The 72,089-nt window shown below is 32.2% G+C and overlaps 1 protein-coding gene across 4 annotated transcripts; it reads right to left on the bottom strand.

Annotated features, from left to right (window-relative positions):
* Window positions 1-18,009: 18,009 nt before the first annotated feature.
* On the bottom strand, window positions 18,010-55,263 carry LOC18589453 (calcium-transporting ATPase 10, plasma membrane-type). Of its 4 annotated transcripts, none has more exons than XR_016028463.1 (37): window positions 39,315-39,608; window positions 39,042-39,174; window positions 37,986-38,154; window positions 36,054-36,170; window positions 35,929-35,968; window positions 33,934-34,043; window positions 33,700-33,831; window positions 33,457-33,546; window positions 32,686-32,755; window positions 31,045-31,115; window positions 30,882-30,965; window positions 30,720-30,797; window positions 30,524-30,595; window positions 30,012-30,095; window positions 29,851-29,933; window positions 29,638-29,746; window positions 29,478-29,533; window positions 29,018-29,060; window positions 28,834-28,917; window positions 27,639-27,776; window positions 27,476-27,541; window positions 27,293-27,391; window positions 25,225-25,335; window positions 24,833-25,003; window positions 23,616-23,675; window positions 22,592-22,756; window positions 22,383-22,499; window positions 21,753-21,851; window positions 21,511-21,648; window positions 21,318-21,418; window positions 19,644-19,689; window positions 19,357-19,491; window positions 19,069-19,176; window positions 18,895-18,986; window positions 18,651-18,745; window positions 18,330-18,570; window positions 18,010-18,148 (listed from the first exon to the last, which is right to left on the bottom strand). XR_016028463.1 is itself a non-coding variant. In XM_018127329.2 (37 exons), the coding sequence occupies exons 4-37, from the start codon at window positions 38,148-38,150 to the stop codon at window positions 18,551-18,553; spliced, it is 3,249 nt and encodes a 1,082-aa protein (XP_017982818.2). In that variant the 5' UTR covers window positions 38,151-38,154; window positions 39,042-39,174; window positions 44,052-44,131; window positions 55,115-55,263; the 3' UTR covers window positions 18,010-18,550. The 4 variants fall into 4 exon arrangements, 3 of the variants coding, with proteins under 3 accessions (XP_017982818.2, XP_007014495.3, XP_017982817.2); XM_018127329.2 differs by lacking the exon at window positions 39,315-39,608 and adding exons at window positions 44,052-44,131; window positions 55,115-55,263 and having other exon boundaries at window positions 18,010-18,570; XM_007014433.3 differs by having other exon boundaries at window positions 18,010-18,570.
* Between the last annotated feature and the right edge of the window lie 16,826 nt (window positions 55,264-72,089).

Here is a 72,089-nt window from a genome sequence, read left to right as displayed (position 1 = left end):
GTTTGTAACTACAGCACAATTCATAGACAAGAGGCTATATGAACTTTTATTCCTAGTAACCTACCCTCTTGCTAACATTATTGCAAAAGTCATAAGTGGTGTCGTTGTTCAGGTTTGAGATGCCACTTGAGACACGAGCTGTTGTTGGAAAGATTTTAAGCAAATGCTCCTAATGAAAGTTTAATGTAATAACAAATCCATCCTATTAAAGATGGAGGAAATTAGAGTTGGATAAATAGGTCCGTAATGACTTATTCATTCAGTGGAGTTATAACTTGAGCCTATAATTGTCAATGAGAAGAACATGGACGATATTGGATCCTTATTGCGGTCAATATAAAGAAACATATATAGTAATGGTACAAGGGGTGCACTTTGATTGAAATGAATAGTGATGATTGTGATTCACTTGGAGTTTATAAATTTAAGCATTGAGGTAAGAGTAAGCCAATACTTATGTGCACGGAGGTAAGTGCACTAGGTTAATCAAGCTTGTCATGCCATATATAAAGGAGTTGGTTTTGATTTCAATTAAGTAATTGCAAGATCCCAAAGTTTGATTTGAACTATTATGGTTTATAGTTATAAGTACATGAATTAGCTTAAGGGTGAAATTCAGTGACTATTATAATTGATGTGTGGTAATCAAGTGAGAGGTTGGTAAACAAATCTTCTCTAAGGAGGAGTATGAACTTTGTTATGCTGTGCGTGAAGTCAAAGGATTAAAGGACTAGATGTGGATTTAGCAGTTTGAAATTAAATGACATGGAAATGACAAATTTAGTCGAAGTGTCATATGGAGTTCTATATGAAGATCGATATACGAATTGCTTTAAAGGTCAATTTAAAAATATGTTTGGTTCAATATGCAACCTATGATGTAAATGATTAGTCTTGAATGCGACTTCTCCAAAGGTAAGGGACTTAAAACATGTGGATTTTCGGATATGTTGTAAGAGGAAGCTTCTGCATCCTAAGCTTAAGAAATTTTGATATTATGACTGCAAAAGCAAGATACAAAAATTTAGTGAATTGTCTATCTTATGGATGTAATTGATTAAGAATTGATGAGTAAAGTCAAGATCTTAACACTAAGTGGTGTACAATTTGATATATGTGTACCTAAGAATAAATTTGGAGATCATTGCTTAATCAATTTGCACTGAATGTTGTGGTAAAGTTATATGAATGTTAGTAGTGAAGTATGCCCAAAGTGAGATATGTGGAGACTAATGTTCCAATCTCAAACTTGTGATAGGAAGCTAGTTTTGCAAATTGTGGTTTCCATGATCATAAAATATATGGAGGTTATCAATATGTAGGCATACACTTGGAGTTGTACATCTTGTGATCCCCATGCATCATATGGAAGGAGATATCCCATAGGGGAGTTTACCCTGATTTATGGTTACATGACTATAGGCTTGGTATGAGATTGAGAATGCCCTGGCATAAATGTGGAATGTATTGTGAAAGGTTGAAAAGCCACACATATACCTTAACAAGGTTAATAACATGAATGAGGGGGAAATATGGATGTTGATATGCTGAGCATAAAGAGCTTAAGGATAATTAATGCAATTATACTAAGTTAGATGGTATGATCCAAACTAAGAACATGGACACCTTGGGAGATTTTAAAATAATGTCCAATGGGGTCAGTGAGCTAAAGTGTTATCGGGCATACAATGAACGATTAAAGTTATGAGTGGCTTTGAAGATAAGCCTTTGATTGATTAAGTTCTCAATGGAACCCTATTAAAGGAAGTGTTTAAGTGTTTTGGAAGTGTAGGGAAAAGCATAAGAGAATATATTAGCTTGACTTGCTATAAGAGGTCAAAAATTGGATGGCCATGAGTGGCTTGTGAGTAACCCAGCAATATATAGGTAAATGTGCAAGGGAGCTATGATTGATAGATAAGGGTAGAACTTTAATGATGAGACTGGTTCACTACTTTAGGCATTGAACGGTAAATTACGAACATGTATCCACCTTGTGAACACCCTGGTGAAATAAATTCGAGAGATTTTTCACAATGAGAAAACATTAAAGCTCAAAGAGCAAATGGCTGCATGATTAAGTTAGGACTTGTAACGGATATGTCACATGAGTAAATATATATATATATATATATATATGTTGCAAATATAAGGGTGCCTAGAAATGTTGGTTTGAGGCAACGATTACCTTGCCAATATCTAGATCTGATGAAGTTGTGGTCTCGATATGCTCGTAGATGCAAGGCATAAATGGTGAACTGTGTTTCCCCACAAGTTTCAATTTATCTTGAGTAATTATTAAGGTAAAGTGCTTGGTAAGGGTAGGCAAAGGTTGAATTGTGTTTCAAATGTTTAGAGAACGAAGGTGACACGGAGTGATTAAATGATACTACTACTAATGAGGGAATAAAAATACGCTACGGGAATGGTAGAGATCTACTTAGAAAAGAGATGATGATTTGAGAATTCAAGTACTTGTATACGAGTAAAGATTTGGTAATGAGACATGACCTAAAGTTGGAATACCACAATATGAATTTTGACTAAGAAAATCGACTTATAAAACATGTGGTGTTTAGAGATGGTGCCAATTAGTGGTTGACTATTGCATGAGAATGGAATATTGAAATCAGCTTTGTGTATTCACCACAAATGATGAGCATGATCTAACCAACCAAGAGCAGAAATGATTCTAAAATTGATTGTTGGTTATTTTGGTTTTACAGATGGTTTATTGAGCTAGATATGCCTAAGGCTATTCGAAGTTAAAATTTTTGGAAATATATATGTATGGATATATATGTTGCATATTGGTATAAAAGTTCATGCGAAGTTAGTTATAATTTGATTCGATGATGATATTCTATGAATGGTTATAGTGCTAGACAATGATTAAGATAATTGATCGCTAATTTTGGTAGTGAACAAGTGGATTGTAATGTTGTTAGCTTGGAAGTAAGTGTTTATACTTTTGGTATGAGTTCATCAAATTCTATTATATCGTGATAAAACTTGGTGTTTTGATATAGCCTGAGAGGCTTGGCATATGAACTAGCTTAACAGTGAGCTAGAATTTGTTAGGCTGTTATGAAGTACCCAAATAAAGAAGTATGCCACAGATTTAATTCTTTAAAGGCTAATGGAATAGAACGTATGAGTATTGGTATAACTTCAATATAAGGTTTTGACTTATGGAGATTTGGGTAAAAATTTATAGCTTATGCGTAAAGGTGTACATTTGAATTCGTGTAATTAAAAGTTTAAAATTTGCCTTGTTTGGCATAAAGCCCGTGATTGAGAATAAATGATTATAGATTTAATTTTCTAATGTAAAAAAAAAAAAGCTAAAAGGAGTTAATATCAAAAAGGTCTTAATAGATGATTCTTTGATTTTAAAGTACACTTAAGGAGAGACAAGTGTCTAATTTCATCCTTGGATGGATGAACTAATGAGGCCGTGAGATTTGGCATTTCAAGTAAATTTGAGAAATATAAAGTTAGATATGTTGTAGGTGATTGATGACGAGCAAATTAGCTATGACATTGGAAATATATAAATGATTAGTGATCAAGATGAGACTTGGAAAAGAACCTTAAAGGAAAATTTTGAGCAGCTTTCATCTTGAGAGGTTGAGTTATTGATTAAAGAGATTGGTTAAGATTATAAGGGGGTATGTGGAATGTCATGATTTATTGAAATACCTTGTGGTATAAGTTGAGATTTATCTAGTGAGCACTCGATCATGAAAGTATTGGAGTTTGTTTTTGGGAATATGATGACTAATGGTTACTAGATTTGAATCATCTTTGATATTAAAAAATAGATGAAATGAATAAAGAGCGTTTGATCTTTATGTTTTGTGAAATGCTTAAATGGAATTTGTATGGGAGAATGAAAAATGAAATAGAGATTGATTGACAAATTAGACCCATAGTCAATGGTGGAATAGATTCTTGAATATTGGAAGGTTTGATAACGAAGCAAGGTAGAGGAGTTGCGGATGGTCAAGTAAACATGTATAATTGATGATTTAAGGATGATTTGATTGATATGTGACCAGAATTAATAACATATTTGAATTCTCTTCATAAGATGAAGAATGGTATCGTTTTGATCCAACAAGAGTAGTACACATAATTATATATCTTATGTTAAGAATGGCCAACGGAAGTGATGTAAAAGAATTTTAGAATTTTGATTATTCACCCTACGCCGATTTGAATTCGAGGACAAATTCATTTTAAGTGGGGGAGATTGTAGTACCCTGTATTTTGATACGGTGTCTAATAAAGTTTACAGAGGCCAATTGAGGTTAATTATCGAGTTAAAAAGGGTAATCCAGAAGTGAACCTGTGAAATCTCGATTTCCATAGACACAAAACTAGAAGTAGACGCGATAATGCGGACCAGGGTAATTTCGTAATTTCTCTTGGTGAGCTCCTACGAATGGATTTTTTTTATGCTATTAAGGTCTAAATAGGCTTAAGTAATGAATAAATGATGTTTATGATGGTAAATAAATGAAGAAGATAAAAATAATGATAATTTTCACGATTGGGGCAAAATGGTCATTTTGCATCTCGGGTCTAAATTTTTATGTTTTCGTGAACTCGAGTATTTTTAGACTGTTATGGACCTTGTCCCAGTGTCAAAAGAGCAAAAGGTTGCATAAAGGATAGGAGGAACACAAAGTCACCATGTTAAGGGCATTTTGGTAATTTGTGTGAGAAATGGATAAACTTTAGATATAAATATCTAAAGCTCCAGCAATTTTCAGCAGCTTCTAGCCATTTCTTCTTCCTCTCCCATCTCACATGTCTTCATCTCAATGGAAGCCTCCTTTAAAGCTTCCATAACTTTCTCTCTCTAGCTTCAATTTTCATGCTTTTGAGCACTTTTCATAGAACCTTTTGTGCTCTTTCACTCTCTCACCTTAAAACCCTTAAAAAGTCTTACTTCCATCTTCTTCTCACTAGTTGGACATGTAGAGAGAGAGAGAATGATTTCCCTTGTTAGCTTGAAGAATTTTGAAAGAGAATTCAACTACAAAGACCATCAAGGTGAGTATAAGTTAAAGTTAAATTTCTTTAGTTGTTGATAATGGCTAACAATGGGGTTTCTGAGTGTTTTATCATTGAGGTTGTTTATTCACTCTTAGCGTGACTAGAGTCGTGTGAATAACTAGCCACATAATGGCAATTGGAAGCTAGTTAGGAATAACTAGTGGAACTTGATTAGGAAAGAGCTTTTGGATTATATTAATGCCAATTTGGGTTGGTTGTGATGTTGTGTGTGTATAGGTTCCAACAAGGCCTCACATGTCCATTTGGAGTATTAGTTGAGGTTAGAATCAAGCAAAAGAATCAACAAGATCGGTGAGTGAACTTGCATTTCAAAATTTTGTTGCAAAATGTAATGTATTTGAATGAACATTTGAATGATTCTATCCAGCTTTTCTTTAAAAATGTGTGCCAGGGAACAAGCCCTTGATAAAATGTTTTGATGTTGTGAAAAATGTGAAATGTGTAAAAGGATGAATCTGTGTGCTTCTATATTATGTTGGTAGGTATATATATGAATATATGTTTTGTATTGATGAAAAATGTTGTGTGATGATGTTGAAGTGTGCGAGTAGGGAGTCCACACATAATGATGATAGAGTGTGCGAGTAGGGAGTGCACACATGATGATGATAGAGTGTGCGAGTAGAGAGTGCACATGATGATGATAGAGTGTGCGAGTAGGGAGTGCACACATGATGATGTTGAAGTGTGCAAGTAGGGAGTGCACACATGATGATGATATTGCATTGAGTCTAGTGTGGTGGGATGGTATGCATGATGATGTATGTATATACAAATATATATATATATATATGTTATAGAAAGTTTATGAAAATAATTGTGATTGTGTTGTGTGTTGGTATTGTTAATTGCTCCCAAATTGCTTTTCATTTCAACAATAAAATGGTTTTTGATGTAACAAGACCCATTTCACTTAAAATGCTCTGTTTCTCGCTGCAGCGAGAAACTCTCAAGTTTTGGTATAGTGCTTTCACTTCAATGAAGATTTTGACCACATTCCCGTCCGAACTGAGAAATGTGGTAAACATGAAAGTTGTAGCCCTACCTCTGAGCTTTCTAATGGTTTAAAAATCAGGTCAATTGTACTTTTTTAGTGGGAGATATGATAGAAAAACTGAAATATTTACAAACTAAGATTATTTCTCGCTGCAGCGAGAAACTTGCTGCCATGCTTGCTACCTTGCTTGATTTTGACTTATTTTTCACCCATTTAACTTCATGGATTGATCATGGGTTTTTGCAACACTATGAGGTTATTGATCAAAGTTTGAAATGAGGGGTTTTTAATAAGAAATTAACTCAATTGCATTTTTTTTTAAACAAGTGCATCATGATTTTCAAATTCTTCCTATCGATTGCTTGTTCTCTTCTTATGGTCACTCACTGAGTTTTATACTCACGTTTTTAAACTTCATCTTTGTAGATTTGGAAGACAGTTGGGACCTAGATTGAGTGTCCACGTATGCTCATCCTGTTGGTAGGTACTATGGCATCTCAGTAGCTGTACCTTCACCCATGGTCACTCCGCTGACGGTCAAGAGTTTTATGCTTGTGTACATATATAAGTAATGAAGACCACTAATATTTATGTTAAAAATCAAATATGTATATTTGATTACTAATGCCACTGTAAAGTGGCAAATGAGTGATACTATGTTAGCATAATACAAATGTGAATATTGGATTGCTATAAAACGTTACTGAAATATTTATAATTGAGAATTGCAATATGTGATTTTAGAATGATAATTGGGATTGTATAAATAGGCTTGCTTGGGCTTAGTGGGCTATGCCCATTGGGCCCATGCGTCGATCATAGCCTAGAATTTGGGCTGTGACAAAGATTAGGATTTTACACTATTTTGTTAAGGCTAACATCCAGGGCAGAAGTGGAAGTCTAAGTTACATTAGCCTTCAAGATCTTTGGCTGATGGAACATGCTTTCAATGGGGTTGCTTTGAATGCAGGTAGATTTATGATTGAGAAAATGAGAGGTACTTGCAAACTTGAGAAGGTAAATCTACCTTATGGGAATGTCATCACATCCCTTGTACAAAAAAAGGGAGTTTGGGCAAAGAGGAATGAAATGGGCATGGTGAAGTCTAGAGATCAAGCCATTTATTATGGCAGTTTGATCAAAATGGGGTACAAGTTGGATGAAGAGAAATTCACTAAAACACCTAAAGTCTATGCAATTCTAGCACCTACAGAGGCACCATCCTTTCAATTTTCTAGTGAAATGATTTTTAATCTATTAATGAGGATAGATGGAAAGCTCACTGATCAAGGAGCTAGATTACAAAAAATTGAAAAGAAAATTGCTGAACTAGAGAATGAACTAAAAGGAAAAGAAAAGCCATCAAAACCTACTACTGCAAATTCCTTTGAAACACCAAGTGCTTCACCAGCACAACAAGGCGTTGGAAGTTCAAGATTGCAAGTAGAAGGATCTGATCCTCATGGTGTAAGTTATGGTGTTCCAGTTGAAGGTCATGAGCCAGAAAAGGAACAACCAAGAAAATCACCTTCACCTGAGTTACCGGATAAGGATGAATTTGAGCAAGGTACTGAACTGATTGCATCTGAGCAAGAAAATACCCCCACTAAACCTCAGCCTCAACTAGAACCTCAACCATCTCCTTCACACTCTGAAGAGATTTCAATCATGAGTTTGTTCCAACAAATGGTTCAAGAAGAACAAGTTAAGAAAGGGGTAGTTAAGGAAAAAGCACAGAAAGCATCATCTCCATCAGTTCCTAAAGTAAAAGTAAAATCTGGGAAAGAGAAGCACAAAGTCACTATACCATCACAAGAGAAGGAAGCCACTGCAGCAAAATCCAAGCCACCAACCAAGGGCAAGAAGACTAGGGCCACAAAGATAGCATTTCTTAAGAGAAGGAAATCCTCTCGACTGGCAGAGAAATCCAAACCAGTTCCAGCCTCTTCTCCTCAGGATCTAGTCAATGTCTTTGACAAATCCTCACCAGCACCTTCCCTTAAAAAATCATCACCTCTAAGAGAACCCTCTTCTTTTCCTCTGAACCATTTCTACAACATTGAATCCATACCCTCTGACACATCAGAAGACTAGAAGCCCCTTGCTTTGATGCTAACAAAAAGGGGAAGTAGAATGGCAGAACAAAGGGAGAAGGAACCACGAACTAGAAAATAATTAAAAAAATGTTAGGGTGGAGGAACCAGGAAGGAACTCAAGGAAGAAAGAAAGCAAAAATGAACCAGGAGCAGGAACTTAGAAAAATAAGGGATATGAAGCAAAAATAGTCTAGGGGTAATTTTAGAACATCTTTTTGATTAACTGCTATTTGTGCCATGGTGGCACTTGAACACTCAATTTTAATTTTGTTGTTTATATGGTAGTGTGAGACATGAATGCTGATATGTCTATGATGTTTGATTGCTGAAAATTGAATGTTTGTTGTTATTTTGCTATCCATGATATTTTAACTGTTAATTAACAAAATCTGCTGTTGCACCATATTTGACTGCATGCTGATAACTGCTGCTATATGGTAATAATTTAACAAATTGTGTTTGTAAATAATTATGGATGTTGTGTATAGTGTGTTGACTGAATTTTGAAGGGAATAGACAAAATCTGATGACTATTTGCTGTTAACAGACCCTACTGAATTTTCTATGAAAAACTGTCAACATTCATTACTATAAATCACCCCAAACTTATGCACATATGTATACTCTAAATGTACAATGTCATTTTCTGTATAACAAGAATAAAATCTGCTAGAATCAAGTAAGCAAAATATGCACACACTAAAGGGGAGTATATGCTTAGGGGGAGCAATCCTCATTTTCTGCAGAAACTAAAATGAGTAAAAAGACACTATGCGGTTAATCAAGGAATATTTTGTTATCATCAAAAAGGGAGAAATTGTTGGCTCCATTAGTTTTTGATGATAATAAAACATTCTCATTCATTTGTGTCTAATGCCTTTACTTAAGTGTGCAGGAAAATTAATGTATGAAATTAATAAATCAATCTTTCAAAGTGTATATCAAAAGGAAAAGGGAGATAAAAATAATGAGACATGACTGATTAACAAGGAGGAAGCTCATTAGTTGAATAAGGAAGAATGTTGGTTGGTCAAGATTCAAATTGGAGAAATGGCAGGATGAAGAGTTTGAGAAACAGAACCAACTTAGTCGACCAAGAAATTGGTTAGTCAACTAAGTGCTTACTACAAGAACTGCCAGAGATAGGGAGCAGAAAACAAAGACAAATTAGTCAACTAAGATATCGATTAGTCAACTAAAAGCATTCTGCCGGCAAGTTTGAAATCTGCACTAAAGGACAGAGTAACGGCTAGAACCGACTTCCAACTGTCTCCAACGGCTAGAAAACTGTCAAACTGCCATCAGAGATGTTTATTCAAGTATAAAAGGGTCTTCCAACAATTAGAAAAAGAAAAGGAGAAGTTTTTGAAAGTGATTTGAGCCATAGAAAGCTGAAAAACTAAGAAGTCTTCACTGCACTTGTCTGCACCTCAACGCCCATCCTTTGAAATTATATTTTGCACTCAACCTTGTACCATTTATATTAACTTGTGATCATAGGTACTTTCTTTTACTTCTTTTCTTGTATTCTTAGAGTGAGGAAGTTACTCTAAGGGGTTATTCAAGCTTGGGATAGCTTGATTGTTATAGGTTGTGGTTGAGCCTTCGAAAAACCACTTTGGGTTTTAGTTTAGCCCGTGAAAAACTAGTGTAAAAGGTTTTGGCTGAGCCTTGTAAAACCCATTGTAAAGCTTGGTGAAAGCTTGTGAATTTCACCAGTTCTTAGTGGATTTATTGGGAAAATCCTTGGTTGGATAATCAAGGTAGTGGATGTAGGTCTTGGACCGAACCACTCTAAATTCTACTGTATTTTATTTACTCTGTTTTGCTTCATTTTTTTACTTCATTTGTCTCGCCCTTATTTAGACTTTGAGACAATATTTGAAAGAGCCAAATTGTGCTATTCACCCCCCTCTAGCACATATTATTGGGACCAACATGATCAACATCCTTTTCTTTTTCATCTACATCAAGTCTGGTGGATGGACTCATTGGTGTGCAAATTGATTTTAGCTTTAGCATATCAAATCTTTTGAGCATGTCTTGAATATATCTTTCTTGGCTGATGAAAATTCCTTCCTCACTTTGATTGATTTTGAGCCCAAGAAAGAATTTCAGCTCTCCCATCATGCTCATTTCAAACTCACCCTGCATTTCTTCGGGAAAATTTTTGCATAAAGCCTCATTAGTTGCACCAAAAATAATATCATCCACATAGATTTGAACAATAATTAAATCATTTAAGCATCTTTTAATAAACAAAGTTGTATCAATACTCCTTCTAACATAACCTTTTTCAACTAGGAATTTTGAAAGCCTCTCATACCAAGCTCTAGGAGCTTGTTTTAATCCATACAAGGCTTTATGAAGCTTGAAAACATGATCTAGTTTTTCAAAGTCTTCAAATCCAGGAAGTTGTTCAACATAAACTTCCTCTTGGCTAAAACCATTTAAAAAGGCACTTTTTACATCCATTTGGAATAATTTAAAGTTCATAAAACAAGCAAATGCAAGCAACAACCTTATAGCTTCTATTCTAGCAACCGGTGCAAAGGTTTCATCATAGTCAATTCCTTCCTCTTAGTTATATCCTTGAGCCACTAACCTAGCTTTTTTCCTAATCACATTTCCTTGCTCATCTACCTTATTTCTAAACACTCATTTTGTCCCAACAATAAGGTGATTTAAAGGCCTAGAGACTAATGACCACACACAATTTCTTTTGAAGTAATCAAGTTCTTCTTGCATGGCCATTACCCAGCTTTCCTCTTTTTCAGCTTTTTCAAAGCTCTTAGGCTCAATTTGAGATATGAAAGCTGAAAACTCACATGTCTCTCTAACTCCTCTCCTAGTTTTGACACTTTGTGTAATATCTCCTATGATTAGCTCTTATGGATGGTCTTTTACATATCTCCAGTTTTTTGGAAGATCATGATGTTGATTTTCAGTTTTTTGCAAGGTTTCAAAGGGTGGAGGTTCTGTTTTCCTACCTAGGGTATTTTCTTCGCTATTTTTCTTATCATTTAAACTTATCTCTTCCATTTGTCTTTCAAGGACAACCATATCATTTTCATCATCAGAAATTTCCTTTTGCAAGGTATTCGATTCATCAAAAACTACATGGATGGATTCTTCAACTGTTAAAGATCTTTTGTTGAAGACTCTATGGGCTTTTGAGTTCAATGCATATCCTAGAAATATAGCTTCATCACTTTTTCCATCAAACTTTCCTAAAGGCTATTTTTCATTGTTCAACACAAAGCATTTGCAGCCAAAGCTCCTAAGGTGAGAGATATTTGGTTTTCTACCTTTGTATAACTCATATGGGGTCTTTGATATCATGGCTCTTATAGACACTCTATTAAGGATATAAGTTACTGTGTTAACAGCTTCTGCCCAAAAGTATTTAGGTAGATTATTCTCACATAGCATGGTTCGAGCCATTTCTTTCAAGGTTCAATTTTTCCTTTCTACAACTCCATTTTGCTGGGGTGTTTTAGGTGCAGAAAAATTATGATCCAACCCTTTTTCATTACAAAAATTCTCAAACTCATCTCCATAATCACTCCTAATACTAACTATAGTTAGTACTTTTTCATTTTCAACCTTCCTACAATGACTTATGAATGCTGGTAGAGCATCATTCTTATGAGCAAGAAAATAGACCTAAGTGAACCTAGAGTAGTCATCAACTATTACAAAGCCATAAGATTTTCCTCCTAGACTAGTTATACTTATTCAACCAAATAGATCAATGTGAAGCAATTCAAGAGGTCTAGATGTGGAGACAACTTTCTTGGTTTTAAAAAATGCTCTAGTTTGTTTACCTAATTGACATGCATCACAAATTTGATCATCCTCAAGTTTAAGCTTAAGTAATCCTATAACCAGATTTTTCTTAATTAACTTTGACATGGTATGCATGCTTACATGTCCAAGTCTCCGATGCCATAGCCAGTCATCATTTTCAACTTTTGCTACAAGACATGTTTCACAATCGATTTCAAGATTCTCAAAAATGCAACAAACATATTCTTTATTCTTTTTCCTATAAATGAGACTTTGTTAGTGCTTATATCTATTAGAGGATATATGTAGCAACTATCCCTACACATTTACAACTATTTTATGCTCCCACTCACTAAGTACTAGTGTGACTCACCCATTTCAGTTGTATTGTGCAGATAAATAGACATCAAGGATTGGGTGACTTAGCATTATCGACATCAGACACGTAATTTTGACAAGTGATATGTTATCCACTGTCAATGAATCTCTGTTGTGTCACAATTTGAGTCATAGTTATGTGCGCTTCTACTATATATATAAAGTATGTCATAAAGGAAATATGATGGCATGCAATTGCCTTATGATACATAATGGATGTTTAATGACTTGGTAAATTAGCCAATGTATGGCTATGTGTATGTCGTGTTTAAGTCTTGAACGTTATTACGAGCCGAGGGCTAATGTTGAATGCTAAAAGATTCAAGTTTAATGAAATGATGTTGGCTATGAGGCATTATCATTATGATATATGGTATCATGACTTATCTATGAAGGCTTCCTCAAGTCTCGTAGGCTTGCTTGTCAGGCTCATGCGTGCCAATCACTGACCCCCTGATTTGGGTCATGACAAGTCCCCATCACTCTTGAACATCTATGGTGCACCATGGGAGTGGAATCACCGCCTCACACCATATCATAACTATTGGTAATGGTAAAACCCCCTTTACCCTTGGGTTATCTAGCAAAGCTCTCTACATCTAGCAAACATAGAAATTCTACTCTTTTAATTCATCATAATCATGCATCATCATCATCATCATCACCATCATCATCATCATCATAATCATGGCATTTATTCTAGTGCTCATACTTATTTCATATGGTATGCAAAAACATCGTCACATACATGGTAACATAGCATTCATCATATGCTCATTCTTATTCTCATGTGGTATATGGAATCAACATCACATACAATAGCAACTTATCATACATCATGTGTTCATTCTTAATCTCATGTAGTATGTGGATGCATTAAAACATATGTATGGTAAATTAGCATACTTCATGCAATTCATACATAACTAATTATGGTGGTAATTCAGTTCAAAACAATTGAAAAGACTTGTCCCCCTTGTCGAAAACTAATACGTAATAAGATATTTACATATATATATATATATATATATATTTAAGTTAAAAACTCTTTCAAAACATGATATCAATCACAAACACCTTTCATTTATAAAGTAGTGACAGAATTTATGTCAACCAAATAACTGAACAAATCATGTTTTTAGCTTTATGTAGTAAAATACTTGAAAACGGTATATCCACTCACCTTGACAAAAAGTGACTTCCTCTAAGCTTCAAGTCATCAAACCATGCTCATTCTATGATCCCAAGCTCTAACAATCACCTAGTACAACAAATCCTATAGTAAGTCTCCTAGTTTCTAGTAAAACCCATATTTGAAACTAGTCAAGTTATCGAATATTCTTCATTTAAATTCCAATAAGTTTCCAAACTTCAAACCCAAACCATATATTAAACAACCTTAAGTATTCTTACCTCCCCAACCTTTTTTAAGAGTAAAAATCCCCTAAATCCTCAGGTCAAAGAAGGATTAATTAGCTTAAATTCGTGGAAATGTTGAGTTAGGTTAATACTATGAGTTTTGAAATCCAAAAATGGTACATCTTACCTTAGATTCAAGTTTGAGAGGTTGAATCCTTGCCACATGGGGTCTTGAAAGGTTAAATGAGCGTTTAAGGGTTGTTAGAGATGAAATGGAAACTAAAGGAATGAAAAATGAGGTCTAGGGCTCGAGCTAGGTTCATATTTTTTTTCACACTAGACCCTAGAGATCAACCCTTAAACCTTGATGGTCAATCCTTGGGCTTTATTTTCCAATCTAGGGATGCTGAGATTGACCTTTTGTCCTCAAGGGGTTGATCTTACTGATTTCCAATAGCTAAACTTAAACTCTAACTTGTAGGGATCAACCCTTTAACCATTGAGGGCATATCCTAGATGTTTCTAGAAGCTTTTCCAACACTTTTGCTTGTAGGAATCAACCCTCCCTTCCTCAAGGGTCGATCCTAGACATTTTTGGAAGCTAAGTAAAGTTTAAAACCTCTTGGGATCAACCCTCTTTGCATGGGATTGACCTCTCATGCTTTAACTTGCAAAAAAACCATCTTTTGGTTCTTTTTTCATTCATTTTTTCAACCATCAATCATCTATAAACATAACACTATATTATGAAGAACTTTGACATCAAATGGCTAGAAAACTCATTCAATAATCATAACCAAGATATAGTTCATAAAAGCTTAACATCCTTAAGTTCCACATAATGAAAAATTAGGGTTTCACAATCATGATTATAGAGCAATAACTAAAAGAAAAGGCAAGGAATTATTATGAAAGCAATAGAAATGAAAAATTAATTTATCCTTTATTGCTAGATCATATTGGTTTTCTATGGGAGAGTTGAGATGTTCAAGAGTAAATCATTTTACAAGGTAGCTTGCCTAAGTTAATTTGTGTTATCACCCGGTCGTTGCAAGACTTAGAAAAAAAAACTTTTCCCTCACTTTTATCAATTGGCCATTATATTAAGGAAGGATAGAGCAACCGAAGAAAGAGCATAGTCACCAGCTAGTGCAATGGAGAACATAGAATATGAGGAAGCTACATTTGCAGCCGCAAAGGTAACTTTAAAAGCTTTTATGCATTGAATGTTGACAAAGTCAATGAAATGGTTATCTTTACATCGAAGTAGAAAACATTTAAAACACATTTTCTCCTACTCAAGCTACCAACAATGAATCATCCACTACTACAAGAAAGACTACAAAGCAACGTGACAAAAAGGTGCCTTACAAAAAAACTAAGGCAAGGAAAAATGGTGAGAAAGTTGATGATGCATTTCTTACCAACATGGAAAAGCTTGGAGATATCTGTCAAGGTGCAAAGAAAGAAATTGGTAAATTAGCAAATTGTTTTCAATATATGGTTAGAGATGCAAAAAGGAAAATACAAGTACCTAATATCATCAAGGATATTGATCAAGGATTGACTCTTAAAGAAGTTGTTAGGATTTGATATATTATCTCTAATAATATGCGGAAGATTAATTACCTCTTTTCATTATTAGATGAATTGAAAAAAAATTATGTAAAAGATTTGAGCAATCGCAATAGACAACTAGTTATCGATTTACGATGAACTTTAATATTGTTATTATCTTCTAACTTTTTTTGTATTTTAACAATGATGGGTCTCTCATTCAAGTAACTTCAACTTTGGTTTTACTAGAATTTTATGACTTTTGGTTTGAAACATGAATCAAGGAACTTCATTTAAGATATTCAATTATGGTTTTGGTATTGATGTTATGTTCGACATGCTGTTTTAACTTGATAGTTGGATGCTAATCCTTAAATTGATACAGGATATTTTGTTTTAACTTGATAGTTGGTTGTTGATGTTTAGCTTGATGCTAATGCAACTTCTAAGATTTGCAAAAAGTAATTTAAAATGTTTGGAACAAAATAATCAAATGAATTATCCATGCATCCTACACTACTGCCATATAAAAGGTGTTCAAGGTATTAGTATTACTAAAAATTTCGTATTTTAAATTTAAATTGACTAAGAATTAAAAATGAAAGTCATAGCCTAGTTTATGAAATATAATAACTGTTGCTATTTAATAGTATTTGAAAACATGTTAATGTAGTAAACTCAAAATAATTAAGACCAAGAGGGGGTGAATTGGGCTTTTTGAAAAATCATTTCAAACTTAGCGAAAACCAAACTTTCTTGTGCCAAATTTTGCTACTTGAGTTGAAGATAAAGAAGTTGATATTCTTCAAATAAAATTGCAATTATGAAAGCCAAAACAAAAATAAAAGCAAAAACACAAGTATTTTTATAAAGGTTCGACTTTTTCAAATGCCTACATCCTCTCCCTTAGCTCACTAAGGAATTTCAAATCCATTATGGAAAATGAAAACCTTTACAATGCCTTTTACCGAACTCAAGCACAACCCTTACAATGCCTTTTAAGGGAAGCAAGCACAACCCACACTAACTTTTCAAGTCTAAATTAGAACCTTTACAAAAGTGTTTACAATGAAGAAATAGCAACAAATGCCTCTTAAAAGGTCGATAAGGTAAATATTTAAGCTTTGAATACAATGGGTACAATAAATCTCACAATATCAGCTCAAGAATATCAATGAATGGCTTTGAAAGCTTTGAAGGGAAGACTTCAATGAAGTGCTAGAAATGAGTAAATGAAGTTGAAGCTTTTCTTAAAATGTTGGAGCAATTTTTTAAGTCTTCTCTCTTGTCCAAATGAGTGGGGTAGCCTTCTTTTATATCCTCTTAAGAGTTTGTAGCCGTTAGAGACAAGTTGTCAAACATTTTCTAAGACCTTAGGGGATTAGAATGATGAATCAAAACATTTCGAATCCTTCGTGATCAAACTTAACTCAAAATAATTTTATCAAATCAAAACATAAGTCATTTTCAAGTCTCACAATGTAGAAATTGTTTTTCAAAAAAAAGGATATAATAAAACTTTGGAATTATATTTTAGCAAAACACATGTCAAGTGTAGAACTATAAGCCTTTGAATTATAAAAAAATAAAATACAAAAGTATACACAAATTTTTTATTAAAAAAATAAAAAAAAATATTACAAAATTAATTTAATTTTTCTTCATATAAATTTAAACTTCAAATTATTGATTAAAAAATATATATGTCATCAATATATTAGAGTGCCTCAAAAATTTATTAAAAAGAAAGAATAGATAGAGTTATTTAAAAAATAATATACATCAAAAGAGAACACACAAGTATATTAAATTTGCATTTTCATAAAAAAAAGAATGATTTTAAAAATTACCAACACATTCTCAATAAAATGCTTGTAAATCATAAGTTGTAAAATTTATCTTCACAATATTTTAATCAACACATTCTCATATATACCAAATATTATAATGTTAACAATCACATTTCAACGCACCTGAACATTTGACTAATTGATTGGTGCATTATGCCCCTGCCTGAAGAGTAAGGTTCGAATCTCTCCTCCCCCAATTATAAAAAAAGAAAAAAACAATCACATTCCAACAAATTCTTATAAAGCACCAAATGATTTGTAAGAGTATATTGTTTACATTTGTTGATCAACTTTTTCCTTTTCAAGTTTGCTTATGCTCATTGCATGTCCCCTTTTTTAGTTCTTCATGTTTTTCGTTTTCTAATTACAATATTTTGCCTTTTCTCTCTTTTTTTTTTTCATTCTTTTCTGATCTTCTCTTTTCAAATGATGGCAAATTCATGTCACCTTCAAGTGAGATCTTTACTCAGCAAAAAGCTTCAAGCCCCATATTACATACTAATAATTTTCTATATTTTCTTTTAAATTTTTGTTAATACTATTAAATATTTATCAAGAAAAGAATCAAACTAGACCGGACTCAGTTACCTGATTTACAGTACGAGTTTGGAGTGGATTCAATGTTGCTTGATATAATTATAAGTAGTACCCCTTAATCCCAAAGTTAGACTGCACCCTGTTTTTATTGCAGATAATTCGGGTGAGAACCCTTTACATGGTAAAAGTCACATTACGAATATTCTTGTCACGAACTTGCCCTAACAGCATGTAAATCTGGAACATCTTTACATAGAAGAAAACTCTGAAACAATGCGCATTTCCTTTTTGATTGAACAGGATGAGAATAATTTGCTGGATAAGATGTGAAATTTTATTATTTACTTTAAAATGATATCAATTCCATGAAAACGAACTATATATGATTTATCACTTTAAGCAAATTTCTTTGTTACAGAAGTGTACAGGAATTGCACATGATTTGCCGACAGCAACGGCCACAACACAAGTTTCAGTTGTTCTCAATCCAATGTTTTTAACTGCCAGATTGTATAAGGTGATGATCAGAGTTCAACAACCACCTTTTGTAATTTACTTGACACGTAATTGTCACAAAATTCAAAAGAAGATACACATAATTTGTCACATAACTGTGACAAATTCCCTGAGTCCAAAAGAAAGAATTTATATCTATAAACAGAAGCAGTGTGGCATCCTTACCTCTTTAACTGATGTGATCATGTTGATGTATGTATAAAACGCTACTCAAAAGAAGAACCCTTTCTCGTCATCCAAAACATTTCAACCTGGTTTGCCTTCGTATTCTTCAAAAACTATACTGAGATTTGTGTTGATACTTTCACCGAAAAGATGAGATATGGCAAGCAAATCAGTAAACGTATAGACAGTGTTAGTGCCAATGTCTTTAATGATGTGAGCCATCATGCTTTCTCTCGATTACCTGTAAATTTGAGTGAAATAATAAACTTAAGATATCATTAAATTTTCATCTTAAAATAAGTAAAGTTGATGGATTCTTACTTCGATTTTTCCGACCATGATACTTTCTTGAAAAGAACTTACTGACTGGAGTTTCTGGAACAGGTATCAGCTTCCCAAGGAGCGCAAGGGGCCAACTGATTTAAAGAGAAAATAATAATAATAAGATAATGAACTGTGAAGACATTACACAGACCATAGCTAAAAGCTATGAGACTATTTAGCAAAATGAATATAGATTAAATTTAACTTAATCTTAGAGTCTGCAATTGAAGAAGCTACTGACCTGACAATCCCAATAGCAATTGAGATTAGCCACAACTTCCAGTTAAGCTGTACAGTTTTAGCAAACTTCCCCAGAAACTCGACGATAACAACCTGGAAAACAAGAAACAGAATGTAATACCAAGCAAAATCTATAAAATAGATTACAACCAGATAAATTGCAAACAAATCTCACCTGAAGTACAACAGTTATTGCCACTATTCCAATAAAGAGATAATTTCTACTAAGTCCTTTGAAAATGTTCATTTCATCTGGCTTCCGAGCATTGAACTCATTAAAGATCTGCAGTCCATATATTTAAATTTCCATCAATACATCATAGCTATTTGCACATTCAAACACTGGTCTACTTCCTTCAAATAAAATCCATCACATGCGTCAAACAGATAAGAACCACCCATAAAATTTGATCCAACTACAACAAATTTTTGTGAAGTGCTTATGTGAGTAGCTATGACTTACTTGACACAGGACAAATGCATTGAAAATAAGTGTATTCTTCACTTTGCTAGCATGTTCTCTACTCTGATCATCCAGATGCAATATCTTCTTGCCTTGGAAATTGAGAACAAGCAGAACACTCACTTGATATACAGCCTGAAATTTCCATGAACAATTTACATTGCCAGCTTAGAAAGATGGTCTTAATTGGAAAGAAAGAGGGTAGGTGAGGGGGGCAAGGAATGAAATTACCAGAATCATTAACAGCCAGAAAATAAACAATTATGTCTGCATAGATGAATACATACCTGTATAATCAAGTTCCTCCACATGATATTAGTTATTAGAGGTTCTCTGGAACACAATCATCACATTAGTATAACCATCATGAAGAAAAGAAGATAAAGAGGAGGGAAAGCACCAGGCTTTGTCATGCAATCTTTTTGCTAGAGGACAACAAACAACTTTTGAAGCAAACTAATCTTGGAAAGAGGCAAGTTGTCTATAGAATCCATCAATAAAAAAACAAAGTTCAATGAGATAATTAATGTTCACCATGGCCCCTCTACTTTCAATGAGATAATTAATGCCTGTACTCTCACATTAGATCCAATTAACCAATAGCATTGACACCATTACCTTTCGCAATTAAACAACGTTACTTGGCATTGATGTTGTACCTAGGTGACTCTTTTCCCCTATGTGGTAATAACATGACATATAACTACTTTGTTTCAAAATAAATGTCCACCCCATACAAGACAAATTTTTATGTATGGGTACTCTAAACACATACATTCCATACCCTTTAAGAGTGTAGTCCTCCTAAAATAACACAATAAATTAAAAAAAGCCACACTTTGTTATTAACAAGCATCTGTTATCTCAATGACATTAAAAACTTTGCAAAAGTGAATAAAACCCTTTGACAATGAGATAGACAACCAATTCAAAACAAAGAATATTTAACAATTTTGTGAAAAATTATAACATAATTTATTTTCTAAAATATGTTTCTTCAATTCTAAATTTTGTTTCCATTTAAATCCCTATTTTTTTAATTTCATTTTTCTACTTTAGAATATTTATAAACAATCTATAATAATATTTCAATATATGAATATATGGAGTCTTTTTTTTTTTTTTTGTGATCATACATTAGATAAATGTTGTAATCTTATTAGATATTTTTCAATATGTTAAAAGTAAAAATTAAAACAAAAGGAAATATGTACAGATGAAAAAACAATCAGGACAAAGATAAAGCGTATGTTCAAATTAAATTTGGCACCATACTTGTTAGTTCTAAAGCAGATTCAACTTTTTGAAAATTATTAAAATTATACTTTTATGTCACGTAATCCACGTCAAATAAAAAAGCCACATGCCACCAAAGAAGTGCCATATTGGATAGTTAACCATGAAAGGTACGTTTTAACAGTTCTCCTTAGTTGCACCAAAAGTCAAATTTTACAATCAAATGTTTCCAATTGAATCTAAAGGGACCACACCGAGGACAGCCAGTGAACTTTTACTAATTAAAATAAACTTTTAAATACTATTAACAGAATGCAATAATAAGAAAAAGCTAAAATAAATAGACAAATATCACAACAAAAGCCAAATTCCAATTAGGTGTGGGAAATTCAGACAAGAATTAGAAAGGTTGCTAAGTTAAGTTTTTACATTTTCTTTGTACATATGAGGCAAGATGGGAGCCGGGATTCAAACATTGAACCTTAACCCTCCTAACAAGTGATATCAACTGTTAGCCAACTTAAGTTTTCACCAACCAGTTCTTGTGAGTTTAAGGAAGAAATGCAAACTATTAATATAATCAATACCCTATTAACTAGAAGACAAATTATGACCAATAATTAGAGAAACACCATATTCCAGCCCTCAAGAAAAGGTTTGCCAAGGCATAACCTGGGCGACCTGCTAATGTTTGTTAAGAATCTAGATTAATCAAAATCCCATACCTTCGACCAACAGGGGGCCGGTGCATCAGGTGGTCTGTTGGTGGTTCAGTAGCCAATGCCAATGCTCCAAGAGTATCCATGATAAGGTTAACCCACAGAAGCTGCATGAAGAGAAAGTATGATAGAGTACACATCTCCTTTCATACGAGCTAATGCACATATATGTGCTTATAAACACAGAGAGTGAACAAACCTGGACTGCATTTAGTGGAACATCACCAGACGAAACTGCAGCTACAACATTTATAACAAGAGCTGCAACATTAACTGTAAGTTGAAACTGGATGAACTTTTGAATATTTGCGTATACAGATCTACCCCATCGGACGACCTAAAGTCATCACAAATTCAAGATTATGAATGAAAAAGGTTGATGTGAGAAAAGAAACTTTCAACGTTGATCATAAAGTAATATACTAGGAAGAAAAAAAATACCTTCACAACTGAAGCAAAATTGTCATCCAAGATGATGATATCTGAATTCTCTTTTGCAACTTCTGTCCCTTGAATACCCATTGCAAGACCAATGTCGGCCTGTAGATCAGAGACTTAGAAGTCAGCCTTCGGAACGATAATCACACATAACCTTTTGATGAATTAAGATCGCCCACCCAATCCCAAAGAAATTCATTTTCTACAACATTCTTAAAAAGGGTTACTATAATCCATGATTTTCCAACTGAAGCCAATAAATTCAATCTAGTCCAATTCTTTGCAACTCAGAATAATGGGTTTACAAAGCAACTTTTATTAACCACAGATGTCAAAGCTTATCATAAGACAATCATTCTTAAAAAGCAATTTTCCACAAAGCAATAATCATTGCAGTCAAATAAGGCTGGTTTTTCCATCATTAAAACTTAAGAACTCACAATTGCAGTCCGATATGGAATGTATTGACTACACTATCTCATTTAAAATCATCTTAGTAAAAATGGATTTTTTTTTAAAAAAAAAAGAAAGTATAATGAGATTCAGGAATGACATGATAACAAAACAGTGTTATAAAGCATTCAGTTAAAAATATTTTCATCGATGACATAAAAGGCTAAGACATTGTCATACCTCATGTAGAGCTGGAGCATCATTGGTGCCATCTCCAGTTACAGCAACAACATGTCCCCTCTTTCTCAATGCTTGCACAAGTAGAAGTTTATCATTGGGTGATGATCGGCCCATCACCTATGCATAAACAACCCAATTAATTTAAATTTTCCGCTCTTAGTTTGGTGCCTCAAGCCAAATTCATAAAAGAATACAGAACGAGAGCATACACATATTTTCTCAGCAACTTCTTCCCTTTGCATATCGGATAGTGCACGAAAAGCTTTCCCCTCAATGAGATAAGGCTCAGAAGCATCTACATCTGAATGTAGTATCCCACATTCTAAAGCAATTGCCTTTGCTGTCTTAACGTTGTCACCAGTGACCATGCGTACCTATGGCACACGGATGGGAACTCTGTTAAATTATACGGCAAGTTACCAGATAAACCAGTATCATGTTAAAGAGAAATCACGAACCACACCGACAAGATTTATGTACTAATAATTAAGAATCGCACAGACCATTCACCATGAGTCACTCTTGTGACTTTTAATATGTTCATAGACCAATCTAAATTAATTAAAAGTTTTAAAAAGTCAAACTAAAATTCAGAAACATTTAGAGAGTTAAGATGTATCTATACCAAAAAAAGCTCCGAAAGCCTTTAGCAAGCATACTTGCAGTAGCGTACAAAGATTACAGCTCCTTCCCGATACAAGTGTAAGGAAAGCAGACAAAAATGAAGGAAACCAGATTAAATGAAAAACTCAAACTTGCAAAGCATTCTTCTGATTCTTAAAAAATGAGGAGCAGAAGAATTGACCACAAAAGATTTCTTGCTCTTGTTTGTGATTGGATTTGCAGAAGTTGGGGGTGGGAAGGGGGAAATGCTTTTGAGAAATATAAAAAATGGACTGGGGTAGAGACTGTTACAAGTTGACAGAAATGAACAGAGAAATGCAAATTAAAACCTTTTGATAACATTGAAATCTTCTAATCAGGATGGGGCAGCAAGAGTAAAAAAAAAAAAGGGGGAATGACACAAAAGACACCACAAAAAAAAAAAAAAAAGAATTCAAATGCAGCATATACAGACTTAAAAGGTTTAAAAACAAGAAAAATACTCAATCCATAACAAGCATTTTGCAATCACAATATAACCCTACATTTATAAATTGAAAAAACATTATAAACAAGCATTAGCATAAGTATAAACAGAATGATTAGTTATAGTGGATAAAATAATTATACCTTTACACCAGCCTTTTGGCATAATTGCACTGAATCTTGGACACCTGGCCGACAAGGGTCCTGCATAAATTCTCAATGTAACATACAACAAATCAAGCTAAAACTACATTCATGACACAATTGAACATGAATGTTGAAACAAAAGATCTTAGCAACATTGTCAGAAAAGAAATGCAGAAGTGAGATGTCTGAGTTTCTATTTAAGGAAACTTCAAATTACTAGTCTAAACAAACAACGAACTTATGAATATTAGGCCTCTAAGCTCAATTAGAGCAATATCCTCAGTAAGCTCAATAAAAGTGAAGTCATCTTTTACGATTCCCAACCGTATCTTCCTCTCCTTCCATTAACATGGGTATCCTTCTTTAAGTCACATCTTCTCACAAGAGACTTTGTGGGTCTCCTTTTTACAGGTCTAAACCAAATGACACATGTTTTCCTGATTTTGTCAGCATTGGATCTGCACTTCACTTTCCTCCTTGCACAATCACTCCCAACTATATCTTCATTTATATATCCAAAATATCATAGCATTCTCTTCTCAACCATGATTTTTTTTTTTGGGTATACTTTTGTAACTAACATTCAATTCTGAAATGCATTGTTGGTCTTCTTGCTGTCTTTAAAACTTTCTTTAACTTTCAGCATTTAGCAATCACACACAATTCAAGATGGAACTTCACCAAATACAAGACATAAGTTAAACTTTAAGGATGTGTAGGAGTTGGGGATGAAAAATTAAAACTACAATAGTAAAAGACATTATCTAAATAGAAAACAAAGCTACAGAAGAAAGTAGCAAAAATCATCTCTAGCATATGGACTTCACTGATTACTAGAGAAATTTATAATTTTCTGTGTTAGGCAAAACTGGCAAAGGGAAAAACATGATAGAATATGCAAGCTACTTCCAAATCAGAGAGGATAGAAAAAGAGTTCCAGAAAATGAATATTCAGTACAAAATGACATCGAGGGCAGTGAGAAATTTCAACAAGTTAATCCCTGAAACTCATAAGGTGACGTTGGTGCTTCTACCACATTGTCCAATCCATCCTCCGTATGTGAACACAAAAGTAAACATAAACTACCTCAAACAATAAGGACCTATGACTAAGCTCCTTCCCCTTATGCAAAATAATAAACAATATACCAAACAAATAAAGACATGCATATATTGTGTCAAAGCTACATAATTTTCTTCCCTGAGATATATACCTTTAGACCAACGATAGCCAGTAAAACGAGGTCATCCTCAGGTAAAGCCCATCGAGCAAGCTCTTCTTCATTAGTTGGAACCTTTTCACTTTCATATGATCTGTATGCAATAGCAACACAACGCAAACTACCAGCAGCCATACTTTCAATCGCCTTTTCAAAAAAGGCCACCTGTAAAACAAGGGAATTTCAACAAACAGAAATTCATTTGTCGAACGTTATCAAGCACAGTACCAACAATTGCATCTAACTACAAGCATTACAGACTACATAGGTGAAATATAAAAAACTAAAACAATATAGAATGCAGCCACCATCCCAGAAGATGATAACTGAAAAAAAGGTGACAAGGAAAGCATTAATTTCAATTTTCAAAGTTACACTGCTCAAACCTTTTCTTCATCCATAGCTACAACGCCATCATCAGTGTCAAGGTACCAAGAGCAGGCAGCCAACACTATTTCAGCAGCCCCTTTCCAGTGAATATGAACTTTAGAGTCCGGCTGGTAGATAAACAATCAAAAATAGTAAAATCAGAAGAGCCATTTAATGTGGATTAAAGGCAGAAATTATAATTATAAAAAACTATAAAAATATTTTCAAAATATTCACCATTTTCTTTCAAGCCAAAACATTTTCAGATTCAGTTGCATTCTGTAATAATGTATATGATTCATTCCTCTTAAATGATTCATGTTGTTCTAAGTCACATGGTATATTGATCTACAACAAAAATCTTGAAGGCATACCTGATCAGGCTAAGTTCAGTTCGGTTAACAGAGAATTCCATCTGAATGTTTACTATTGACTGGATAAATTGATAAAAATCAAAACAAATAGTTTGTGTAATAGAAACGCCACCTATATCTCACCAGTTTCCCAGACACTTATCAGACAATGACCATAAGCTCAAACAGCACCACCACCAAAGTCTCAGTATGATTCATTCTTCTTAGACGATTCATGTTGTTCTAAGTCATATGATATATTGATCTACAACAAGAAATCTAGAAGGCATACCTAATCAGGCTAAGTTCAGTTCGGTTAACGGAGAATTCCATCTGAATGTTTACTATTGACTGGATGAATTGATAAAAATCAAAACAAATAGTTTGTATAATAGAAACACCACCTATATCTCACCAGTTGCCCAAACAGTTCTCAAACAATGACAATAGCCTCAAACAGCACTCACCAAAGTCTCAGAAATACCAACCCACCCCCCCCCCCCCCCCCCCCCCCTTCAAAAAAAAAAAGCAACTAACCCATTAATAAACCATTAAAGTCCCTAAAACAGAAACTTAAGTTCAATTTCATCACCATTTAAACTTGAAGTTCCTACAACTACCTGAAATCACCGAATCCAACATTTTTCATCACCAAAAACAATGATCAACAATCTAAATGCAACTTCACTTGATATTGTGTATGCATGCCTACAACCAGTATCGTCAACGGTATAACCAGTACACGTCTTTTCCATGTTTGTGTGTGCATGCAAAGTTTCCTCTTTCTTTTTTGGCCAATATGCATGATTTCCTTATGGTCCCAAGTTTGTTGTTGACTACTCAAACATTAAAAATTAAAAAGTTTGATATTTCCCTCCTTTAACTATCAAAGGTACAGCTAACAATGAAAAATTCAAAATGAAAAAGAACTTCTATCAGGAGGGCTTTTCTTGCACCTACCGTCTTAAAAAAAAGCACGCTTGTGCGCCTGACTAAATCTGCCTCACCCAAAAGAGTCTTGAGGCACTTTTGTTTTCAGGCACCGTGCCTTAGCACACCTTAACAACACTGGTGTACATTAAAAGTCAAAGCAAAAGAAGATTTTGTACAAACAACAGAAAAATTTGTCAAAAGAAAAGGGAAAAAGAAGGTGGATCACTGAAGAAAGAGGCAAAAGAAGCAAGTACAGCTGCCATGGCAGCCCAAAGAAAGAAGAAACAGCGAAAGTAGAAAGAACAAAAGAGTGAATGAGTAAAAAATAAACAAGATTCATACAAGGAAGAAACAAGAAGAATAAGCAAATTTTGGTGAAAGGCTGGCATCATGAGAGAATAGAGGAGGCGGATAACATATTTCTTTGGTGAATCACAAAAGCAGAAGACCAGAAAGAGGGGGCCCCAAGTTTTCTTTTGGCAGAAGACTCTGCTTGATCTGTTTAAGTGAAACAAATTCCTGAATGAGAACTGAAAATTCGGTTTTCCTAAGTTTCCTTATGCAATTTCAATTGACTAGGAAACATGTTCCTGTTGATCAAAGTTCCTTGCATGGGCCAAACTACAGAAAATGCCAAGAAAACTAAGGGTGGTGCTTTTGCAAACCAAACAGAAACAGACCACATCATAATCCTTGTTTAAAAACCAAGACCAAAAAGCATTTAAAATGCAGCTACCGCCTGAAATACATGGAACTATGATAAAATTGCTTATCAAACTTAACAATATAGTAACACTACCAATCGTATTGCAACCCCGCCTCGTTTTTTCTCCGAGTTGAAAGGGAATACATGAACAATTGAAGATCCCGACCTGACAGCATCAAAATTCATACCAAGCTACAACGATTCAAAGACTAAAGTTTAGTATTAAAATTACAAATAATTAATGACAAGAATATAACATCAGGTGAGATACGTAACCTTGATTGCCCAATTAAGAATTGCTTTTTCTGTTGGTGATCCAGAAACCTCTACATCTCCACCTCCCTAAAGAAAGCGAACATAGGGATCAGAAAAGGCATTTCACTAAAGATTCTGCTTAATTAAATATGATTCAGCAAAACTATAAATTATTCAAACCTACATCTGGGGTAAAGACACTGCCATTTGCATTCACTGCAACGGCTTCAACAAGTAATAAGGTTAGCATATCAGGTAACTCTGAGCTGCTATCTGGAGGATCAATTTTTCTCCCACCAACATACGCTTCAACAACTGTCATCTGTTCAGAAAATAAACTTTATTATTGGATGGGCACAGGCACACACACACACACATAGCAAAAGATAGATATTATTATGGCCCTTCCCCTAACTTTCTATCTGAGCCCAATCCCACCTCTGACATCTATCTTTTTATAACTCCTCTAGATTTTAGGCTTAGAATTTCTATAATTAATTTCTGAATGTTGTAAAGTTTCTAAATTCTACTTTAACTTCAAACACCAAACTTTGAAGATAAAGTTGTTTCATCATCATTTTATTACTTAGTTTTATTGATATATCAATTATTACTGGTGGAGTGACTTTGGTGCTGTTGTGGTATTAGAATATACTCAATAACTTGATTGATCATGATGGGTTCAAAAGTTTAATTGATATGTATTTAAATAGTTGACTGAAAGTATAAGTTACAAATTATGAGAATTTGTTGTAAATTTAGGTGACTTAAAACCATAATGACTGTAACAATTGTCTAATAATCTAAAATTACAAACAAAAGATTACATTGGTCAATTAATTTGCAACTATAAATCAATTTGAATGGTTTAGAAATCGGGACAACTGATGCCTTAATAAGTGCAACTTGTTAGCTAATAATGTGGAAGTTGTAACTTGAAATTTTCAATCATCAATTTACTTGTATGTTTCAATCATCAAAATAATTTTAATTTTGTTAAAAAAATCTAAATTTAATTGCTTCGGGAAAACCAAAAGCAACTTTATTATATCAACATTGTCACTTTCATCATTATTCTACTTTTCTGATTTTGACAAATAATAAAAATTTCCTCTTCCCGCTACAATTATCAACACTATGCTTGTAAACTAACTAAAGAGCACTATCTTTTTCTCACACCACATTAATCTGCAATACGCATTCACATCAATTTGCAGATTATTAATTATTATTAATACATAAAAGCATTTTTTTTTATTTTGAAAACAGTGGGAAAGATTCAAAATGGATGATGTTCTTATATTTTTCAAGTAGTTCAACTAGAAAGTAAAGTAACAGAAAATCCCTTATGTTTTGGAAGCAAGCACATTATTACTTGCCTGATTCAAAGTTAAGGTTCCAGTCTTATCACTGCAAATTGTTGTGGCAGAACCCATTGTCTCACAGGCAGAAAGCCTGCGCACCTGCATTTCAATTCAATTAAGAAGCATGAAACACATTTGTTCCCATGAAACAATTTTACATCAATGTCTAAGGATGCACAAAAAAATTCATCATACATACCAGAGCTTTATCTGCCATCATTTTTTTCATCGAGTAAGCAAGGCTGCATTGTACTACTTGTGTTATTATCATAGGTAAAAAGAAGCAAGGGGAATAGATGAATGAGAATTATTTACATGACCAAATTAAATTTTTTGAACATATTATTTGCATGCACAATTACAAGTCATAAGCTGCAGCATCTTCCAGATAAGATGGAAGAAGAGATATTTGGCATTCACACAACAAAGTGTCACCATGAGTTATTACCACAGTAAATTTTAAGTAAAACAAATAAACAAAACCAAAAGGAGACAGGTTGACATGGGGAAGAAAAAAGACAGCTGACAAAACGTGGGCTAGAGATAAGGAACAACTGAAAAAATGCAACCCAAAATCAAAGTATACATTAAAAACACTACAACTAGAGAAACAAAGCAATTCTGGAAATTCAAAGTACTTTTACATAAAGCAAACTTACGTTAATGTGACAGCTAACGGAAGCCCTTCAGGCACCGCAACAACCACAATAGTAACCTACATCATTCGATATTAGTCATACATGCCAGAACAAATATCCAGTTAAGTGTGCACATACAGACATGCATTTGGACAAAGGGTGATAAACAAGGAGCACATACTGCGACAGTGATAATCTTAATGGCTCCATCTACAGCATCGCCCCCACTAGTCTTGCCCGCAACAAACTGCTTTTTTCCACTTTCGTCTTTGGTATGACCAGTGAAGTACCTGAGTGAATCCAAAGTTCTAAGATGAATATCAAATGGCCAAGGAGACTTAAAAATAGAGTGGAAAGAATGAAAAGATTGTCATTAAGCCAAAATCTGAGTTACCTAACTAAAAGGACAACCAAGACTGCAAAAGCTACACTGAGTCCAACAAAACCGATGAAAGTCGCAACTCCATTCAAACGTACCTATAAACATTAAATCAAGGTAAACATAACAAGTAAAGCCTAAAACTTCATCAATTACCATCATGGGGAAACAGAAACCTGCAAGGGCGTTTCTTCACCAGTGTCTTCTGACAGATTAGCCATGAGCAAACCCCATTCAGTATTAACCCCGACCCCAGTTACCTGGGAATTAAACAGAGAGAATACTTATTTGAGCTATAAACAGATACAAGGTTTCAGTGCATACTTCAATTTATCAGAAACAAGATTAGAATGTAACAGTCTACAAGTTATCAATGTGAATAGACAAATATAAGATAGTAAAAGAGAACATCATATGCATCTGTTACAAAGGAAAACAGCAAAAAATGCAGCCTAAATGATTTTGGTGAAAATGTAGGTGAGTATTAAGAATGTTGCCCATGTACACCAAATACACAAATACAGTTAGTTGCGAGGAACAGCAGATTTTATTAAATTAAGTTCTAATACCTTTAAGACACTGTGTGTAAAGTGAATACTAAAAGTTTGAACAGGCTGATTGCCGCATACACAATACAATGATAAAAAGGGAAGGTACAAGAATAAAGAAGACAAGTCCTAAAATTTACCAGCATAATGCCACTTCCATCTGCCACTTTGCAGCCAGACATTAGAAAAGGTTGCTTGGTATCTTTGTGAACCTGCAACAAGGTGTAATAGCAATTTTCTTTTTTTCTTTTTTTTTGAAACAAGATGAAATTGCAATTTGCAAGCATGCATAGAATAAGCATATCATTAAATAGCACTAAGGATTTTAAGGCTTACAATATCACTCTCTCCAGTCATGCTAGATTCATCTATTGCCAGAGAGTGACCAGAGATTAAAATTCCATCAGCAGGGACCTAAAAGGCAGATTTAAAAATTCCAGCCAAACACTGCATTTAAAAGGATAATAGAAGTGAAAGGCATGAACTAGAGCCACATACCTGATCACCAATGTTGAGGGGTACAACATCACCAACAACAATATCATATATCGAAATTTCAACTCTTCTACCTCCTCTAACAACCTGCCATGTAGCATTCAAACATAAAGTCCAAAAGAATAGTGTTTATAATCATATCAATTGTTAACCAGTGGAAACCTACCTCCAAATGTATGTTTCTCTTCTCCTCATCTAGTTTTTGGAACTGAAGAGATTGTTTATAGTCACTAATAGCTGCAGATTTAAAAAGGCATGATATAAAAAATTATACACCCAGTATTAAAACATGCAGCAACATCAACACTTAAATTGGAGTAATAAGAACTTAAAAAAAAAAGAATACAAAAACTCTGTTTCTACATTTGTGGCTTGATGCTCAACCAATCCACACTTAGAAGATGGGAATGAAAATTCAAAAACAAGATCTAAAATAAGCCATAACATAAGATAATGCAAACTTCAATTGCCATACACCCTTACTAACGAATATTGATTATCAAATGCACTTACCAACAAGGCTTAGCAAGGAATAGATAAATTTATGGCAAATGTTAGTTGCTATATGGTTATTCCTCATGGCATCATTATCATTCATAGAAACACACCAATTGTTTGAACTTGAGACTCCAATTTGGAGGTCTGAAGTTTGAATCCTGAGAGAGCAGGGTTGGATTTATGGGATGGGAGAGGGTTACCTCCCATTATGTAATCCCATGTACCAAAAGAATAATCATTATAACTATCAATTCTAGTTAAATTGAAATTTTAAATGAGAAAAGAATATGTTTTATGCTCAAAATAAGTTTAGGGTCATTTCATATTTGTGTTGGTACTCTGGGTTCGTATTTGTTCAGGTTAAGAGTCAGGACAGGTTCTCGTCATTGACTTTTAAAGTCAAGTTCGGTGGTTTTTCCACATGGTTCAGTTTCTCCTAGCTTTATTTAGCAGCTAAAACTCTTTAACTCTTAAGTTCAAATCTTACTAAGAAGATGATGGGAGTGTATAGGACCAGAGATTACTTCCATTTGTGTAGCTCAAAGCCTACGTAACAAAAAAAAGAAAATCAAATAAGTATGATATACAGCATAAATTCAGGACAGGAGTTACTAACATAGGGTAGAAGCCCATGCCACTCACTGTTTTGGCTTGGCAACAGGTTGGTGATATCCCAAGTTTTTCATTGCATTGTGGTCTATCTTGTTGGGTAACTAGGACTAAACTCCAAGCACAATGGTAGCCCAAGTGTATGACACAAGAATCGTGTGAGTGAGGTTGACAGGTTTGTTTGTAACAGAGGCAGAAAACAGATATCCCAAAAGGAAAACAAGAACAAGAAAGGCTGTCCTTGACTATAAGTAGCCTTGGCACCACATAACTGCATGGTTTTGGGAAGTTACAGTTGCAGTACAAGACACTAGCCTTGTTTCACATGTCAATTAAGCACTAAAAGGACAATCTTTTTGCTTAGCTTTAAAGTTGAGCTAACTACTAAAATGATTTAAGAATGCAGAAATAATCTTATTGCAAAGAATGCATGCCTAAAAATGAACTTTGTAATCACATACTACTAATTAAAAGGCAAAATGCAAAATATCTGCATCAGTGTATTAAGTTCATCTACCAGAGGGATTTATTAACTGAAATTACATATATTGATTCAATCAACAATTTCCAGCAATGCTTTCAAAAATGAGTAGTTAAATAGAATCAAGTAGAACAAAGGGAAAGATTAACAACCAAAAAAGTGTATATTTTTATGTATCATGCCAAAAACTGCAACAACTTTACACAATCAGTTCAGTACCTGTCACAACAATAACAAGTATAACTGCAAATGCTATGCTACCCCCATCATACCAGCCTTCCTTGGGACCCTGAAAATGAAAATGACAGCATATATGAAAACTGAAAATTCTTATTTAAAAGGCCTAGTTACGTAGAACAACACAAACAGCTTGAAGAAGAAAATATCTACTTCAAACAAAAAAACTGATGCAGAGGGTACATATTTTGTTGGTCACAACAAAGAAATTGATATTATGCAATACTCATGCCTGAAGAAATTTTGGCATTTGCTTGAGTCCCATACTTAATGCAGAGATAATGTACAATATGCTTTGAACATATATATTAAAGACTTCTATTCACCAGTCATAAATTTCAGTGCTGACCTCATGATGTAAAAAAGTGAGGTTTGCCAACCAAAAACCCAATTGCTGACCTCATGTTAATAACTAGTTGAATATATACTTACAACCTCATGACATTCTAGTCTCAGAAACCATGTCACACATCAATGAAGAACACAACATAAATCTATGAAGTCATGTCACAGTAGACCAGCATTATGAATATCCTCCTTATGATTTTATGAAACAAAAGATGTCTCTTCCGATTGTGTTATTTACATATGCATAGTGTTGCTTTTATCAATACAGTAATATTATCAAATTATAAAAAATAATTTTATTGCATCTCAAAAGGAAAAAAGGAAAAGAATTATAATCATAACTTAGCAACATTTGCTCATGAAAATAAAAATACAATGTAATTAAACATGCATAAGAAAGCTCACCTCTGTCTTTATCCCCAAAGCCAGAGAAGCTACAGCAGCTACCACCAAAATTATCAAAGTAAGATCTTGGCAAGCTTCCCAGACAAACCTCTGTGTGCAAAAAAGTAAAGGTAATGGATCATAAATATTCCATTCACAGAACAAAAACTAAACAAAATTAAATTTATAAGCATACAAACAGAATATGAACAGGAGGGAACCAAAAAAAAAATACAAGAAAGACAAATGGAAACTGAGATGTACCCAAAAACTTCTTCCTTTTTTCCGAGGGTATGTGTTTGAACCAAATGCATTCCTCCGTTTCAGTAAATCAGTGTCATCTCCATGAATCCCTTTCTCCAAATTTGTTTTCAGCAACTCTGACAGCCCATTAGCCTGATTTAAAAACACAACAAACATATAAACCTAAGATAAGTGGAAAATCATTAAAAAACATATATATATATTAATCAGCAAGTTTTATTTTCATAAACTTGCCCCTCCATATTCCTGCAGAGCATTAAGATTGTGATCCCTAGTCACTGAAGCAAGTTGCTCTGGTCCAATTCCAAAATCACCGCCAGCAGGTGGGTGTGGAATTGGAATCCCTGCAAAATCAAAGCACTGTGATAAACATCTAAATCAAAACAATAAGCTTTTATAAGCAGTTGCACCACCAAAAAGCAGTGGGTAAAACACATAATACAACATTCTTAAAAAACCATATTTTTTGTGATAAATTACATGCAACACAGTAAGATACATTACCTAAAAGAAAGCTAAAATAGTATCAACTTATATGTAATGCTAATAAAAAGCTCAAGTTGGTCAAAACCAACTTGATCAATGGCTTTATACATAGTATTCATTAATATAGATACTAGTCTAGATGAAAGACAGCGAAAAACAGAGGAATTGATCAGCAGAGTTTGTTTGAAGGAAAGGCTTGGCCACAGAAAAACAAAAGCTATGTTAGTAAGATTTTACCCAAGAGGTTGTTTTATATGAACATCGATTAATGAATTATGATACAATATCAAGACGGCAGTTTTTCTTAGATATGAAATTTGCAAATGCATTATCATTTCATTTGATCAATAAATGCTGCTTTCGTTTAGCCCTTCTCAAACAATTACTATCTCAAATCAAATGGCTAATTCAACTCTATGGCATCTCTGAAGAAACAAGAAGTACACAAAATGTAACAAGGTAATAGAAAGAGTTACAAAGACTGGACAACACTAGATATTAAATAGTATTGGATATCAAAAAAAGGAAATAACAAAGTGTCAACAAAAACCAACAATGACTTTTACAGAGATAGATCTAGATAGGTATTAAAAAGTCAATCCTAACCATAGTCTTCAAAAGTGCAGCATGTCTCAGATCATCTACAGGTTAGGGGACGGGGTAAATGGCATAGTTAATGCCATGGAACAAGGGGATAGGCTTGGTTTGCTAACTCATGTCCCAGCACACTTTAAAACATTATCTAAGTTATTTGGTGATAAACATAGGTGTTTTTTTTTATTTCATAAGTACATTTCTATGTAAACATACAAGTATACAGATATTTTAAAAATCAACGCTTTATATGAATGTAGAAAGAAAGCAATCAACATTACATCTTATTTAGTGCTTTTGGTACATCTAAATTATTTTAAGAGGCAAATAAGAAACGGTCAATTTCAGAAGCAGTTTTTTTATTTGCGCCAACTACTAAAGAATTTGATTGGTTAACTATATCAAAGAATATTAAAGGGAAATGTTGAGAATGAGGTACATCTGAAGTGAACTACATAGCAATTAATGAGCCTGAAGCCTACTTAAAACACAATATCAACAAAAAAGTTAATTTGTGCACCTAACCGTTATTATCAATTTCCTTGAATTTTTGGCTTTTCTTTTTTCTTTTTCTTTTTTTTTGACCAAAGCATCTCTCTCCTTTTCTCAGTCAAATCCTCTTCTCTTGCCCTTTCTCTCCACCAGTTCTTCATGCCTCTCTTTTCTTTTCTTTTCTCAGTTATTCTTGTTCTCTTTCACCCAGCAATCTGTATTCCAGATTTGGGTGACTCAAATTGTAAACCAAAAAATCCCATAGATAAACAATAAAATGCACAAAAGCAACAGAGATACTAAGATATGACAAGCCTAAATTCTAGGTTGACCACCATTTGAAGAATGAAAAGTATAAATAACTCATATGAAAATATGAGAAATATTTTATGTCTCAACAGAAGAAAGGGAAGAAATCTGGAACATATAAAAAATTAAGTTCAAAAAGACCAAAAAAAACAAGAAAAAAGACATGCAGGTAGAATATGAAGCAAGGTAGTAAAGAGTAATGACAACACATAGCGGAATCTCGATTGGATGAACCTGCTGACACGGCAACAATGCAAGAATAGAATATCAAACCAAAGCTATAAAACATAAGCACTATCCTTACAAATCATTCTACTGGGCTGAGTATAAGATAACCAGAATAAGTACCATTTACTCGTTCACCGGCTTGTTGGAAAAGATATGCAGCCTAATATAGCCAAAAACAAAAAATTAGAGGAGAAAGCTTCAACCTCAATCCCATAAAGAACACTACTCAATCAAGGATAGCATACTCGTATAGCTTGCGCATGTGCTCTGATCTTCCTTAATATCTGCTTCTTCTCTTCTTCCTTTTTCAAGTCCAAGGTATATCTAAATCGACGAGAAGCATTAAGCACCAGTGCAGCTTGCTACAAAAGACAATTTATTAAGTCACCATTCAGAACCTATGACAATTATCACTTTCTAAGAAATAAGGAAAAGACTAGAAACCCAACTATATCAGAAAAAGCAACTAGGCTCAAACCACCAAGTGACAATGCTCACTAGCAACTAGGAGATTTCCACTACATAGTAGATAGTTTTCAAATAAAATTTTGCGAGAAGAAATGGTGCTACTCAAAAGCATCTAGTTCAAAGAATTTTCCTAAAAGAAAAAAAAAATAAGTTAAAACCAACATGATAATTAACCTCGACATTATTCTAAGAGGACTAGAAAGCAAATTGGGAGCAGCTAAGTCTATTTGATAAAGCAAACATAAAATTCTGAAGTGCAAACATCAAAACAAGGCCAAATTCAAGCACAGAAAAACATCAAATTCAAGAGCAAAGGAATGCAAACCTTCAATAATGCCAAAAAAACTAAATCATAAAACTTAAATATTAGGTGCAGAAGCAAAATAGCAGCCATTTAAGTTTACTGGAGCAGGATTGTGCCAGATAGGGTATCGCATTAATTGTCTGTTTTGAAACAGCCGTAAGTTTACTTAGTTGCTAAAGAAGAGGTTTTTCTTTGATTCATTTATTTGAAGATGGGGTATTTTAGGGAGGTTGTCCCAATTTTTAGGGCCCACTTAGTTTCAGAAAAATAGTTTCCATTGTCAATCTTGCATTTTCTTTACATATAATTTAATAAAATAAGGTATTTGACAAGCCTTGTTTTCTAGTTTTAAGGAGAAAAAAAAGAAAAACAACCTAAAACAGTTGTCTACTTTTTAGAAAATTAGAACAAACACAGGTTTTCAAATTTTATTGATTGTAAACAGGGGAGAAGTAGAGATGTAAAATGAAAAACAAATCCCAAAATTAACGGGCCAAGAGTCCTAAGCTGTCTTGGGTGAAACTCCTTCCTATTGCTACTTGTTTCTACAGTTGATTTTGTAAAAATATAGCCTATTTTTACACAACTATCTCACTTGCCATCCTAAGCTGACTCATTAGGGTACCGTTTTACTTATTTTTTTCACTACCTCATATTCACTTCCAACAGCAAACAAAAAAAAAACACTAAAAGGGTGTTAGAATACAAAGTGAAGAGAATTTTTAACATTAAAAAACATGTATTTTTAAGAACAAAATACAAATATGTAGAATAATTATGCTAAAATTGCTGTTGCATTTTAATCAATTGCAATGCTTTGTATGATTTCCTTTTCTTTTTTTTTTTTTTTGTTAACTTTTTAATCAGAAAAAAGCAAAAACCATAAAGCAAGTAGAAAAAGCAACAAGACCGGACCAAGACAGCAAAACAATCAAAAAATTGCTCTATGAAAGACAGGTGAAACCAATCAAAACTTCTATGGCTCGAACAGAATGGAAAAGGCCCAAAAAAAAGAGCGAAAGAGAGAGAAGAAAAAAAGAAATAAAAACAAAAAGTGAAAGAAATTGAGGGTAGGGGATGAGAACAAGCTTATGAGAGAATGGAAGTTCAGTTTCCCTCTTGATTTATTTGCATGAACAACCCCAAGCAGTATTAAACCCTTGCAGTCGGGAAGGTTATGCAGCTCTCATCTGTTCTTTTTATTTTTTTTATTACTATTTTATGAAGGAATATGAGAGAGTTAATCCAGGGGCAATATAATGTGTTAATTTATTCTCCGTACGCCCAAAATTAGTAGCCCAAGACCATTAAAATCAAAAGCATAAAGTAATAATCAGCATCACTTAACAAAGCATTGAATATATCCAAATTTTTTACACAAAATAGAGAGAAATTAGGGCATTACCCTCCAACGGCGGAGACGTTCGATGGGAGCATTCTTAGTACTGGTGATGTCAAAAGGACCAGCGGAAAACTCATCGTCTTCGTTGTCGGAGTGGACGGAGCGGCTGCTTCCGGCCTCCACGTCATTCGGCCGCCGGTAAGGCGACCCCTTGAATAAGCTACTCATCACTCTGTGTGTCGCAGGAGAGATGGCACCGTCATTCTCTATTTCTCACTATCACTAGTATTATCTTTCATTCAATATTCACAAAAACTTTGTTTTCATTTCAAGCTCTCGCCTCTTCTATTTACCGATTCGTCTCTCTAAACTTTTCCCTCTCTCTCTTATGCGATGTGGAATAAAGACAAAAAGGAGAGATTGCAGGAATCTTCTTTGTCAATAAATCTCCAATTTCTCGCCCTGTAAAAATTCAAATCCTACTACTATTTTGGCTTATACCAATACTGGTCTGCTTGCAAAGCTTAGAAATAACAAAAACTAAACTGATTAGAGATTTTTCTCTTCTTTTCCTATGTTCCAAACAACAATAGAATTAATTAGTGGAAAACCCATCCCATCAACTAAAGAAGGTAAGTTCTAGGTTTACCGGTTGGCCTTCCCCTTTCAGTAATGGGTATTTTACTAACTTCGAAAACATTGCGACTTAGTGAGGATAAAAAGTAATATTTTACGGGGAGCACTCAACACAGTTTTTCTTTTTATTTTTTTCGGAAAACCACTCACGAGAAAACCGACGCAGCCTCACAACTCCAAACCATTTCTTTTTCTTTTTCTTTTTCTTTTTCTTTCTTATTAATTAATAAAATATATTATTAATTAATAAGAATATATTAAAAGAAGCAGTCCACAGTAACGAAGGCGGTCTTTGATTTACGCACCGAAAAGCGCCTCGTATAACTTACTTCAACCGTCTCTTATTAAACAAGAGACGAGGGGAGAAGAAGAAGACAAACCGACCGCCGAGCCGTCCAACCATGTACGGCTTTTTTTCGAATAACGAAAACAAAAACATCAAACAAGAAAGAGAAATGGCGTTTTTTTTTTTATCAACTGTACCTGCGTTACGGTTCTCTTCTCTATGACTAGAACAAAACGCCGAAAGCACTTGTTGCTTCTTTGGCTTCTTCTCTTCTTTTTCTCCTTACGCTTCTCGTAGCTTCCCCTCGAGTTTACTCCAAATCCTCTGAAACTATTTCAATAAAACAGTAGCCTTACAATATAGACGATGAAGGCAAGAAATTAAAGCTTACGCTTCGATGATTTGGTACTTGAAAAAAAGGAAAGAACAAAAAAGAAAGGAAAAAGAAGAGAATGTGAATATTTAGTTGCCTTTTTCTTTTTTGCCAGAAAATAAAGGAAATTAATGGATCCTACTGAATGTGCATACTCCGATTTACAGCGAACGTGGTTTCCTCTTTTGTTTCTATTTTTTTTCTTAATTTTTGGTTTAACAAACGGAGACTGCATCCTTAAGCCAGCTGCGGATCGCGAAGGGGGAGGGGCAAAAGATTAGCAAAGCTGTCATCGGACGGTTGGACAGTGCTTTGGTGACGACCCAGAAGCGAAAAATTTGCTAAGTTTAAACGTGGCAGCGCGTGATTTTGATTTATTGACACAAGTGTCTTGCGATAGAAACGTCCGTCTACAACGGTCCCAGCGGGGGATCATTTTCCGCTATCATAGATAGTTTCCTTTTATACAGCTGCTAGTTTCCTTTTATACAGCTGCTAATCTATCAACGACTTCAAATTTATATTTTCGATTATACCACCGACATCTTACAGTTTCTTCGGATTATACCATGTACTGCACAAGTTTTAAATTTTTAATAAGAAACCATATAAGTTTATGCTAACAAAATTGTATGGTAAGGGTGGGGGTGTCCAAATTCAAATCGAATGGAAGATTTGATCTAAATCAAAGTGAGTTTAGTTTTTTTAATTCGATTAGTTTGATATTTAGTTATTTTGGTTAATTAAATTCTATTAAAACAGTTTAATCGGTTCGATTTTCGATTTAGAATTTTCTTAATCAAACTAATAGAATTAATCAAATTGAGTAATACTTACATAATCAAGGATAATTTGAGATTTTCCTACCTTAAGTAATTAAAGTATATATTTTTCATGTGCAAAGTCTAAGATCAAAATATATAATATTAACTTCATATTTCTATTGACAGTGTCTTAATTAAAGGAAACAAATATATTGAAAGCAGACGCTGTTGAAGAAGATATGAGCTTCGACTTCAAAAACAAAACAAATTTTTTTATTCTTCATTTTTAATTGTTTAATTAAAAAAATAAAATAAGAAAATATCTCAATATGAAATCCAGTCAAAAAATACACATCCTCATAATTTTGTTCCCTCCATATTTACAAAGTTAGTATTTGGTAACTAAATCAAACTAACCGAAATAGTTCAACGTTTGATTTTTGGGTTAGTACAAATATTTCAATTTAGTTTTGTTTTTTAAAAGAGTTACGTTTTTTTTAATTTTGAGATTTTTAGAACTGAGTTCACCAAACTAATCGTTTACACACTCTTAGATAAGGGTGTGACTCATCAATTTGTAACATCATAGTGTAGAGATAAGTAAACTTGTAGTTGTAGTTGGACAAAAATACTTTATTTTTTGTTTAATTAATTATTAAGAAATTTTTAATATTTAATTTAAGTTTTTAAAAATTTTTAATTTTGTTTTATTAATGAAATGAGAGTATTTATTGAAGTGACAATGTATAAATATAAAAATTATATCTTGTCCGTGTATCAAAATACAGATCATTGTTTAAAATTAAATAAAAAAAATAGGACAAAAATTAAACGAGAAAATGGAGGATGAAGATACGATGATGCAAGCGTGGTAAGAGTGGGTGTAGCATGGTCTGATGGCTACAACCACGCCGCGCAATTCCTGGCCAGACATAAGGCCAAGCAACACACTTGATCGTTCCTACGCGTAAAATTCAAAAAGCCTTTCTAAAATGTTTTAAAAGAATAATTTGGAATTATATACTACGTAAAAGTTACCTTTTAGTCTAAAGCACAACTGTCTTTCTATACTTTCCCCTTTGATTTACATAATAATTGGATCTGCGCCGATTTTGGTATATAATATATGAAATATTATAAATAATATTTAAAATAACTTTAAAGAGTGTCTTTGGTGCGTGTCCAATGTAATTATATAAAGGGGAAAAGACGTGGGGGCAATGTGCATTTGCAAAAACAGAAAGCCATGGAGGATGTGGTATGTTCTGGCGGTCCAGGTGTCATGTTTTCAAATGAAGAAAATGCTATCGAATTGCGGTGTCAAGAAGAAAGACCCCAATCATACTCCTTTTTCCAGGTGTTAATCAAAGTCAGCTGTCTGTCAGTCACTTTATTAGTTTGTTTTCCGCGCTTTACGCATTTAAAATATACTATTAATTATTTCTATTTTATTGTTTGTTTAACTGTGTGTATTAATGATGATTCAATCAATAAACAACGTAATAAAGAAATTAAATGGTAATTCTGAAAGATCAAATCGTTCATAAAACATATTAAATTATTTCGAGTAAATTAAAAAAATTGAAAATAAGATATGCAATTTGGAAATTGCCTAAATCAAAAAAAAATTCTAAAAATATTTTTCTCAAAAAATTAAAAAAGAAATAAGAACGAGGAAAAAAGAATAGATTAAATAATAAGTTTATTTATTAGTAATTTAATGTAGAAAGAAAAAAGAAGATGAGATAAAAGGTTCAAGTATTTTATATTGGATTATAGATAAATTTGAATAAACTTTTAATATCCAATTAGAGTTCAAAAGTTGAATAGGTTTCTAGTATTACTCTTAGAATAACTTCAACTCAAATCGGATTACATATATTTATACATATTACTTTTTTTATGAATAATAACGTTTGCAAAAGAAATACGGTAAAAAATAATATTTATATAAAAAATAAGTTTTTTTAGTTTTTTTTTCTTTTTCTTTCTTTCTCATCACTACTCCCAATCAGACTTTTATTGTGTGTATTATATATATTAATACTATATATAATATCTCAAAATTTTGTAATTTATGAAATTCAAACTTTTATGTTGTTTACCTGCCACATAATCTTTGTCATTTTAATCAATTCTTTTTTGTAAACAAATAAATATAAAGTTAATTTTTATATGATTCTTAGTCGTTATTATTTGAAATATTTAATTAGATATTTAACGAATTTGGATAATCCGTAGATAATGTTTTATTAATAGGGTTCAATTTTTTATAATGTTTTGTGATTTTATTCAAATTTTAATAAGATACGAATATCTTCTATGAATTTGAAAAATGAATACCCTACGTATTTACATCTTTATTTTTTATCCTTTATTCCTCCTCCATCACTATTTTGCTTGTATCTCCAAATGTCTTCCCCTCCATTCGACCTCTAATTCCATTTTTGTTCCTAGTTATTGAAAGTGAGCACCTTTCGATTAAAATTAAATTAATTAAAATTTTTTATTAAAATAATTAAATTAATTTGATTATTCGATTAATTCAAAAAAAACAAATTATAAATGAATTAATTCAATTATTTTTTTGAAACTTTTGTTTGATTAATCGAATTAATTGATTTGTATATAAATTATTTAATTATAATATATATAAATAAATTTTTATATAATAATATAAATATATTAAATGATTACATCATATCCGAATGAATCAATCTAATTTATTAATTGATTAATCGATTAAAAATTTATTTTTTATGATTCGGTTAATTTTCCAAACGCATTCACTTAATATGATTAAAAGAAGATTTTAACCAAATTAATCATTAACACGCTCTGGGCCATGGCCTTTCTCTCCAATTCCTCTAATTCTCTCTCCCGATTCTTCCTCTATGTCAATCCAAATCCTTTCCAAGTTTCCTCAACAATTTAAAAGAAAAGAATTCACCTCTATCTTTTCAACACATGTTGCTCTCAATGTGTTTGAAGCTAACTAATACTTTTTCTCTATGGAATAATGAATAGACATGTCGCTTGTTTATGGGACCAAACCAGGTTCTCTTGACACATTGAAAACCTACACTTGAGTCCAACCTCAGTCTTATTGTCTGCCTATGAATATTATATAATAATAATAATAATAATAATATTTAATTTAATATTTTTAATTATATTTTAAATTAAAATTAAATAAAATATATTATTTATTAATCTAATAATATCCTTGAGTTGGGCTTTGTCTGGCAAAAATGAGATTACTGTACTGAGGTTGGTGTAAGGGAATTATAGGATTTGCTACGTGCTGGAAAGGTTGCGAGATTGAAACCAATAGCAGAGCGTTATGTGTTTGATGAGGATAGTGATGGAACGGGTGCGGATGTAGAAAAAAGAGAATAACAATTAAAATTTTAAATTAAAGTTGATATCTTATGAACTTTTATAATATATTTAAAATTTAAAAAGCTTTAAGGTTTTCAACGAAAATTAAAAAAATTATTTTTATATCAAAATATTAGTTATTTTTGTTCTTTTTGTTTCATATTGGATATCCATATTTCACTAAGAAAAACGCTTTGACATTAGAGTTTTTAATATGTTTTAAACTTTTTTGTTAACACTGAAAAATTTCAATTTTTATTTCAAAAAGTAAAAGAAATTATTAAAAATTAGTATCAAATATAGAAAGAGTTGTAAGTGTTAAAATGAAAGTGGATATAATTTTGAAATGAAAAGAATAAAATCAATAAAAATACATTTACACACATTCAAAATGAGCAAAATAATATTTATTTATTTTGTTTTATGTAATTAATCATTCATGTATTCATCTATCAACTTAAATCAACGAGTTTATTTATAATTTTACTCTCAAGTCCTTTTTTTCCTCCATTTTTCTATCCCTTGCACCAAAATCTGGAAAAGCAAAACAAATTTTAATTCTTTCATGTTTTTCCCTTTTACATTCCTTCCATTTTCTTTCCTTCTTACCAAACAGAATATTAATTTTTGTAAAATAAATGGTCGCAAGCTAATAACATAGCAAAGGATGAATAGATGGAGATACATACCTGGAAAATGCAGAGAATCCGAAAACAAGGTACAGCTGATGAGAAAAGAATCAAAGGGTCTAGCTCCTAGCCTCTGCACTCTGCATCAATCAAGAAAATCAGGTAAATGAGATGCGGTGCCATATTCTATGATGATATCTCTCTTTTAGTAACAAATCCTGCGTATATATATATATATATTCTCCTTTAGGATTCGCACGTCGCATGCAGCATCATGTACAATTAATGTAAATATTCCATATATTTTGTATTTATGATCAAGTAAGGTTAATATGCTCATTAATGAGAAGACTGGTGGCAGATTTCATAATAATAATATAATTGAAAAAGAAAAAAATATAAATAATTGAAGCAAATATGTACCCACTAGGAGTTGAAAACTTGTAATTAAGCTGAGAATTTTGGTGAGGGAAAGCCAAGGTTTATGGAACAAAGAGAGAGTCATACAGCTATATGTGTCGCTTTATGTAACTCAAATTCAATGAATGTTTACGTAAAAGTATATAAAGACCTGGCTAATGCTTCCAGAAGCTTATGAATATATAAAGACCTGGCTAATGCAGCCATAAGCTTATGGATATATGAGAAAAGAGAGGAAAAGAAGAAGATACAAAGCCTGTATGATTTGAAGTTAGAGAGTCCACACCAATATCACTCTTGCGCGTATATCAAACAAGAATAAGATTCCCAGAAGGTTATGGGCATATCTGGAAATCAAGATATTGAGGGGAGGACAAAAACAATGGGCACTGCAGTCTGCAGGCCTGGGTTCCAGACAAGATGATTCTATACTTTTTTATGCACTTTACATCTGTACCACAGTGAAGACAATTGAACTCGCTGATTTTTCAACCAAAGAACTTTATTTTAGTCTTCGAATTCTTTGATTTCCTCTTTTTTTATAACCCCAGACACTTTCCTTCTTTTATTTGATTCCAGTCTTAAAGATGGCGTAAACTCTGTAGCCCTGCATATTCCACCCAACGTTTTCTTTCATCTTTTCATCCAAAGCAAAACGTAGCTAGAATTATATATACCAACAACAACTTTATTTTGTGCTGCATGCCAACTGAATGCAAAATATCTCCCCATCTCCTGCCTTACCTTCCAAATAATACCACCGCCACTTTCGTATAGGAACAAAGTTACATAAAGAAATAGGAAGGTTATATGACATTTATATATTTTTTATTTTATAAATTTACTGATCATTTCACCAAGCTAGTTGGTTAGGAACACCAAACTCGTCACCTCCATAATTATATTATAGTCTAACTATTAGTTAACGAATCCTCGTTGCAAATTCGACGTAATTTCTGATAGATGACAAAATTAAAGAAAGGTTACCATAATTAGTTATAAGAGGATACGTGGTGGTATTACTTTGGAGGTTTGGCAAGAAATTAAGGAGGCATGAGAAGACGGCAGAGGATTTGCATTCGTGTCGCAGTCTTACCTAAAGAAAGAGGATTGAGTCGTGTTGGCTCTATATAGTTTTTAATATTAGCAAAATACATATTCTCCTTTTTCGCTTTCACATGAGCAGTGAAGTGTCCAACAAAAACTCCTACATTAGTAAACTTAGCTTTAGAAAAGATTGGGTATTTGTATTAAAGAGCAAAAAGTAAGTATATATGATTAATCGATAAATCAGTGGAATAATTCGGTTGTCAAGACAAGAACTAAAGCAATCATGAAAATAAGAGAAACTACCTGAGTATGAAGTTGATCAACTATATACATGACTAATCGAATCCAGTGTAGCTTAAAGATGCAAAAGCTCATGATAGTGGACCAATCCAAACCAGTAAGGTTACGTGACCAAAGTAAACAGATTGAGTTGAGTTAACTAAAATCCTTCTTCAAATAAACTTGTCCAGCATCATTCAAAATGAATTTTAAATGGTTCAGGAGGAATAGCTAATGTTCATATAATGACAATTAATCTAGACAACCTAGTTGAAAGAACGAAGATAACCTTGATTGACAAAAAAGTTCTTTCAAGCGATCAACAAGAATAACCAGGTCCGAAGTTGAGAGTTTAAAGATTCAAACCATCTAGAGAGAGAGCGAGAGAGAGAGAATGGTGTAAGGAATTTCTCTCCAGTTTAGTTACACTTTAGGCTAATTCTTATCTTTAGATTAAAAAAGTTAGTTTTTTTTTTTTTTGACTTAATGACTTATTATTTTGTTCATTTACGTGTATCACTCTTCATGCATCTCTTTTTACCTTTAAAATCTTTAACTTTAAAAAAAGTGTTAATCGCTAATATTCCTCTAACATTGCCCTTGGGACCACCCTTGAAGACTGCATTCACCAGTCAACAAGTCTTGAGCAGTTGCTCTCGAACACCAGATCGGCCATGTTCCTTAATCCTTAGACGGAGATTGGGTGGACTTCATATGTCAGGCACTTTTCATGTCTATGTTATTTAAGTGGCATGCTGTAATTTCAAATAGTAATAAACTATTGTAGAGTTTAGTCATATTAATTATATTCTCTAAGCTATAGCTTTATGTAGCTTCAGCTTTCAAGTAAGGTATAAACTTAGGGGTAACAACCAACACTCTCCATCCATGGACTACCAAATTTCCCCCCTTATCCTCTAACAAATTTCCTTCATGTTTTTGGGATATGTGCACGTGTCAATGAAGACAACCCAGTTTGCTTCTTGAACGAGGTTTGCTACATTTCTGATTGAGAAAACTATTGGATACTTGCAGACATGAACTAATTTTAACCAGGATATATAATTCTCTGTGAAACAACTAATCCAAATATATATTAATGGCTCCCAAAGGTCAAAAAGTTGTTAAATAGATTGCTTAGTAATTGAACTAATTAAAAAGTGGAGGTTCGTTTATAAAAACATACATTTTTAAGAAAATGTGTTTTTGTATGTGCCGTTATAAACGCAAATTTGTCAAAAAATGATTTTAAAGATTATTCTCTCTCATAAATAAAACTTTCTCATCCTTTGAAATGAAATTTAGATAATTTTTTTTTAAGAAAACGATTTAAACGTTCTCAGTGATTTAATATCATTTATACCTTGTAAAATTTTCAAGTTACTACCAAATATGATCTAATCACGGTGAGTATAAATGACCTGAATATCAATATAAAGGATCATAACATACCAAATGCCACCTTAAGATAATTAGTAAATTTAACTTATTTATACTTAAAATAATATTATTTTCTAAACTAAGGTTGCTTAAAATTTTGTTTAAGGAAATTATTAGGTAGCATATTTTATTTGGTTCAACACTTAATTAAATGAATTGATTATTTAAATATTTATATATATTTTTGAGTATATATGTTGTTTCTTGCTAGTATTTTTTTCTAAACTTCTATTCGACAGACTAAAAATTTATCAAAAAATTTCAATAGTCAAAATTAAGTACTGTTTTTAGTTCTGAAAGAAATTGTTAGATTTTTTTCTGAAAAAATTGTTTGGTATTCTATTGAAAATTAATTACTAAATAGATGTTTTGTTGAATTTCTTCTATGTATTTTTACATTAGTAAAAGTAAAAATGGAAAAATAAATAATTAAATAGGAAAGAAATTATAAGGTTAATGTAATTAAATGACAATTTTTTCTTTAAATAAAAAAAGATTGAATAATTAAGTAGCTAAGATTTTCAACACTTTGTTATTGAAAATCTTCCATTTAAGTGGTTTCTAAAATGAATTATCAAAGGCATTCAAAAAATTAAACAACTGAAAATTTTCATTTTTAATGGTTTGAGAATTTTCAATGGTGTATCAAACACACCTTAAGAAATTAAATTAATCAAAAAGTCATGAAATATTTTATAATTATGAAATTTTAATTTGGACCTCCTTAATGTTAAATGTTTGGATCTATCATTGTTTATAATTTATAATGGACAAAAAAAATGGGCTTGTATAAAGTTTTGCTAGATGAAAATTGATTTTATTATAAATGTAAATTTGAAGTTTAAATAATTAATAGAGTTTTAGTTCAAACTGAGTTACTTTCCTTAAGTTTTAATTTAGATTTAGCGATGGCAACAAGTACCCTTTAATCGGGTACCTGCAGGTATTCAACCCGATTATATAGGATTCAGATACCCTATATTCGTATTAAGATTGATTTGAATAATAATTTTACTATCCACCTTGACTTCGAGTTAAAGTACAAGTATCACCCTTGGGACATCCGATACCTGGACCTGTTTATAAATAAATATATGTAAAATATATTGTATGTTTTTAAAAGGTATTGAACCTTGACTATGCTTTTAAACAACCAATAATCTTGCCAATTTAACCAAATCCATTTTTTGATATTATATGAAAAGGAATTATATATATAATTGATTAATTATTTTTGTCTTTAACCCTAAACGAGTATTTAATAGGTTTAAGTATTTAACGTAGTTTTAGGATATTAGGGTAAGAGTTTGGGTAATATTTGTAAATTTTATACTAGTAATTGTGGGGTTCAAGTATTTTATAATTTAATACGATTTAGGTTCAGGTATTTAAAAAATAACAGACACCTTACTTGTTGACATCCCTATTTAGGTTAAATACTACTAAAGTATAATCTAAAGTATTCCTAAAAAAAGAAAGGAACGTAAAAGCTAATCTATGTGAGGTTCCAAAACAAAAAACTAGTAAAGAAGAGTTATGAATAGAGGGTTATTATCACCTTTAAGATAAAAAATTCTTATTAGCAAGTCATGAGGAAGGGACAAAAAGGACAACGAATCTCTCGACCTATTATCGTTGGAGGGACTACAAAGAAAACTAGTGGTACTATGGACAGGAACCTGAATGGAGAAGTTAGGAAGATGAGTGGAAAGTATTTTGTTCACGGTTTTCATGGACAATCTCAACCTTAAGGTTGCATGGGATGCACTAAAGAACATTTTCAACCTTTATGGGCAGTGACAGATGTTTTCATCTAACACCCTAAAGGAGAGACAAAACAAGGTTAGTGACTTTTCCATTTTCAAGCATTGCTTTGTGTTAGAGATGTAAGTTGCGATAAGAGATGGCAACGGAAAAATCATTGATGGGCGATAGATTAAGGTAGAGGCGACAAGCTTTTTTTAGATCGGCTAATTGTTTCAAAATGAAGGTGAGCAAGGAACCCATAGCACAAGGAAGAATGGTAAACACTGAGCACCCCAAAGAATACAGAACATATAAGGAAACTTTGTTTATGTGAAACCCCAATTTTGACTTAAGGTTAAAATTGTAACTTAGCTTAGTGAGCAAGGAAAATTATGTTTCTTTTATGATATTTTGAACATTTACAACTTAGAAAATGCACATTTTGATAACCAAATGAGTTTACCTGAAAAGTGAGACCTAGAAATGGTCAAAAGGCTTGTTTTAGTTTTAAAAACTACATTATGGAGCAAAAGTATTGATACTTGTTCATGAGGTATCGATACTTGAAACCCAAAAATGCATCTTGATGAACAAGTACCGATACTCGTTCATGAAGTATCAATATTTGTAAACCCATAACAAAAGTATCGATACTTACTCCAAAAGTACTGCTGCTTATGTTACTGATTTGAAAGAATAGGGGTAAAATGGACTTTTCACACTAGTTTAAAAGCCTAAACTCCCAAAGCATTTCCCTAAATGGTTAAACGCTTTCTTCCTCTCTCTATTGTTAGCCTTTTTTTTGCTCTTTTTTTCTCTATTCTTTCTCTCTCATCCTTTACACCATTTTGGACCACTAGATTTTAAATTCAAGCTCAGATTTTTGTTTTAAGAACTTCTAAGGGTAAGGTTACATTGTTTAAAACTTCAAATCTTTGGGTTTTGATTTCTAGAAATTTTGGTTTATTAAAAATCTATTTCTTTATCTAAACTTAGGTTTTTGGAGTGGTTTTGGTACTCTCAAGCTCACGAAGGTAAAGTTACTATAAACTCTAACTAATTGAAGTTTAAACTCATAGTTAGATTATGTCACGACCCGGAACTCCCATTGAGCCCGTGACAACCACCGCGACGTCTCGATCGACATTCATTACTCGGAATGTCAACCGAAACCCCGCAAGGCTTTAATATCAACTTCTCATTTCCCCTGTGGGTAACTGTTTCCAAATACCACATTCTAAAAAATTTTAAACTGTTTCCAACTTAAACAAATAAAATAATAATTTTCGTCTCACAGGGGTATTTTGGTCATTTATCCCAAAAATCTCAAAATCATCTAAATCCATTTCATCTAAAGATTATTGGTTGTTTAAAATCACAGTTTATCAAAATCCATTTTCAAGCATTGCTTTGTGTTAGAGATGTAAGTTGCGATAAGAAATGGCAACGGAAAAATCATTGATGGGCGATAAATTAAGGTAGAGGCGACAAGCTTTTTTCAGATCGGCTAATTGTTTCAAAATGAAGGTGAGCAAGGAACCCATAGCACAAGGAAGAATGGTAAACACTGAGCACCCCAAAGAATACAGAACAAATAAGGAAACTTTGTTTATGTGAAACCCCAATTTTGACTTAAGGTTAAAATTGTAACTTAGCTTAGTGAACAAGGAAAATTATGTTTCCTTTATGATATTTTGAACATTTACAACTTAGAAAATGTACATTTTGATAACCAAATGAGTTTACCTGAAAAATGAGACCTAGAAATGGTCAAAAGGCTTGTTTTAGTTTTAAAAACTACATTATGGATCAAAAGTATTGATACTTGTTCATGAGGTATTGATACTTGAAACCCAGAAATGCATCTTGATGAACAAGTACCGATACTTGTTCATAAAGTATCAATATTTGTAAACCCATAACAAAAGTATCGATACTTACTCCAAAAGTACTGATGCTTATGTTACTAATTTGAAAGAATAGGGGTAAAATGGACTTTTCACACTAGTTTAAAAGCCTAAACTCCCAAAGCATTTCCCTAAATGGTTAAACGCTTTCTTTCTCTCTCTATTGTTAGCCTTTTTTTTGCTCTTTTTTTCTCTATTCTTTCTCTTTCATCCTTTACACCATTTTGGACCACTAGATTTTAAACAAGAGCATAGTTAGTTAAGAAGTTTACATCATAGTTAAGAAGTTTAGTTAGTCGACTAAGAGTTTACTGTCAGAAATTGGGTTCAGAAACAGAGACGACTTAATCGACTAAGAGCATTCTGTCAGAAAATTTGAATTTAATGTTAGAAGAGAGAATAACGGCTAGAACTGTCTCCAAACTATTTTCCAACAGTTAGAAACTGTCAAATAGCCATTAGAGTTGATTCTTCAAGTATAAAAACCCTTCCCAACGGCTAAGAACAAGATTATAGGCTTTCAAGATAAAAAAGAGCTAAAAAACAACAAGAAATTCTCTGTATTCTTTTTGCACTTCACTCCAATCTTTGTAATTGAGATAAACACTTTACTTTGTATCATTCAGATCAGGTTAGTGATCATAAGTACATCCTTATTTCTTTTCTTCTTAAATACTTAGAGTGAGCGAGCCACTCTAAGGGGTTCATTCAACCTTGGGTTAGCTTGATTAAGTGTATAGCTTCTAATTTAGCCTTAGAAAAGTTAGTTTTGGGTTTTGGTTGATATCGAAAAAAACCATTGTTAAAGGTTGTGGCTGAGCCTATGAAAAGCCATTATAAAAGCTTAGTGGGAGCTTGGGAATTCCACCGTTTTGGTGATTTGGTTTGAAAAATCCTTGATTGAATAATCAAGGTAGTGGATGTAGGTCTTTGACCGAACTACTATAAATCTTTGTGTATTGTCTCCTTTGTTTTAGTTTTCATTTTCATTTTTTCTTAAATCATTCCTTCATCTTGCATTGAACTTCTAATTATTGACTTTCAACTTGCCCCTAATTAAAAATCAAGCTTAGTGAAAGCCAAAAAGTGCTATTAACCCCCTTCTAACACATTTATTTGGGACCAACAATTTGATCCACCTAAGCATTAGGATTCTTAAAATTTTTCAACATGAAGATTAATTAAATTTGTGAAGAATAGAATAAAAATAAATGACAAGAAATGAAATTAAAGTAAAAAAATTGATAATCACAACACCCACCTCACATGCTTTTATGCATATCAAAATTTAATTCTCTTATGTTTGAACTGGAAGTTGAAGGAACATATCGATATATTTTCAATAAATTTTAAATATAATGAATTTTGCAATCTTTTAACTATAATTCTATTTTTATGGCGAATCCATTCTTTTCCTTAACAGGATGTTTGGTTTGTGAAATTAAATAGATGAATAATAAAATGGTTATTCTGTGAGAATAGAAAAAAGTAAGGATAATTATTAAATAGTTTGGTTCATGGAATGAAGTAGTATAAAATTTTTTATTATGACTTATTCCAATATTTGATAGGTAAAAATAGCTTTGGAATAGTAAATGAATAAGTGATAAAAAGTAAAAAATATCCTTTATTATAATAGATAAATTTTTAAATTTAAAATATTTAATTTCATAATTTATTAAAAATATTAATAATTTTTATTTAAAATTAAATATGATTGTTTATTTTAGTTTATTTTTTAAATATTAATAATTTATAGTTTATTTAAAATGTTAATAATTTATAATTAGAGATTATATTTGATGCACTGACAGTGTCTAGTTTTTGTATACTGTCAGGCCATGAGATAGTGCCACTTCATTAAAAAATAAATATAATTCTTTGAAGGACTTAAAAATAAATATTATCATTTTTTTTAAAAAAGATAAAAATATTTTTTTATCTCTTTTTAACTCTCTCTCACCCAATCTCATCTTCTTCGTCTCTCATTTTTTGTCCATTATCAACAATAACAACTTAAATATAGTGATTGTGGTTATAATTAAACTCAAACTGTATCAAAACTTGAAAGAAAAAGCTGGTGTTGTAATCGTTCATAATAAATTCATAAATTTGAATTGGTTACCCTTAATTTTCTCATTGGAATAGATTTTGTAAAGGAAAAGTGATACAAAATGTTGTGAAAGTGCTACATTGAGAGTTGATACTGTTGTCTAACAGAAAGATAAAAGAATCATCAGAAAAATCAACAACAAAAACTAATGATTAATTTTCAATGGAAAGAAAATTATGAAAAGTTAACAACTATTAAATGGTTAAGCTTACTTTGACTTTGGTTCTTTTGGTGTCTTTACTAGATAGTTGATAATTTAGATGTAGTATTTACGGGACAATGACTTCAGTTCAACTTCAGTTCTTTCGGTTTTATCTTTGAAAATGAATTTTAATTAGTTTTACTTTATTTTTTATTTTTAATTTTGGATCAATTTTGTTTGTTGATTTTTTGATGACTCTTTTATCTTTCGATTAAATAACAACATCAAGTCTCAATGTTTCAATACATTTTGTATTTGCTTTGTTTTACTAAATATATTCCAATGTGAAAATTAAGAGTTACCAATTAAAATTTACTAGGTTGATTATGAATGGTTATAAACATCGGCTTTTCTATTCAAGTTTTAATAGAGTTTGAGTTTAATTTTAGTAGCAATCACTAGATTTAGGTTTCTATTAGTGATAATGGACAGAAAAGCAGAGAAAAAGATGAGATTTGGTGAGAGAGAGTTGGACAAAGATTAAAAATTAGTTTTTTGTTAGTTTAAAAAAGTATTTTTATTTAAAAAAAAATAGAAATATTTATTTTTATGTTCATTTAAAAATTATATTTATTTTAGATGAAATGACATTATCTCATAACTTGACAGTATATAAAAAATATACACCATTAATGTATTAAATAGAATCTCTTATATTCTTTATTTTTATTTTGAAAATATTAAAATAGTAATGATTTATAATTAAAATTTTAATTTAATTTTAAATTTTAAAATATTAATTTTTAATTTTTGTTTTTAGTTTTCCATTATAGGATTTTCATGTATTTTCTTTTCTTTCATCTCAAACCGACCGACCACTAGGGATACAACTGGTGTAATGGAGCGTCGCATCTATCACTCTTCGTTGTCGGATCTGGCAGTGGTTTACTGTCACTGTCAGTTGCCCTTTGCTGTCCTGTGGTGACGGAGGGAATTTAGAAAGAGAGAGAGAGAGAAAAAATGTGAAAAATGAAGAAGGTTTCATATTGTATAGGATGATAATTTCTAAATTTGTTTAAGGATAATTTTATCTAATAAATATTTTTTATCTATTCCTCCACAGTTAGAAACAACTATTACTACTGAATCTGCCTTTGACCGTAACTATTTAGACTTTTTCCAAGACTGATCATTCCAAAACAACAATCATTCCGCGAAATAAATAAATTTTTAGAAAGAAGGGAAGCGGTCGACAAAAGCTCCAATATTCTTCTTAAATTTTTTTTTTTTTTGGTTTTTTCACATCTTCTTGTTGCTCCTAATTTAGAGAGTGATCGAGATGCATCTGCCGACAATACCTTAGTCAGACTTAACCTATCACATCGAGGTGTCTTCGGCCCCTACAAGATTATGACTCTGACAACGTTGGATTCGACGTCGGTAACAACCAAATCAAGCTTCTCCAACCTCCCACACGTTGCCAGGCCAGCATTAACCGACTAACTAACCTTCAACTCCGAAGAAAATTAAAGAAAAGAAGAGAGAAAGGTAGCCCGGTCCACACGCAATGGAGCTGTAGTCGGTTCACTATGAAAGTCAATACTTGACATTTATCGATTCTGTCCCCCTCTAATTGCAGTGCTTGTTACTCCAACTCAAGGATTTGTATTAGCACTAAAGTTTTTTTGCTTGACCTTTAAACTTTAATAATGACACGTTAAATCCAAATCTAATCACCCACCTGAATCCTCATTCAAAGTAAAAAAAATAAAATAAAACTAATAATCAAGCAAAAAGAGAAACAACGCACATTTCCAAGATAAAAACAGCATATCTCAAAACCCACTCAAGAAGCAATGGAGGTGTGAACCAAATCTTTTGCTTTTCTAAAAGGCGTGTGTAGCGGGGAATAAAGATTATATATGTGCCCAAGGCAGAAAGGAAATCACGATGATCTTCATAATAATATATAAGAAAGTGATCTTTTTTTCCATGCATGTCGATTCCAGTGGTCGAAGATACTTACCTTGTTGAGAAACTTGCAGGCAAAAGTCTTCCACCAGTGATCGACGGAATCAGCTGCCTCCTCTTATTGGAGAAAAGGAAGACATATGTGTATTATTACTAGTATTACTTGAAAAAGCTTTTGGATGAGAACTTTAACAAAAATAAGAATTGGCTTGGCAACTAGAGGTAGAAGACTACATAATAATAGGAATTACTTCTTCCCTAAGCACTCGTAGTGGTCCGTCGTCATCCAATAGCTAAACAGTTGAAGTGTAATTTTCCTTGTATCTTAATCTGTCTACTTTGACAAAGACAACTTGAGACTTTTCTATCCTTGCCACATTATTATAATTATTTTCTTTTTCTTACCAACTTTTTATTGCAAATAACAATTCCACTTTTCTTTTTTTCTTGTTAGAATTTCCTTATATATATATAATTATACTCGTGTAAACTAGTGAAACAATTAGTAATTGTTACATTCTTTTATAAATTTTGGTATAACTAACATTTTAACAAATTAACAAATGAATTTAATAACTTATCTATCATAAAAATAAAAATTTCAAATCAATCCAACATCAACCACACCAAAATTTTATCCTTTTTAATATATATTAAACGGTCGAAATTTTACTACTAACAAACAAATAATTAGACATGTTGAATTAACTTGAAACTAACATATATGGTCAAAATGATCAAAACCTGAAATCCAAAGGATAAATTAATAAGATATAAATTGAAAAAAAATATTAAATGATTAAAAAAGTTACTCATTTTTATGTCAAAGTTACATATATATATATATATATATATATATATATATATATATATATCTGAGTGTTCATTGGATGTGAATTAAAGGTACATATCACGCATCCCATTATAAACTTCAATCTTTTTTTCCAGATTTGAAGTTGAAGCTTTCATAGAAAAATATTGAGATTTTAACCATTAAGATCGCATTGGAGATCATTGTGTTTATTTATTCTAATCAAGTTGTTTGTTGATAAAGAATTTGTTTTGGAATAATATATATTTTTGTATATGCTAGTAGATAATTATACAAATGTTTAAAATTGGATTTTTTTCCATGGATATCATTAGTTATATTAAGATTACTATAAGAATAATGTTATAGATAGACATAATTATTAAATATATTGTGGTTGTAGAGTTCAAAACATTTTATGAATTCATCTAATTTAATAAAAATATGTAAAAGTCAAAACATTCGACAAAAGAGGAAATAGTCTTATGTGAATGCTTTGTTTTGTTGACATGTGTTCTCTAATCAAAGGAAAATTTTAATTTTGACACCAAAAGACTAAATTAATTACATTTAATTATTTCAATAGGTACATTAAATAGTGTAATTTTTTCTTTACTTAAAAAAATATATCTACATTGTATTTATGATGTGGAATAGGATAAAGATAACTGTTATATTCATATACGAAAATATTGGTGTCATTTTATGTACAAACGTTTAGCAAACTTGATTGTAAGGCTAACATATGGAAAATATCTCTGTTAAAAAGAAATAAAAGATATGGAAAATATCTTTTGCTATTAAATAATCCCATAACTGTGGCCGATTAATGATACTTGCAAATAGTTTTGTTAAAAAAGAGAAACTTTATATTTCAAAACGGTCAAAGTATTTAGAATGCCTTTGTATAATAGTATTTTGTTCAATTTAATTTTTTTATTCAAAATTTTGTTAATTTAATCCTTGCATTTGGATATTGTGTGCAATTATGTCTTTATGTATAATTCCGTCTAAATTGATCGTTAGAGATGTTGACATATCAAAAGATGCTAACATAGCACTAACATATCAAATATAAAAAAAAATTTGGATTAAAAAAATTGGCTACATTGCTTTCCAGTGTCATGTCGTAATGACCAAATTACACCAAATAGTATAGTACAAGGATTAAATTAAAGAAATTTTGGATAAAGGGACTAAATTGAACAAAACTCTATAGTATAGGGACTTAATAGATACTTTTACTGTTTTTGTTTTACATTACATATGGGAATATTGATCCTCCCTATGGGCTAAAATGGTGTATGAAGTGTATGGAAATCTTGAAAACCTATTTTGTGTAGTTGAATGCAATTTTTGCTTATGAAAAATTGATGTCTGAAAATAGAGTATTGAGGGAGAGAATTGAAATTCTAGCAAGCTTAAATGAGACTGATGTGTTCAGGGTTGAAAACGAAGTTTTGCAAGAAAAATTGAAGTGTGCAACAGATGCTGAAAAAAAAAAAGAAAGAGATAAAATAATGTTTTTAACTTTGCTGTGATTTTTTCTTTGGTTATTCTTCTGTTTGTATTTTTTGGTAACATGGTGAAGAAAGGAAAAAGTTCGGAATGTTGGCCCTCTCTATAGACTGAAATGGTGAATGAAGTGTATAAAAATCTTGAAACCCTGTTTTATGTAGTTGAATGCAATTTTTGCTTGTAAAATGAAACCTTGCTATCTTTTATCTTGTTTATAAATTTATGCAATCCAAGAAAAAGTATATCATGAAATGATATCATTGTATTAATTTCCCATTAATACTGGGAAATAATGTTGACTTCATATGTTTTTAATGATAGCAAAATATTCCACATTCTTAAAGTCTAACTATGTTGCTTGAATGTGCAGGGGTAAAATTGATATATTATTATTTATCACACACCCTAAATGCCCTAAGATAAGTCTTAAGTCCAAAGAAAGTGCTTCAAGCCAGTTAGAGGACATTTTGTGAAGTCTAATCAATTAACATTTCAGTTTAATTGATCAATCACGTCTAAAAGGAAAAATTCGAAACTTTAGAGAAGACTTTAATTGATTAACACAATAATTAATTGATTAAAGTAACATTGGAAGAGACATTGAGACAGAGAGAAAGATTTTAATTGATTAACACAAGAATTAATTGATTAAAATGACACTAGAAGGCTCATTGAGACAAACAGAAAGATTCTAATCGTTTAACACAAGGTTTAATCAATTAAAAAGGTACTGGAAGAGATACTACAACAGAATTAATCGATTAACCATAGGGTTTAATCGATTAAAATTCAAACATAAGGTTTTTTAGTGCCTCAAAGTGAAGATTCACATTTAAGTAAACCGTTGAAGGGTGTCACTTGAAGAATTTTGAATTCAAGAAGTTTTTAATTGATTAAAGATCAGATTAATCAATTAAAGAGGAAATAGAGAGGTTTTAATCAGTTAGAGCCTAGATTAATCAATTAACTTGAAGAACAGGGAGATAGACATAAATATTTTAATTGATTAAAGCTCACTTTAATCGATTAAACAAGCCAGTTAACCAAATTCACAAAACCACTAAAGGACAAAATAACTGATAGATTTCTTTTAAACTATCTTTAATGGCTAGAATTCATCCTTTATGTATAAAAAAGGCTTTAAATAGCCACAACTACATGAGGGAGCCACTAAAGGGAAAGATTAAAGTGAACAAGTGTCAAGAAGTTCTCTTTTAAGTGTGTTTCACTCCTATCTTTGTAAAAGTGTATTGAGCTAAACTTTGTACATCTTAGATCAAATAAGTGATTAATTGTACTTTATCGTTTCTATACTCCTTGTTTACTTGGAGTGTGCGAGGCACTCTAAGGAGTAGATTAAGCTCAAGGAATCTTGTAAGGGTTTAAAGCTTAAGTGAGAAGCTCATCTTGTAAAAGCTTGGTGGAAGTTGTTAATTTCACTGGTTTAGTGAAGTTGGGTTGAAAAATCTTTGATTGGGAGATCAAGGTAGTGGATGTAGGTTAAGAGAACTAAATCACTATAAACATTTATGTTTTGTCCATTTTTTTTGACCTTCTCTTTATTTGGTGTCTTTTAACCTTAACAAATTTGAAACCTTCCATTTTAAAATCATTCAAAAGTTTTTCAAATTTAAGAGTTTCTTTCAAAATTTTTTTAGTGCTATTTACCCTTTTTTAGCACTCCATTGGGACTAGTAAACAAAAAGTGTAAAAATTTGGTTTATGTTCAAGTACAAACGAATTACAGTACTACATTTGATAGTTGTCCAAATTATGTTCATGTTCCATTCACTTCATACACCATTTCAACCTATACCCATATATAACATGAAACAAAAAATGGTAAACGTACCCAAGAAGTTCTTGTACTATAGAGTTCAATTTAGTCCCTCTAAAATTTCTTTAATTTAGTCCTTATACTTTCTGTTTGGTATAATTTGGTCCTTATGACATGGTACAAAAAAGCCTCGTGTCCAATTTTTTTAACTCATTTTTTTTTTTTATATTTGACATGTTAGAGCCATGTCAGTATCGTCTGACATGTCAACACCACATTAGTGTCTTTAACAGCCAATTTCGACGAAGTTGCTCACAAGGACCCAATTGCACTCAATGTCAAAAAATAGAGATTAAATTAACGAAATTTTGGATAGGAAGACTAAATTGAACAAAATGTTATAGTACAAGGACATCCTGGGTCACTTTGACCATTTCAAAATTATATAGTTATAGAGAAATTTCTTATATTCTAAAGTTATATTTATTATTATAGAAGTGAATTATATATATATGTGTGTGTGTGTGTGTGAAATGTTGGTTCAATAATAAAGCAGAAATATCCAAGAAGGGGTGGGTGAATCAGATTTCTAAAAACTTCTTTTTACAAATTAACTTTTAATGAAGGCAATCTAAAAACTTTTTCATTAAAGAAAAGATAAATGCAATTTTCTCAATTTGTGTTTTTCAATCAAATTGTTCCAAGGATAAATTAATGAATAAATCAATGGATAAACACTATGAAAAACTAATTTCTCAAACTCTTTAAGGTAAATTAGAATCCTCAAATGTGAAGAGTGAGGTGTAAGAAAGGAATAAGCAAGTTGTAAACAAATCAAGTTTGAATACAAATCAAGTTGCCACAAGTTTAACGTTTTTGACGAAGCCAAGCTTGAATACAAGTTTCTCAAAATTTGTTTTCACTTTAAAACATGCCAAAAGTCATTTGATAAACACAATAATGAGTAATCAAGTTGTAAACAACTTTTCAAACTCTTCAAAGTAAAATGCACAAGTTCAAAGAATAAAAGGTAGAGAGAAAATGTACAAATAATTTATAAAGGTTCAACCATCTTTATAGGTGATTACATCGTCTCCCTTAGCAAGCTAAGGAGTTTCAAATCCACTATGAAAAATACTTTTTAAGTCTCAAGCATAACCTTTACAATGCCTTTTTATGAGCTTAAGCACAACCCACACAATACTTTTTCAAAGGAGCAAGCACAACCTTTACAATATTTTCTCAAAAGAGCAAGCACAAGCTTTATAATGCCTTTTTACTGGCTTAAGCACAATCCATACTAATACCTTTTGGAGGTTAAGGTATAACCATTTTCTCTCTTGCAAGATTAAAGTATATGTACCTCTAAAAGGTGGATTTTGCTAAATAGGTACAAAGTTGGAAGAGTAAGATAGTGATAAAGATAATTAAAAGGATGGAAATGAAGGTACAATGAAATTATAGTAGAAGAAAGCTTAAAGACTTGGTGGAAGAATTGAATTTACTTGCTCTAGCTTGGTTTCTCTCTCTTTTACTTCTTTTTCTTCATTTGCTTTTATTCTTAATCAAATGATATTTTTCTCCATTCTTCTTTCTTTTAAAATGTGTTAGAGAAGTCGTTTTTATGTTTGGAAAAAGTTTAGAGCCATTATAGGTGATTCAAAGAAAAAACTAGCCATTTTTATTTTGAATCTGTGTCTAACAGATATCTAGGATTGAGTTTGAGATTATGAGAGTCGATCCTTTAGAGCTTCAGAGCTTTTCCTTTTTCAAATTTATGCTTGTAGGATCGATTTTTAAAGGGTATGTTGATCCTCTTTTCGAGACTTGTGTAATTTCATCTCTTTTCTTCTAGGATCGAGTTTGGCTTGTCCAATGCTGATCCTTCAAGCTTTTCTTGCATTTTTCTTGGTTTCTACCGTAGGATCGAGTTTCAAGATGCATTGTCGATCCTAAACCCAAGGCTTTCTTCTTTTTTCCTTCTTTCGTGCATGTAGGACCAAGTTTCAAAGATCAAAAGTCAATTTTAAACCAGTGGTTGTGACATATAAGCTTACAAATGATCTTTTCATTCTATCTCAACTTTGAATCAAGCTTGGTGTTGTGAAGATTTATCTTTCTTGAATATTTTAAGGTAAACTCTTTGCTTTGTGAACTTATCTTGGAACCCAAACACTTTAACATCTCAAAAGTAAACGTTAGGGAGGTCATACAACTTATTCAAGTAAGTTAAACACTTCTACAACCAAATCAATTAAGCTTGTAAGCATTTGAAAAACATGTGTATGAAAGTTCAATAACTTCAAGAAATATCTAAGGATCACTTAAATAAGTTCAAGCAATTTTGATCATTTTTATCATTTCAAAACTATATTAATTTTAAAGCTAACAATATATATATATAATACACACACATTCACACATGGCTAATAATATTCATAGTTTAACTTTAACAAATTAATAGTATTGTAATCTAACTAGTTAACTAGTCAACAAATAATATTGTATTCTAATTGTTTCACTGAATTTGTACAATTATTTTGACATCCCCGTAAATACAAGGTGGTATGTTAAATGCCAATTTGAATTTAGAAACTAAGTCTTGAAACCGACTAATGGTTGAAAGATGTTTTCTAGTGACAATATAGCAATGTTTGCATCGAATTAGAAAACTTTTTATACCCTGGACCTATGGATTATGGTTACTTGTTATCAAAACAATTGCAATTGACCTAACAAATTTATATTTCTCCATCTCACAATTAAAATTAACAGAAATAAAGATTGAAATCAAAACCAAGAAGTGAAAATTAGGAGAAATAGTGACCTTATGAAAGTGCAGATCAATGTGATAAAACAAATAGTAAAATACATGATAGAAAACGTGGTAGGATACTTGTCAAAATACGTGATAGAATACTTGGAGTGACTTTAAGGTGCAGAAGATACTACATGATACAAAATACAGATGTGGCAGAATGCATGGTAGAAAACGTCTATACATGGACAATTAACACATGAAACAGAAGCTATCGATGCGTGAAAGATGATTGTCGGCGTCTAAGATGGCTTTGATACCATTTTACAAAAAAGGAAATCTTATATTCTGAAATATATAATTATAAAGAAATCTTTTGTGTTTTGAGACTATATTTATTGTTACAAAGTTGAGTGAAGGTTGCTGTCATGACCCTGTTTTTGGCCATGACTAGCACGAGGACGCGATGGAGGTAATCCACCAAGCCCACATAAGATTCATTATCTTTCTTGATTCATTAGTCCATAATGGGAACCTTTAACATTGATTCACAAGGCATAATTGACATACATAACATTTTTTTAAACATACGGATAATGCTCTACATTGCGTCAAAAACATTTGTCGTTACTTAAAATTTAGCATTTTATTAACTTATCTATCATTTACCAACACGTGGCTACATCAATGTGTATTGGATAATTCACTAATTTCCCATAACCCACATTCATTTATACATACAAGGCCACATGGCTTGTCACATAACATAATTAAACGACTAGCTACCGGTGGAGTGACTTTAAGGTGCGGAAGATACTACTGAATTCTTTGGTCATTGAGCCTACCATAATATGTATGCAAATCCTTCGCATGTCTATATCTTGGGAAGCATCGAATTTACAAAACATGAGATTTGAAAACGTGAGTACAATTACTTAATGAGGGATATAGAGGGGAATAAGCAACAACTTTAGAAACTTTATAAACCATGCTTATTTTCTTAAAGACATGCACATTTTCCTATGCAAATCCATGAATGCATTTGGGAATAAAACTTACTTGTATAACCTTCAACTTGCCTATTGGTGTCATTCATAAACTCTAGTTTCTTGCCGTGCTTGTAACTCATATACAATTTCAACTAATGCATTTTTAGATGTTAAGAGAGTAATTAGGCAATTTTCCTAGAAGGTTTTTTCAATCTTACCTAACCTATCTTGATGTTTTGATTTAATGTACGAGATCTTATGTAAATGTATCCATTTGAGGGCTATCCAAGCCTTTCCAATATCAATTTTTCGTTGTTGTCGGATTATCCACGCAAGTGCATGCATTGTTAAATAAACAATATAGTGAAAAGTAGAGTGTCGATCCCATTGTGAATTGAATTAATTCTTATTGTTAATTACTAAAATTGACACACCTTAATCTTATTCAAACAATCAAATTTAAATTATTAAAAAGTAAAATTAAATTTAACAAAATAAGCTAAAATTAATCAGTAAATTTGTTTTATAAATTCAATCAACTACTAGACCTAAGATTATGCTATCTTTCAATACTTCATTTGAATATTGTATCTCTCTCTCAACTTACTTCAATATATTAAGTTGCTAACCCAGAGTCCTAAATTATTTACAAGTCTCTATCGAGTTTCTCATAAAAATATCTCTCCCAATTAACTTACTGTATGTCTATGTAAATTAAATTGAAGAAATATTCATTAAATTCATGCTTTAATTTTAGCTATGTATGGCTTATAGGTGTACGTCTATCCTAAATGCAAATCAAACCACCTAATCAATTAAGTCCATTCGATCGTACGCTATTCCATTCAAGATCTACCCTAAATCTCCTTTGTCAAGGTTTAACTTAGGTTTCCAATTTAATCTAATTAGAGATCAGGAAATTAGAAGAATTAAGAATAGAATAGAATAAACAACTTAAAATCATCAAATATGAGCAAAAGAGAGATAAATAAGTCAAACTACATATTGAGTTCAATCATAATTTTAGATAACTAAATTAGTTCTCCATAATGTCACAATTCATCATCAAATAAAGTTTAATGATTGAAACCAAACAAAAAAAAAAAAGAATAACAAAAAAAAAAATAAAGAAACTCTGAGAGTTGAAATCTTGATCTCTAAATTTTCTTAAATCCTTCAATTTCTTCTTAGCTCCAATGAGACTTTTTTTTCAATGATTTTGTAGCTGAATCTTAGCTCTAAATTTTTTGTTTTTCGTCCTTCTCAAAGACATCTGATAGGTTGCATAAATAGGATTCGAGTTTGCGTTAAGAAAAAAGTCCGAATCAACAAGAATTTCCAATCAGCAACAGTTGTGTCGCGGCCTACCTCTTCTTAAGCTGTGGCCTTGACCATTTAAAAGTGAACAAAACATGGATTTCATGTCAAGGTGCTGCGACCTACCTCCTCTAAGGCCGCGGCCTCACTTCCTTTATCTTGGACTATTGCAGTGCTTCAATTATGACAAGAATTTTGACCACTTTCCAGGCCAAACTGGTCGAAGTAGTAAACATGAAAGTTGTATTTTTTTTCTCTTATCTTTCCCATGGTCTAAGAATCACCATATTTTGAGTTTTGTAGAGAAAGTTATTGTTGAAATACCAAGACATGTGTAGTGAAGGTTTGCATCTCATGAGCAATTATCTTGACAACTTTTCACCCATTTAATTACACACCTACAAAATCAACAAATTAATCAGTAATAACATATCTTAGGCACATTAACATCAATTTAAGCACAAATTTAACTAAGATTAGATTGACTCACCTAATTAACTAACTTAAAATGATTAAATAAAACTTATTAATTTTTATGCATTATTATGAGAACTTAGCTAAATTATTATCAAAATTAAGTTCGAATAACTCTATATCATAGAGTTATCATCTGCACATTAACCTTAGTTGCCATTTACCTTTCTTGGCTCTCCGCTTCAGTGCATAAACCTTAAAAAGGATTTGACCTTACCCATCATAACATACATAAACCTTAAAACAATTGGGTCTTATCCATCATAGCATACATAAACCTTAAAATAATTGGGTTTTACCCACCGTAACATACATAAACGTTACATACATCACTTGCAATTTCATAGCAGAATGCATACTTATCTTTAATCATCGTGCATGTATCTTTAGTGGTATTATCGACCCCACCAAGGCTAAATGCACATTTAGGGTACTTTAACCCTCATTTTAATTGCGTACTCTGACCTTTTTGTAGACTAATGGTATTTTTCAATCCTTACTATCGGCTACATAATCTTAGTGGTATTTGCAGCCCCACTGCTGCTATGCAATGCATCATCAAACATAACATATCATTCATAGCACATAACACATAACATCATATCTACATAACGTAGCATCTAGTAATAAATCATTATATATCAAATGACATGTAGCTTAGCTACCATGCCCCTTAGTGCACATCAAATCATAAACCATTGATAGCTTAATGCATACTTATGTGCATAAACATTGCATCCAATCATAAGCTGTTCATATCTCAACACATTTACTTATGTGTATAAACATTCGCCCAAACCTAGGGTTCACATATATCATAGAATTCATTTTAAAATAGCTCGTTCCCTGCACTTTTCTATAAAATCATTTACATATTATCATAGTCTCAAAATCTTATTTCATGTTTTCCCAAAACCATTTGGATGCAATATCACTCACCTGGCATTTGCCTATACCATTGGTCAGCTAGCACAAATGATTAAACCTGTCCACAAGGCTTAGCGCTCCAAAGGTAGTTTATCATTCAGTCAAAGAATAAAAATCAATAATGTGCTTAATTCTCCATCATATTTCTAACTGGGTTTTTGCCTAGGATTTTAAAATTCATAACTGCCATGATTTCATTTAACTTACTTGATCACTCTCCTTTTTATGTCTTTTTACTTCTAACCCAATTCCTAGCTTACATAGCTATACTTAGCTATTCACTCTTAAGTCTAATATCTCATTAGTGTGCCATTTAATCACACTTACCTTAACTCAACTTAGTTATCCTCTTTCTTAGCTTGCTCTTTTCCTTGGTAAGCTTCTTTCAATGAACCGACAATTTATGGATCTGTCATTGTCAAAATTCTTAGAATTGTGCTAATATATTTAACTTGCTTCAAGATTGAGCTAAGTGGGAGTAAACTTAACTTACTTAGCTCATTTTCAGCTTAATAGCTCTTAAAAAGGTCATAATCAGCTTGAACTCAACTTAAATGCTTGACTGAAAATCCATAGGAACTTTAAAACTCTAATAGGGGCAACAAGCCTTTCTTTCTTGAAATTAATCAATCAAACCAACCAAAATGAGATCAAACTTACTTTGATGAGTGAAATTCTCACTTTTCTAGCTTTAATCATAGAGTTTGAAAATAGAGTATGAAGACAATTTTAAAGCTCAAGGAAAAACATAAGAAGATTAATAACACAATTAATTAAGCTTTTAAAATAAATGGTAAGAAATAAGAGAAAGTATATACAAAAGTTAGCAAGCATAGTAGCATGGATTAAACAAATACAAAATATGCTATAAGTATGTATGCAAATGCTATGGTTTTGGTGATTGGGGTGTGGCTATTCAGAGTCAGAACTATCAAAGCTTTCATCATCAAGGTTTATAATGAAGGTAGAGGCTTGTTTGTCAAGTCTATCACGCAACTTCTCTTGGTTGTGAGCCAATTCCCTTTGATTGTCTGTAAGTTATACCATTAATTCTTTAAGCTTGAATATGGTGGCATTTACTTTGTTGATTGAATAGTAGCAATGATCAAACATGTTTTGATATTTTGGAGCATATGCACCTATCATTTCTTCAATCTTTTTCTCAATTGTATTGATACCTTTTTCAACTAATTTTCGTTGATTGTCTACTTAAGTAATATAGGCTTTCTGATATACATGGTGCTTGGCAAGCTAGATTGACCATTAAGGAAGGATTAACTAAAGGTTAGGGAGGTGCAATTGTAGCTTGTAGGGATGGTGCTTTTGCTACCCTTATTTTCTTTAGTAAAGGTAGTGTTTTTGGTTCCCTTGTTTTCTTCACCCAACTATTTGTGGAAGCATTATACTCATACCTCATTTGTCCAAGAAGTTAATTTTGTTCTACATTACAGATTTGTCAATTGAGGTTTCAACTCTTCATTTATCAATCATTTCAAATACTGCCATTCCATAAACCAAATTGTTTCTTAACCCTTTAGTTAAGTAACCCATATCCCTAAAGATGAATTATGCCAGATCAATTGGTGTTCTTCTTTTAATATCGTGTATGAACCACATCTCCTCAACTATCATAATTGCATGCTTAGACCTAAATAGTCTGATGTTATGAGTCACTATCAAGTGTAAAATCCTATCTTTTAAACTTAGCTTAGAGGCACTGTTAGGAAATTTAGTTATGGTGATAGGACCTACCAAGAACTCTATAGACAGCTCTGTTTCAAAAATTACATTCTTTTTAGTGACGTGTGTGATTGCATTTATGATAATAGGTTTAAGTTTCAACACGTTTTGTAGTAGTGTGGGAGTAATGATGAACTTCTTTTCAGTAAGATGGTGATAAAGGAGTCTTCATGATCAACAATATCTTTATCATTTTCTCCTCGATACATGGAGGTATCATTGGAATAAAAGACCTTAACTAACTTTTCATATACAGATCTCTTCATAATCAAGTAATCAAACCACCTTAACTCCCTAAGATTCTTAATATACGAAAGTTTGAATTCAATCTCAAACTAGTGTAAATCAACTACTCTTCCATGAGCTACGTTTTTAGAGGAATAGATATCATCATAGTTCTTCTTTTCATTTTTGTTGGAGAAGTTGATGTCAAATGGATCAAGGGTTTGAGTTTTCTGAGCCTTGGAAGAGCTTATTGACGTCTTCCCCTTTTCCTTTCTTGATCGTTTGCGAGCCATCGACTGAGGTTTGAGTATCAAGAATTGACTTTGAAGGTTATTTGGAGTTAGAGAATTGAGAGTCTAAAGTTTGAGAATCAATTCTTTGTACTTTTAACTGACTCTTTCTTTCTAAAGAAAATGGGTTTTTATGTTTTGACAGATGACAATGAGAACCCCTATTTATCATCCAAAATTTGGAAGATTTGTTGAAAAGATTCAAATTTTTCAATGCCCAAAGGTTGGTTTTTTAGGAATCAAAGTTTTTGGGGAAAACATTTTGAAGAATTATGTTGTTTGAAGGTTGTGGGCAGGATTTTTTATGAAGAAAAATCATGTTTTAAAGTTTAAAGTTCAAACGCTTTTTCTTTTAAACGGTTTGGAATTGACTTTTGGTGTTTTTGTGGTCGATTCTTATGCCCTAACTCCTGTAAAGTTCTCGCGATTCTTTAAGAATTGGTTTTTAGAGTATAAGACATCAATTCTTTAACTTGAAAATAATTAAAAAACATTCTAAAATCCTTAGAATCGATTTGTGATAGAAAAAAGTTGATTCTTATACTTTGAAAACTTTTAAGGGTTTTTTGTATTTTTGAAACATTGATTCTCATATGATGAGAGATTGATTCTAGGTATTTGAAAAACAATCAAAAGCATTCTGTTTCTCGAAAAATCGATTCTTGTGTGAGTAGAGGTCGATTCTAGAGAATCAGACTTATGACTTGAACCTTTTGAAAATTTAAAGTCTTTATTTCAAAATAAGTGCAAAGTACCTTTTTGAGAGATATAATAAGTTCAACAACATAGCTCTTTTGGCTTGGGTGACGTTCATGCATGAAAGGATATGAATGCAACAATTAATCACACACTTTCATTTCAACAATCAATATATCACAATATTAGGCAGAAAGATATATCTAGGGCATGTTCATCCGTTCTAAACTAAGGCTTACGTTTAGTCTACTTATGGTTAAGTAAAGTAATGAACTAGTTGTAGGCCTATAGAGCTTTTGATCAAGAACTTCACCTTGCTTATCCTTGTTAAGCCTCGATGACACACTTGTTGATATGTTGTATCATCTAGTGTTTTTTCATGCCAAATCTTTGAGCATTTCTCTTGTATTCAAGACTTGCATAGTTTCTCCTTTCTAGGATGGGTAGTTTTTGTTTCTTCCTCAACTTGTTGAATTTTTTGCTCATCAAGATATTAGACAATTCATCAAGATTCCAGCACCATTGTCTTTAGCTGATTATCAGCAAGTTATCTGAAATAAGCTTGTTCACTTTATGAATCACCAATTTCATTGCGTGTCTAGAGAACATTTAAACTTCAAGATTTTGTTCTTCCTTGCTTTAGCGTACCTACAAAAATCATTTTCATTTGTTTTTAGTATCAAGTTTCTTTAGATCCTTCTTGTTAGTCTCAACACACAAAGTCCTTTTTTGCTATATATACTTGTTTACCTCTATAAGGTAGATATTTCTTACATGTATGCATAAATCAATAAAGTATTCTATGAATCCATTTAATAATAAAAGAGAGAATTTATTTATTCTTGAATTTACTTTTTGGTGCCTACTTAATCATTTTCTTTTTGCAAGTATCAAAGGCATTTTTCAATTTTTTGTTTTCTTTTCCTAAAATATCAAGACTCTTTTGAGAAAATTTTAAAATCTATTTTCAATCTTTTATTTTCATTTTGCATATCAATTTTTGCATTCCTCAAAAACTCATTTTCAACAATAAATTTTGAAATATTTTCTTTGTGTCTTAAATTTGTTTTCTCAAACTTACAAGTTAGATCTTTAAAAGCTTCTTCCAATTCTCCAAATGAATAAGAAAAGAATCCACAAGTTGAAGAGTTTACCTTCCATTCTTGGTTTGAGGATTAGATTTTACTTGACTCATCTTCTTTAGTTTCCTTGTCACTTGTTGAACAATAGCTCTCACAATCTTCTTTTTCTAATTCTTTTTTTCTCCATACAACTTTTCTAATTTTTCCAATATTTCTTTAAAGCTATCACACACAAAGACTTTGTTGTATTTTTTATCTCGAAGTGCAGAAAAGATGATGTGCATGACTTTGGCATTGAGTTTTAGTACTTTTAAGTCATTTTTGTCCCATTCACCCATTTTCTTGGTTAACTTAAGTGAACCACTTTCAATTATCTTTCAAACTTCATAGTCATTTGCTTGAGCAAATGACTTCATTTTATTTTTCCAATATATGTCATTCTCAACCTTGAAAGTTGGAGGCTTCACACTTGATTGTCCTTTGTTGGAGGTTGCTGCAATGAAGTCAATGGCCATAGGAGTGATAGCATGACTTTTTTCACCTTTACTTTTTAAGTTGTCCTCAAATATCATATCTTCTTCTTTTACTTTCAGGTCCACAATTTGCTTTTTGACACCGATTATGTGGCTTGAACATTCACCCTCAAGGTATATAATTCTTTTTTATGTGAACTTGATTTCAAATAATCTTCTTCATTCTTGTGATCATCAAGAGTCATAATGTGAAACCTCAACCCCTAGCTCATAACTACGCATAGACGCAACAACACGGGCTAGGGGTAGTTTCGTCATTTCCTCTAAAAAGTTCCCAGAAGAAGGTTTTATGATATTTTAAGGTCTAAATAGGCATAAAACCGAATAAATAATGTGTAATGATAAAAACACGAAGAAAACTAGAAGTTTCAATAATTTCACCACAAGGGCAAAATGGTCATTTTTCATATCGGGTCAAAATTTTTAAGTTTCGTAAACCCGAGCATGTCTAGACCATTATGCACTTGTTTTAGTATCAAAAGAGTAAAAGGATTGCACCAAAGATTGAAGGAGAACAAGTTAATGTGCTAAGGGCATTTTCGTAATTTCAAGTGGAATGGATAAGCTTGAGTTATAAATATCTTTTTCTTCTAGCAGCTTCTTCATTCTCCAGCAGATTCTTCTCCTTCTTCTTCTTCCTTCTCACGTTGCTTCCATCCTCCATGGAAGCTTGATATGAAACTTTCACAACTTTTTCTCTCTAGCTCTAATTTTCATACCTTTGTACCCTTTTGACTAGAACCCTTGTGATTTTTCACTCTCTCACTTTAAAACCCTCAAAAAGTCCTTGTTCAGCACTTTCTCTCACTAGTTGGAGGTTTAGAGAGAGAACGAGAGATTTTTCACAATTGTTTGGAAGCTATTGGAAGAGAATTCAACTACAAAGAAACCTTAAGGTGAGTGATGAACTAGGCTTGATTTTAAGTTGTTGATAATGGCTAGTAATTGGCATTATGAGCTATTTTATTGTTGAGTTGTTTATTCATTTTTAGTGTGATTAGAGTAGTGCAAGGAATAGCAATTTGATATAGTTGAAAGCCAATTAGGAATGACTAGAAGAATTTAAATTAGTAACTAGCTTTTGGAGTGATATTAATGTAAATTGGATTGGTTGTGATGTTGTGTGTGTATAGGTTCCAACAAGGCCTCACTTGCCCATTTGAACCATTAGTGGAGGTTAGAGTCGATTAGAGGTTCAGCAATACCGGTGAGTGAACTGCATTTCAAAATCATTTTGGGAATGTGACTGTTTTGTACGAAACATTTGAATGATTTTATATAACTTTTTCTTAAAACAAGTGCCTTGGGAACAAGCTTTTGCTAAATAGTTTTATGTTGTGATATGTGGTTGTTATGGATTCATGCACTATTGTATTATGATGATATATATATATACGTTGTGCATGATAGTTGATATTGTGTATGATGATTATAACCGTATGTGTGCATGATGTGGGGGGATGCACATGCCGGTGATGATGGTGGTGTGGGAGATGGATGATGATAGTGCTTGTGTGCACGATGTGGGGGGATGTACATGATGACACTGATTGGGCACGATGTGGGAGCTTGCACATGATGGCACCGACTATGTGCACGATGTGGGGGGATGCACATGAGTCGGGTGTGATTATGATGATATTGATGTTTATCTATGTATTTATGCATATCTATACTTATGAAATGAAAGTTCATGAATATGATATATGATTGAAATGCATGTGAAATTTGGCATGATGAATATTGAGAAATTCCCATTTTCTTGCAAATAGATCTTTATTGCAGCACCAAATGGATTTTTTGTGCAAAAGAGGTCATTTTTTCACTTAGGTGCCCTGCTTCTCTCTGCAGCGAGAATGCTTTCTCGCTGCAGTGAGGAACATTCTGTTTTAG

Source organism: Theobroma cacao, chromosome 9, assembly GCF_053813885.1.
Source record: "Theobroma cacao isolate CCN51 chromosome 9, ASM5381388v1, whole genome shotgun sequence".
Taxonomy (NCBI): Eukaryota; Viridiplantae; Streptophyta; class Magnoliopsida; order Malvales; family Malvaceae; genus Theobroma; species Theobroma cacao.
The sequence above is the reverse complement of the archived record's forward strand: the minus strand, read 5'-3'. Positions and strand labels throughout refer to the sequence as shown.

Excerpts from the sequence above, each read along its gene's own strand:
- LOC18589453 (XM_018127329.2), bottom strand. The coding sequence starts at position 38,150 with ATGAGTAGCTTATTCAAGGGGTCGCCTTACCGGCGGCCGAATGACGTG. Across the intron at positions 34,044-35,928 it reads AGCCGGTGAACGAGTAAATG|GGATTCCAATTCCACACCCA; the intron begins GTACTTATTCTG and ends TTGATTTTGCAG. Across the intron at positions 30,966-31,044 it reads AGAGAAACATACATTTGGAG|GTTGTTAGAGGAGGTAGAAG; the intron begins GTAGGTTTCCAC and ends GCTACATGGCAG.